General features: G+C 41.8%; 2 protein-coding genes across 2 annotated transcripts; both read left to right on the top strand.

Moving 5' to 3' along the window:
* Positions 1-34317: 34317 nt before the first annotated feature.
* Positions 34318-36023, top strand: LOC309417394 (transcription factor SOX-17-like; the record flags this gene model as incomplete). The annotated part of the gene is made up of 2 exons (XM_082014893.1): positions 34318-34874; positions 35095-36023. The coding sequence occupies exons 1-2, from the start codon at positions 34364-34366 to the stop codon at positions 36021-36023; spliced, it is 1440 nt and encodes a 479-aa protein (XP_081871019.1). The 5' UTR covers positions 34318-34363.
* A 7218-nt stretch (positions 36024-43241) lies between these two features.
* LOC309402486 (transcription factor SOX-17-like) lies at positions 43242-45578 on the top strand (the record flags this gene model as incomplete). Its single annotated transcript, XM_081996330.1, has 2 exons — positions 43242-44429; positions 44650-45578. The coding sequence occupies exons 1-2, from the start codon at positions 44132-44134 to the stop codon at positions 45576-45578; spliced, it is 1227 nt and encodes a 408-aa protein (XP_081852456.1). The 5' UTR covers positions 43242-44131.
* Between the last annotated feature and the right edge of the window lie 26511 nt (positions 45579-72089).

Raw genomic sequence — 72089 nt, 5'->3', positions numbered from 1 at the left:
GAGCCACTTCCCTTCAGCAAAGTATTTCTTACTATTTGAGTCACCTACAATTTACTGAAAAACAAGTTATTCTGCATTTGTTCGGAATGGATAGTAGAACTGTAAGGCAGACCAGGAGCCTGAGCTCAGTTAGAGAAAACATTGCCACTATTGTTTAAATAGGATTCTTCCTGGACAGAAAAATAGGTGCACATGCTTTATTCAGGCACTTCATTAAATTTGACTGTGTTTTAATCTGTTCAGTGCCTAAGCTTAGAGTGCCCCTTGCTGCCTAATTCCTCTGACTTCTACCACTACCGTGTGCAACCCTCATGTCTGGCCTTGGATTGCAGGCTGAATTTTAGAGTTGGCACACTGTTTTGAGATCACCAATTACATAGATATATATCAACTTCCATCACGTAGTTTCTGTCGTGTCTGCATAAAGTGGTAAAAGGGATCAGGAAGAAACAGGGAGAGGAGACTATTGAAATACATTTAGGACCAGAGAGCCTGCAAGGCTACACTATAAGCAGCCACCGCTGTAGTCTCTGCTTTCACAATGCAGATCGAAGTGTGATAAAGTGTGTAGGTCACGGTCATGAGTACCTGAGTGCTGACTGTTGCATGAAAGTTGATGTTCTCCACCAGCAGCCACTGTTTGTTTTTCACTGTTGACACAGAGCTGAGATGTTGTGTCTTGTTACCAGTTCTACACTGAAAGTGCCACTACCTTACTCTGTGCATGCAAATATTTGCTGGATCTTTGGACAACCAGTTGGATCAGTCCAAAGGAGACAAGCAGAGAATTGCATACAGCAGGGTTACTACAGGGTCATGTCCAGGCTGCTACCAGGTTTTCTATATTGTCACTGCATAGAAACAATAGGTGTGACAAGGAGGAGGTTAACCCTTTCAGACTTCATCTCTACTAGAACTTTTAGAGGAACCAAGAGAAAGCTGTATATGTTTCTTGTTCTCAATTGTTCAAAAATAAGCAATACCTTTTTTATATTAATTGAGCAATCATCTCCAAAAATGAGACTTTTAAGATGTGTCAGATTGACGTCCAGAATTACTCATCACTCTTTTTTTTTTTTTAATGTTGATACATCACTCTTTAAGTATTTTGAATATGTTGATACGTGCAACAAAATAATTTCTTTTAAATTTTACCTCTTTTATTATGAGTCACTTTTTGATGCCGGTATTGGTTTGGCTGAGAAATGTGAGATAGTTTCACTGCTGTTATATTCTTCTAGACCGTATCTAAACTGCTTTAATCAAAGCAAACTTTAAATAAGTTGTTATTCTGTTTCCCTTTGAAACCTTTCCGTCTGAAGGTAGTGTGACTTAAAAAATATGATGTGATACTAAAGTATTCTTCTCACTTTCTTGATTACAGAGCAACTTGCAAATGTAAATCCTAGAGGTTCAAAATTCAAAAGACAAGTAAAAATATTTTTTAAACATTAAAGTTAGTGTCATTGTTTATTTTTGAGATCTGTCTCAAAATGTGACCTGTTATTAAGTTCGGCCATAACAGTTTTAATTTGGGAATTTTTGCTACTTCAAAGTATATGGGTTAAACCTCTCATGGACAAGGTCTTACTCTACACAGCCCTTCTACAGATCCAGGTTAAGTGTAGTGCCTTAAATATAAGACCACCTTTGCATATGCTGTTTAGGAATTGAAGGCTTGCTGCTGTGGTGATTTTACCTGATAAACACATAAAAATAATAATAAATCTTGCAAAAATAAAGTGAACTCCAGTTATGTTGCTAGCCAGAATTATTGCTGTATCAAATATTAATACTATACCAATTAAATTGGTATTATTTGATAATAATAGGTTCTGTAAAATATTTTTATGAAAGAAGTACAGAAAAGCAATTCACCTGTTGAAATAGTTGTTATTTTATTATGAAATTGAGTTATGAAGTACTGCATACTGTTTGATAATTTATTTAATGCTAACTAATGTAGAAACAGGAATACATTTATTTAATGCTGATAGAGAAATCCATTGCTAGTCTTCACTAGCTTCCATCAAATTGAATAAATATCTGATATTTTTGAAAAGGCAAATATTGACATTCTCACTCATTAGCTGTACCTACCGTTGTTCTATTTGCTGCCTTTTCAACAGAATGCTTAAGGAGATCCTTAAGTCCAGCATGATGATCATTTATGTATATGTGTAAATGTATGTTTAGAAGGCATATATGAGGGGTGCTCCTGGGGAAGCTGCTTGGACTGTAAAATGTTACTTCTCTGGAACAAAGGTAGCAGATGTTGGCTGTGCTGTACTATATTTTGATTGGTTGCTGTGGGTTTTTTTCACATAGATTTTGTAAAGGGAAAGCTTTTATTCAACTTTGAACATCTTTGGTTCACCGTTACTGAAACACATAATTTAAAAATGTACTCAACACAATACTTGCACTGGGACTTGCATGTTTTTTTCAGAGAATCTAACACCATCAGAGCAAATGGTGGGTGGGAACACACTGATGCCACATCCTTGAACTCCTTTGTGTGTTAAGAACAATGTCTCTTTTAACAGAACATATATGTTAAATAAACCTGGTAGAATTAAAGGGGATAAAAATTAAAAAGATTGGAGAACTTGCCTGTTGAATTTTTTATTCTGTTTGATGGGTGGTGGTGATGGTAATTTGCCACTGTTTAAAAAGTGAGAGGAATGTAATGTGCATTTTGAGGTAGCAAAGTATGACTTTTCTCAATAATCCTGTCATCAACTCAATTATTGCTTGTGACTTTAAATAGTTCCCTGAGAGCGCAGTGTGAATACCGCTACCAGAGTGAAGTGGAAAAAAAAAAAAGAGGGGACTCGTAAAGAAGAAGTCATAAAGTCTGGAGCTCTCGCCAGATTTCCTTTGCAAGGTGAGGTGTGGCCCGGGCTGTGCGCGGAGCTGCCGGAGGGCCAGCCGCCCTCCCCGCAGAGCCCAGGGCCCGGCCTGGCTGGGGGCCAGGCAGCCAGACGCCAGGCTCTGGGCTCCCAGCGCTGGGAGAGGCCGCTCAGCCTCCTCATACAATGGTATTATCTCAGGCCAACCACCGCTGCAGAAACTCTCAATGCTTCCTGTCCTTATAGCAGCAGCACAGACTGTCCGCTTTCCAGCCGCTTGCTGACACACTCACCAGTACTTGGTCGCCAGACTAGCTGTATAAATGTCTAAAGCTACTTCTTTCCTGGGATTTACAGACACTGCATGCAGTAACGTACTGTATTTTTAGTGTCTTCTGTCATGATCGACAAGATCGTGAGTCACATAGGGAGAGAGAGTAAGCTTCTATTTCAGGTTCTATAGCACCAGCAGTCTTATAATAAAAAGAATATAAATTCTTTAATAATGTAACACTTCTTTGCAATAAATGTCTATTTTAATTATTGTTACAGGGAGCAGGATATATAAAATAAATACTCCTGTTCTTTGGCTTTATTTTAATTACTGTAAGTATTTGAGAAGTTATGAAGAATCATTTAATGTGAACTATCTTATGGGTTGGAAAGGTAGGAAATCTGCTGGAAAAGAACTGTTGTTTTACAGAGCATCTTTTTAAAAAAAAAGAGAACAAGTCTGATATTGTCTGTCATGCATGTTTCTGACTCCGTTTTGCCTCTTGCTCTTGAGGTATGCTATGTGCCCATTGGTGATGAGGAAAAACACAGTCCCAATTTCTGTAAGAAGTTAATGAAATATTAACAACTGACTTATGAATATTTAATAAAAATTCCCATTAATTTTCATTGAGAAAATGTGATAACAGTTTAGTATAGATGTATTTTAAAGAAACAGTTGGTTTAGAAAATCTAATTTATGAGTGAGATATATATGTGTATTTTTGTATGATGGACCAGATTCCCTCCTTCATTTGAACTACATAGGTGTCTGGTGGAGTATCTTCCTGGTGGAGTGGGGGAATAGGATCTATCAATAGTAGTTAAAAAGCTTAACTTTTTACTTTGATTTCTGTGCAGTTACCAAATCTCATTGCAGGAAGAAGGAAATATCTTTCGTGCTTACTAGTGCTTAGTCTTAAATATTCACTTACATAAGTAAGTGTTAGTGAAGTGTAGAGAGAGGGGATAATTCACTTATGTAGCGCAAAATTTTTATTAAGACAGCAGCTGTAGTTTTCGTAAGGCTTATAATGCCAATGCTGGGGCTTGTGCAACAGTGAGATGTCAAAAAGATAAAAGCCATAATTTTTAAAATGTTTGCCGTTTTTTCAGAAAGAAGTCCATTATAATAATCATTCATACCAGTAAAGCTGGTGCAATCACCATAATGTGACATGGCTTTGTCTACGTAGTTTGAGTCAGATGGCATTATTTGTAGAAGGACAGTTTTGCGTTAGCACAGGAATGTTTACCAGACGACACCAAGTATCTCAACTTGACATACCAAAGAAAAAGAAATTTTTCATGTAGGTGTTTCTCTTTACACTGCTTAATGTCCGTTACATTTTTCTAAAAATTCTTCTCCACTTTTCCTTACATTCTTTATCTTAAAATGAATAAATTACTGACTTGCTAATATCTCAGGGAAGTTTTAATAGAATTTCTGGTGTAGAAGGTTTCCTGATAATCAGGAAAACATTGAATATTTGCCATATAGTTATCATTTGATCACTGTCTAAATTCATACTTCCCTTACAGAAAGGAAGATGGCAGTGCTTTTTGTATAATCCATGCATATGACAACCCCTCCCAGTGCTGACGCTTGGAAATAAAAATATAGGATGCAGATGATGCAATCAGCAACACAGATGTACATTAAAAGCAGTGCACATAGAGTTAAAGCAAGACCTAGAAAATTGAGGTCCTGCTCATTCTAAATTGATAGTGAAGATCCTATGGTGTTTTATTGGAGTTATTTCAAAGTGGCCTACCATACATTCCTTGCTCATCACTTTTATGAGCAGGTTTTTTACTAATTTCTCTACTGGTCCTGCAGTAGTTTATCATATTTCAATGAAATTTTGTAGATTTTAAAAAGGTCATTTGCCTTTAATTTTCTACAGTCCTGTTGTCTGAATTGCTTAGAATTAATAAAATACAGAAAAATAATTTCTTAGCTGAATACATCATAGTTTTGCAATTGCCTTTATATAGAAATGAAGACCCTAATTTATTAACAGGTGTCTTAACATGTATTGCTGGTTTACTAAAAATTCATTCCTGCAGTTGGATCTGTACATGTAAGCCTCCCATGTATACACATTTAACTGTACTTTTATAATCATGTGCATGCCAGTAAGATCAGCTTGCTTTAAGTTAATTTTACTAATTAGAGGAGAAAAAAAACCACCATAATTTTTACACAAAAATTTTATCAGGTTGTTGTTTCACACATTATTACTAGTGGAATTGTAGTTTCTGCACTGTTATTTCTCCATCAGACTTAGTGCCCCATTCTGAAGTGCCAATTTGAATGTTAATTTTTCTGTAGATTTTGTTACAAAATTGGAAGTGTTTGTAACTACCTGTATATCGGATATAAGCAAATATTTTCAGCAAAGGATTTGTCCATACAAAAATTCCATGTATTTCTATTAGTTTTCTGGAAGGCGTCTAAAATAAAATTTGAAAGTTGACTGGAAAATTATTCATAAAGTCACATCCATGGCTGCTTACAGCTCACCAGATAGTACACAACATTTATATGATTGTTTCCCTAGGTATAATCTTTTAAAATGCATAATATAAAGGATCCTCAGACTACAAATAAATGTCAATTTGAAGTGGAGAAGCAGTTCATGAACATAAGAACTCAAACACAAAAAGGAAGCCTACAGAGGGTAGAAGCAAGGATAGATGGCCTGGGAGGAATATGGAGAAATTGTCCAAGCAGCCAGGGATCAGGTCAGGAAAGCTGAAGCCCTGGTAGAACTAAATCTGGACAGGGATGTTAAGGGCAACAAGAAAACCTTCTATAGATATGGCAGTGATAAAAAGAAGACTAGGGAAAATGGGGGCCTTCTCCAGAAGGAAATGGGAGACCTGGTTACCCAGGACATGGAGAAGGTACTCAATGACCTTTTTGCCTCAGTCTTTGCAGGCAAGTATTCAAGCCACACCACCGAAGTCACAGAAGGCAAAAGCAGGGACTGGGAGAACGAAGAACTACCCACTGTAGGAGAAGATCAGGTTCAAGACCATCTAAGGAACCTGAAGGTGCCCAGGTTCATGGACCCTGATGACATGCATCTGCAGGTCCTGAGGGAACTTGTAGACGAAATTGCTAAGCTGCTATCCATCATGTTTGAGAAGTCATGGCAGTCCAGTGAAGTTCCCACTGACTTGAAAAGTGGAAACATAACCCCATTTTTAAAAAGGGAAAAAAGGAAGAGCTGGGGAACTACAGAGCAGTCAGTCTCACCTCTGTGCCTGGCAAGATCATGGAACAGATCCTCATGGAAACTATGAGAAGGCATATGGAAAATAAGGATGTGATGGGTGACAGCAAACATGGCTTCACTAAGGGCAAATTGTGCCTGACAAATTTGATGGCCTTCTATGATGGCGTTACAGCATTCATGGATAAGGGAAGAGCAACTGATGTCCTCTACCTGGAGTTGTACAAAGCATTTGATGAATGGACTGCTCGGTGGATAAGGAATTGGCTGGATGGTCGCACTCAAAGAGTTGCAGTCAATGCCTCGGTGTCCACATGGAGACCAGTGACAAGTGACATTCCTCAGAGGTCGGTGTTGGTACCGGCACTGTTTAAAATTTTGTCAGCGACATGGACAGTGAGATCGAGTGCACCCTCAGCAAGTTTTCTGATGACACCAAGCTGTGTGGTGCGGTTGACACGCTGGTGGGAAAGCATGTCATCCAGAGGGACCTTGACAGGCTTGAGACATGGGCCCATGCGAACCTCAAAGTTCAACAAGGCCAAGTGCAGGGTCCTTCACCTGAGTCAGGGCAATCCCAAACTCAAATACAGGTTGGGCTGGGAATGGATTGAGAGCAGCCCTGCGGAGAAGGAGTTGGGGGTGTTGGTTGATGAGAAGCTCAACGTGACCTGGCCATGTGCGCTTACATCCCAGAAAGCCAACCATATCCTGGGCTACATCAAAAGAAATGTGGCCAGCAGGTCAAAGGAGGTGATTCTGCCCCTCTACTATGCTCTGGTGAGAGGCCCCCTGTAGGACTGTGTCCAGCTCTGGAGCCCTCAGCACAGGAAAGGCATGGACCTGATGGAGAAGGGTCCAGTGGAGTGCCACCAAAATGATCAGAGGGATGGAACACTTCTCCTCTGAGGACAGGCTGAGAGAGTTGGGGTGGTTCAGCCTGGAGAAGAGAAGGCTCTGAGGAGACCTTATAGCAGCCTTCTAGTACTTGAAGGGGGCCTATAAGAAAGATGGAGATGGACTTTTTACAAGGGCATGTAGTGATAGGACAAGGGGCAATGGCTTTAAACTGAAAGAGAGTAGGTTTAGATTAGATGTAAGGAAGAAATTCTTATCTATGAGGGTGGTCAGGCACTGGCACAGGTTGCCTAGAGAGGTGGTAGGTGCCCCATCCCTGGAAGTGTTCAAAGCTAGGCTGGATGGGGCTTTGGGCAACCTGATCTAGTGGAAGGTGTCACCGCCCATGGCAGGGGGGTTGGAACTAGATGACCTTTAATGTCCCTTCCAACCAAAACCATTCTGATTCTATGAATCTATTATGTTTATGTTTCTGTACTCATACTTTAAACACATAAATGATGGTAGTTAGTTTAATGTCTGTATGTCTATCTGCCTGAAAAGATAACTCAGGAATGGATGGGTATTTAGTATGTTCATATATTTACAGGTTTCCTGTCATAGTAGAGACATCACAAGGTGGTCTGTTGGTCAGCTTCAGGCAGACATATCTGTAATGCTCACATGTGCAAGACTGATGATAGTGAAATAGCTTAGCTCTTTGCTCAAGTATGCTAACGACCAAGTCTGCTCAGATGAGTGAGAAACTATGGCTATAACTTTCTAGCTTCACTGCCTAGATGAAAGACAGAGCTTATCTCATGGGAAGCCACGAGTATTTCTCAGGAGAGAATGACTAGACCTAAACTTTATGACATCAGTGAAGCAGTTTGGCATCATTTTGTTTTGACTCTTTTTTCAGCCTGAATACTTATAATGCTTCTTTTCTTAAATGAAGACTTAAAGAGAGCTTTTTCACTGATCTGTGAAATTGAAATTCTTTCCTGTTGAATTTCTCTCAGTGTACTTAGCAGTATTATGTATGCATAAGCCCAAACTGTAGTTCTCTAGAAGTTTTTGTCTTAATGCTTGATCATATGCATGACATTCTGTAAGAATAAGGACATATATGACTGACAACCCTATTAGGATGTATGTCAAAATCAAACCCATATTTACAAGGTCTATAGAGGAGTGCTTGTGTAGCATAAAAGGGAAGTGGTACTTATCATCTGAATAATTAATCTACATTGATCAGATTACAGAAAAGTGAATTTAATTAAGGGGGACAATTTTCCTTTTGTACCTTCTGTAGAGTCCATTTTAATATACGAATTGTATTTATGACTACCTCCCTTTCTTCTGCCTATATATGCCTCTACTTCTTTCTGAAGATGACATGTTTGCTCATTTTAACATACTTATTTTCAAATTGCCAGTTAGGGAACTGGTAACACAGGATTTAGCCACTGCTTACCTGGAGACTTAGCAGCTGATGTTGAACTTTGTGTTATTGGTCTGTATTGATACCTGGCTTAGGCTGTTTTAAACTGACTCTTGTCTGTCAACACAAGCTAGAGTGACATCTTCGATTGTAGTGCAGATAGAAGTTGTGACTGCCTTTATCCCTGTATAATATTTATATACAATATTTTCTAAATATGAGTGCATCTTTAGCTATTGGCTTAAATATTTAGCTAGAACTTAAAGGGGAATCAGATGCATTAGAACCAACAGCTCCATATGCTATCCTAGACATGAGCTGAGGCCTTTCAGCGGTGTGTGCTAACTCAGTTTTTGCAGCACTTGGATAAACAGACTTGGGGGAAAAAAAGGAAGGGGGGAAAAAAGGATTAGGAGGCATCAGTGAAGACTTTGAAGGTCTGGACTAGGAAAATCAGAGTTTCAGATGGGAAGGGTAAGGGATCAGCTGATGTTTCAGAGAATGAGGATGAAGCAGTGTGGGGAAAAGTGCGTTTTAGAGGGCCATGGAGGTTTTCGGGAGACTACAGACAGGTATAGACTCTCCTGGTTTCATTCTGCTAAGCCATAGGATCTTTACTTTTTCTAGCACTTCCTGACCTTTCGTTCCAGTCTTGTATTGGCCCTGACTTCCTAGGCTGCTGGGAAGGAAGGGAGAGAATGAATTCCTACTGAGAGGAAAAAAGGTATTTGGTAGAAGGATAGAAGAGATGGAAGCATGGACTGCAGCCACCTATAAAGTCTGTTTTCTGTCTTGCTTAGAGCAGCAGACAGCAAAAGAGAACAGCAGGTGTTTGATTCTGGAAACCATCTCTTTTGGAACAGGGGAAATACTGCAACCTTGCTGCATAGGCATCATAAAGCTGTCCCTGGTTCAGATAGTGGCCTCCGTTGTAGCTATATTTGCAAATACCACATTTTAACCTTCAATAAACTGAGGTCAAAACATTCTGAAATGAGGATTTCTTTTACTCATACAAGTCCATGTTCATTGTGGTTCCCAGCTGCTGTACTAATATTTTTGAATTATTACTTATATCTGCACAGCACACATTTCAATAACTGTTATAAGTGATCAGACTTTGTATCCCACCCTGGTGTTATCCTTGGTACAACTGCATACAGCGTGTGCTGTACATTTTCACAAAGACTTCCACAGATGTGTTGAAATAGTTGCTCATTAGGATAGTAACTTCTGGTTTTAAAGGAAAAGCTTGTATCATGCTGCTTAAGTTAGAGATCTTGACTTGGAAGAGAATATTTTTCCAAGGGGGGAATAATAATTCCTACTGAATTTGAGTGATTGTCAAAATCTTTATAGACCTGAGTATTACTCACATCTAAAGTCAAGTCAGGAAGGGAAGTGGTCAGACCCATTACATTACTATTTTCAGTCACTTAATAGTTCAAAGATTTTAATTCCAGGAATTATTTTTGTCTAAATTTTGGTTTAGATTTTTTTTTAGTATAATAATAAAACAAAAGAATGGTTATACAGTTCTTGGAAGATTTTGTAATTATAGACAATTGAGGCTGGAAATTTCATGGATGGTTTGATGTTCATTAGTGAGGCCTTCTGCTTTGGTGTTACCTCCCATACCCAGGTCAAGGACAAGTGCAAAAGTCAGTCTTCATGTGGCTGATGAACTCACTTTCAGATGGTTCCTGTTGCTTAACCAGTGTCTATATCACTAAGTTATTATTATAAACACATCACTATAAATTAAGATAAGAAAGAATGAGGGAATAAAAGGAAGAGGAAATGACTGAGACCTCGTACTTCTGAAAAGGCTCCAATAAAACAATTCTTTATGTATGATGATGGAATACTTGAAACTGCTTTAAAATCCCTACGCCAAATTTATCTCTAGCAAAAATTTGAAGTCAGTAGTGTCACATTATATGTGAATTTGACCACTAGCTTTAAACAAACCCGTGTCATACCTCCACCCTTTCCTCTTAAACATCCCTCCTTAAAATACACTTTTTGCAAAAGACTCATAATGCCTAGTTGCCGTGAAGAGATTTGTTTGACAGTTTAATAGTTTTTTAATAGATCACCTAAATGCAGTACATGTTAAGTTTAAAAATAGACCAACATAACACTTAAACATTGACCATAATATTTAGTCATTTCTGGTCAACTTCCCAGTAAACATATGTTGATTTTATGCCTTTCTTCTTTGTCTGTGCATATAAATACAATGTGTATTGTAAAATTATTCATAGATAAATTTTTGGGGCCAGCAGCCTTGGTTTTATACAGTACAGCTTTATGAAGCGCTAAATTGAAATTATTATTTATTTAAATTATTTGAAAGAATGGTAAAAAGCTGTTTAAAAACTATACAAAATCTTTAACTACAAATAAAGCATTTTTTCTCATAGGTTCTGGACTTTGTATTTGTTTCTTAAAGCCTTGGACATAATGTCCCAGATGGGAGTGAAGGAGCAGCTTGAAATCTTAGGCATCTCGAGAGGGTCAACTAAATGTGATACATTTAGGTACAACCGTCCTGTGCTCATGCAAAAGACAGAATTGAGGTCCTTTAGTGAGGGAACAGAGAACTGTTTTATCTGTCTAATGTTGTCCAGATAACATCAAAGCAAGTGTAGCTAGGTTATATGCATGGGCTTATATTGCTGAAATACAACATGCTGGGAATTATTAATGTTAAGAGTAGATATATCATTTAGGATATTTGAAGGTCTGGCAGAAGTTGTGGATGTCCTGTCCCTGGAAGTGTTCAAGGTCAGGTTGGATGGAGCTTTGAGCAACCTGATCTAGTGAAAGATGTTCCTGCCCATAGCAGGGGTGTTGGACTAGATGACCTTTAAATGTCCCTTACAACCCAAACAATTCTATGATTCTATGATACACATGGACTTCCTAGTATTTCCTAAATATGACTCCAAGCTGTTAGATCCATTGTCTAGATGTTTGACAAACATATTATTTAGCCAGGTACTGAATGAAAATTAATCTCTTTTACTCTGTCTGAATGTATTCCATCATTTTAAAAATAACCTTCTGATTGTAATTGTTAAGCATAGATTTTGAATTATTAAAGCTAGATTTTGTCTGTCTACATGTATAAACCTATAGAAGCTCAAGCTATTAGCTGTTGTGATTAGATGTTGTGATATAGCTGTCTACATATTGTAGTGATTGCCATTTTTAAAGTGATTGTTTTAGATACTCTTTGTTTTGTGACTGAAAACATGTAACAAAAAATTGCAGAAAGCCAAAAGGTAACTCAAAACATGACTGCACATTTGGATAGAAAAATATGTATTTGGGACTATGATTTACAAGGATTAATACCTCAGAGATGGAGAAGCGCCATGTGATTTGGATTGCAAATCTATGTTTTCATTGGATGATGAACTAGGATTTTGGTCCAAATTAATACAGAGGTAAGTCTATATAATGCAATTACACTGGGTAAGATCTTCGTATCTCCTGTCTCACGGATATTTTCAGAACTTGAAATGGAGAGCAGATGAGAGAGGAAAGGAAAGGGAATTCAGAGCTGAGGCTTCTAGGCCTCTGTTTTACATATGAAACAGAACATCATAAATATTTTATTCCATTTCTGTGGAAAAATATCTTAAAAGAGGGACATGTGTCATATCAGAGAGACATTTTATTCTTCTAGGTGTTATCACTTTCCCCTTTGTAAAATTTGTCAGATCTTGTACACCTTTAGTTGGTTTTTTTAGTCATTATAAGATAGCATTTTTAATTGGTATCAATAAGTAAGTGTTTCACTTCTGTAGTAATTTTAATGGAAGTAAACTACAAATGTGTACATTAAAATTCAGTCTGTTAGGTACCTTGAGACTTTTAAAAGAACAAAGCCTTATAAACATGCTCAATTGCAACGGTAAATTAGTAACACCATTTGTATGTTTAATCAAACAGACACATTTTCAGGTTTGTTGTGTAGATTGTAACTGAAACTCAAAAGCCTGTGTTTGGATAATACCTATTATGTAATTGGTATCATAGACTTTATTTTTTTAAAATCAAGAAAATAATTAGAAGTTCAAAAGAATGAGAGTAAAACAGAACAATCTTGTAGAATTAAGTGTATCAATCTTTTTTTAAAGATCTAGATGAAAAAATAACATTTACATAGTAATGGGTAAAGCCTCTTATTTCATGCAGAATATTATGGACACTTAAAATCTGGAGGGAGAACAACATTTTAATAAAGCTTTTGCTATTAATAGTAAGTTTATCTCTTCTTACATTTCAGCTTTAAATAAGAATGTAGTAATAGGAAGTAATGAAAAATCTAACCAGCCTCTTTGAAGAGCTTGTAGAATTGAGGTGATGATGAGGATCAGACAGATAAGAGAATTCAGCACAAGAACGAGACAGAGATGGACAAATGCCAAGATAAAGAAACCAGTAATATTATGCAGAGATAATATATCTTCTTTTTTTTTTCATAGACCTACACTTATTCACCTTGGGATACTCCCAATTATTTTTAGGGACCTTACTCATTTCCTAGATGACAGATTAGAGACGTTACATTGTCAAGTCCTTGTGATTAGTGAAAGAAAGTTATGGAAAACCCTTGTGTCCTTCTGCCTCCTTTAATCTCCTAGAATATAACTGTCGTGTCTCCAGACTTCTAGTCTGAGGCCAAGAATTGTCCAGCATTTGGAATCGAATTAAATAGGTTTGTCCATCTGAAGAGTCATAGTTAAAGCATCAAAGATCTTGCATTAAAATATGCAGATACTGTCAGTCTTAGTAAGTAATGTGATTGCATGTTTCAACTTTCAGCTTTAAACCAGAAATCGTAAAAGTTGACCTCAAGCAAAATAATGTCATCCCTAAGAATATGCTACTGTAACAGCACCTTTATCTTTCATGTTGTTGTTTACAGCTAGATTAAAAAATGCAGCTTCACTTTGTAATCAGATTACGTTGTCTGCACCTCAATTTGTTCTTTGGAGCTAAATGAAGTTTAACAAGGGAGATGAAATGTCTTTGTATTTGGAAAGTATATTTCTGTAAAAATATGAATAGGAACCCAAAAGTGAAGTATCTTATTTTATTGAGTAGATATTCAGTTTGATACAATTATTTTTGAAGGAGAGTAGTGCTAATTAAGAAACACCTACTGGAAACATCAGTATGTTCTCAAAACAAAATCTTAGTCTGAGTACAAAGTTTGCAGCTTAGCCTTTTATATGGAAACTCAGATGCTTTCAGCACTGAACTGTCTGGCTTATTTCCAGTACCATTCATGCAAGCCGCTCAGTCAGCTTTTCAGAAGGATTTTTCTCAGTATCTCAAAACAGCCTTCAGCACACCTCTCCTGCATAGTATAGATGATGTTATTTTATGCGGTTTGTAAAGCACTACGCATTTTACAGAAACTTGCAGGGGTGGCAGTCTCACTCACTTCAGATGTGACAAAAAAGAAAGCAGTAAACGAAAGATGTTACAGGGAAGGAAAGACAGAGGATGTGATTATGAGCTGTAGTAATGCAGGAAAGCCTGATCTTGACACTGAAGTAATCAAAATGCAAATCAAAACTCACATCTGCATGAAGATAAACTTTCTGGTTTTTTAATTAGACAGCATCTTTAGATTTAGATGAATTCACAGTGGGTCATTTTTTTTTTAAAATATCCTTATTTTGACTTTTTGATTACTCTCCTGTATGCAAAATAGCAGTTTAAAAAAGAATAAATCAAAGAGCTGCTTGGCAAATGGAAGTTACTTATGTTCTTTGTGAAATAACAGTCTATTAAGGGTGCTGAGGAACAGAAACATGTAATACAAACAAGGAAAAGTAGCTACTTCTACTTCACCTTCCCAGTAGCCTGCTGTGATTTATCACATATGGAGAAGATCTTGCATGATCTTTCTGCTCAGGAATCACATTGCCATTGTGATGGTTATTTTCAGTTCCTGGCGGAATATCTTTTTAAGGGCTCTTCCCCAGTGAAGGCTTTGGTTCTCCACTGTGAATGGAGAGCAGAAACAGAAGTTTGCCCACTCACTGTTCAAAACAAAACAAATTTCCTGCATCAAAAATTATTCAGCTAAAAGATACTAAAATTGTATTCTTTTAATGTTTACAGATGGCCTTTCATATGAGACAGTGAAAACTGACAAATTAATTTGTATTTTTCTGTTCCACACTCCTGTCAAGATATTACATACTGTCAGAATGCTGCAGGCACTTCAGGGGAATGAGGCTTTTTTTACTTATTCAGAAATAGTTTTTCTTGATTTTTGTGAAAAATCACTTTTACAAAATGTGCATCTTAGACTAGACTTGTGGTCTGTTAAAGGTTAAGAAAAATACAGTTCCTAAAAGTATTCTTTTTCCCTTTTATGGATGACCACCAGCCTTTAAGACATCAGTGTAAATAGAGTTTCCTGTTCCAGCGAAGTTTGGCTACTGCAGAAACCCAAAGGTCCTTTGGGAAAAGCTTGATAGGAACTATGAGTTGAATGTGACCTGAGGCTCCAGGAACCAAAGAGCCAGAACTGAGGGAAACACATTTCACAGCCCTTTTGTGTAATCTGAAGTCCCATAAGCACTTCTGGGAAAGTAAACCCTTCATCATACACACAGTATTTATTGCTAAAGGAGAAGTCATGCTAATGGCTCTCAGAAATCATTCTGTTATCTGTAGATCTGTGACTTCTTTCCTTGAAGCTTGCTGTAACTTCAAAAAACCCTGCAGATTTGCAGAAATGCTTAGCAGGAATAGGAATACTAAACACTTCTCCATGGCTGGTAGGCATCGTGCAGGATCCAGTCCAAAATGCAGTTTTGCATTCAACGTATTTAGGAATTTTCTGAGCAAAGTGTACTTCAATTACTACATGAATTCTGTTCCATTAGCAATGCTAATTTACCAAAACTGTGTGTTTGTTTATTCAGAAATCAGTGTTGATCCTTTTCTCCTCCTTTGCTCGCCCTCTCCCGTTCACAGCTGAGCAAAATTTGTGCATGTGAAGAAGGAAGGAGAAAAGCAAGCTGGGTGGGTGAGATGACTTACTGTGATGCAGAACAGCCACCACACATTTATGTTCATGAGGTTGCTGGTGTGAATATCACTTGACTGCATTTTTTTCTTCATCTGACCAAGTTTTAATTGGACCTCTGCCACAGATTTTCCAACGTGACATGAAGTGAATCATCTAACATCTAACTCTATATCATATTAAAAGGAGTAATAATACTTGGTAGGTTTTTTGTGGGGTTTTTTTTTACTGACTGTGTTTTGGTAAAGACAGACATTATGCCCTGTGTCTGAAAGTACTGCTGTAATGCAAATAACTGAAGAACAACACTCAGTTGTTTATTTAACATTTCCATTTGCTTTCATATTTCCATTTGCTTTTCACTTAACACTATCAAAAATAACAGTTTAAAAAAAATGAATTAACATTGTTGAAAAACTCAAAGGAAGTTTGGGGTTTTATATTTTGAAATACAAATATTGAAATATTTTGAAAAAGTAAAGCAGATAAATTACATTAATTATAGGTATTGGGATGAAATAATGCATTCCTCCTTTTCTTCATAACTATTCTTTCTTTGCATTGCAAGAAGTTTTCCTTTGGAAGTCTGGAGAATCGCTTTCATAACTAGAAATTAATTCTGTTAGATTACCTCAATTTGATAATGTTGAAATTAAACAATTATCATTTTTAATGACTTAAACTTCAAAAATAATGTTCTCTCTCATTCTCCAATTTTCGGGTATGCTAGGCAGTTTGTCTATAAGGGTTATTCATGTGAAGCAGAACACTGGGTGTGTGCTTTGTAAAGCCCTCTGTAAATCAACAAAGCTATACATAGCACAGTCTGATGTAGTTACCAGCTGATATTTCTGCAAAGACACTCCAAATGAGAGAGGAAATTCCAAACTTCCTTATTATTCCAACATGCTGAGCTTGCTAGTCAATAAAAGTTTTCTAAGTTTTATGTAGTACATTGGTGGCATTTGGCTGGTTCCAGTGGCAGGTACCCTTTGTTTCCTACTTTTCATCAGCTAGGAACTTTTCATTAGTGTTGCATTTCTGAAACACTCCACTTTATTATATGAGGTAGAACAATCAAGTTATTTCCATTTAAGCATCCCAACTACATCCCCTTTTTACTTACCAGTAGTAAAAAGCAGTATTACAATTAATAGTTTCACAGAGTGTGCCGCTTTTGTGTATGGAATTTGGAGAGCTCTACTTTCAGGATCTTGTTTTATAAAAGAATATTGCATGTAGAAGGGGGAATTGAACCTAAATATTGCACAGTTTTGGATTTCTATTTTCAAGCTTTGGTACCATTCATGTCCTCATAAGTCAGTCAGCTTCTGCAAACCCAGGCAGTCCAAGCTGAAGAATAATGAAAAAAAGAAAAAAATTTTAAAAAAAAAGAAACAAACCAGAACCAGGTTGATAGGAAAGAGTTGTGGTTAGTAAATAAACATACTTTACACTATAGTGGAAAAACTGTGATGTTGGAATAGCAGTGAATAAAACAAAAGCAAAATCAGAATAGTCATGTTAGTGACTAGAATGGGCTTATGTTTAAATATATGCCCATTGGCTAGAATGGGCATGTATTTAAATAAAATCAGAAATATATCATCCTATTTCGATATACAAGAAGAACAGAACTGCAGGAAAATGCTACATAGTCCATGTAGACCTGATTAAGAGGTCATAGGAAAGCATTGGCCAAAGAGTGATTAATAGGTAGCGGAACAGACGCCCAAAGAAACATATCTAGTGAAAGGTTGTCTCTCACCTGGAAAGAAGCAGCTTCTTATAATTTTGGTATTCAGCTGCCATCTCTGCTCTCTTAAGGTGCAATTTTCAGCTCTGTGCTGGGGCAGGTTATCAGCCCGTTGCCAGCTATATGGCGGTCAGCCAAGGAGATGTGACTTTTTGCATTCTTTTGGTGTTAACATCGCCTTGAATTCAAATTAAGAAGTTGAGATGACAGGGTTAGTATATATGAGAAGACGTGGAATGGTGTTGACAGAACAATTTTCCTTTCAAAAGCGCAGAGGCAGTTTAATTTTTCAGACATGAAAACATCCTAGAATTGTCATGGTGGCAAAAATTAAAGGCTAAGTTAGCTGTTAGATTATTTTTGTTAACTTATCATGTGGATCTACATATGTCAGTTCATTTTCATTTCCTTTCATTTTATTCCTTCTCAGATTTAAAAAGCAAAACATTCCTTTTCAATTTTGTAAGGCAGATGAGCAGTTAGTACATTTGTGGTACGTTTTGCTGTTATTGATATAGGTGCTCCAAAATAAACAGCTAATTTCTGAAGTTGGAAGTTTTTCAGGGTTCTTTGTATGCATTGCAATCCTGGATAAAGGCATGTTTGGCTAAATCTGCTTATCTTTTACACAGATAGTCTGGTTGGAATTGCTATACGGCATTGTTGCCAGGTATTTCTCAAATGAGAATGTACATATATCGTTCACAAACTCTTTGGATTAAAATTCAGTGATCTCTCTCCTAAAGAGTCTTGGAACAAGTTTTTTTATCAGAAAAGCATACCAAAAAATAAAGCCTGTCAGAGTTCAAGATGGCAGCACTTGACCATGGGGGTCCAATTTGAAGTCTGTTTTTCATAACAATGTATGCATTACAGTAAAATATTTATTGAAGCTGAGCTGAAAGACTTCTTTGAAGAGTCTTGACTTGTCAGGTTCCATGGCACTTGCAGGAAATATATACTGTTTGCATAACTATGTAATTTCTACTACTTAAAAAGAATTTTCAAGAAACTTCTCTCATAGTAATACCCATGAGAAAATAATTCCTGCATTTTTTTGCTGTTTCATTTTCACACTAGTTTTTATAAGTCTGTCACCAAACGTGCTATATTGTCCTTGGTCACAGACACAGCTTATCCAGGGAAAGGATGTTTGCACTCGACAGACTATAGAATAAAACTCTCTGTCTGTACTCTGCTCCAGGCCACCATGGTACTCCAAGTCCTACAACTTGAGAGAAATTAGCCATGCCCTTTAAGAACTATCACTGTCTATTAATCTTCTGCATTTCATCATCTGGAATACTGAGCTCCCTTCGCTCCTTCAAAGATGCAGTATGTGTTTCTTTATTTCCATATTGGTATAAATTAAACTAAATTCCAGAAATGTACTGTTATAATGTCAATTCCATGTCTATCTGTTTCAGTAATAACTGTTGTGTATTTTACATATTTTTTCAAGTTAAACTCACCACTGACTCGATTCCAAACACCTGAGGGCAGTAGGCTAAAAAAGAATTACAAACATAAAGTCATAGGATTCTGCTGAAGCCACGTTTTTATGTAGGATTTGGCATTAGTCTCTTTAACAAGTGGAAAAGGCAGTGGTTGATTCTGTGAATGTACATGCCTGAGTATAGCAGTGAGTTATTAAAACTGTGACTATTACTAGAAATTTTTTTTTAATTACTGTATTCACTGGTAGGAGCATTCTTGGTGTGCTCTGGGAGAGAAAAAAAAAAACAAACCAGAAATTGCTTTTTGTTTTAAGAGAAGTAAAAATTTTCACTCGAAATTCCTATACAGTAGATCAAGTTGGTACCCCTTCAAAATAATCAACAATATCCTGGATGTCAATATATTCTTCCATTGTATTTATTCCTATGTATCCACCTTCCGAAAAATATATTACTTTTGCTAATTTACAGTTACATCTTCACAGGCCACTTTTTTTTTCTTTAACTCTTCTAATTATGGGAAGCATGAGAAAGCAGACCTTCCCTTTCCTCACCCTCTTCATTGTACATCAGAAGCCAGTATTCTTGTCTGCTGGAGTTCAGACAATGTCAAAATGGAGGAAGAAAAAAAAACAGAAAAACAATGACAGGGGCTGTCTGCCCATCCTTCCACTGTGTGAACAGGGAGAGTTTAAGACTTAACACTTTTTATGGGATAGGATTATACCAAGACTTAAAAAAATTAAAAAATAGTGTTTTGATACCTCAGTAAAGGGAGTGATTTTGGGGGGAGACTTTTAGAAACACACGTCAGTTATAGATTACAGTACACAGAACTGTACCAATTAAATAAATCTTTTTGTTTAAAATACAAGCCAGGCTTTATCTACTAATACTTAGATTTTCAAAGAACAATTTTAGGTTCTTACTTTAAGAAATTGGACAATAAATCTGGGCACATCGTTTAGTACTGTGAATTTCTTATGAGCTGAATTTCTGCAATGTAATTTTACTTCGTTAGATAAAGTTCTATATTTAATGTCTGTTGCTGTTCATCTTGGACAGTGATGCACTACTTGAGTAGAAAACTGGTATTTATTTCCCACAATTCTTATTAAAATGAAAAATATTTTTACTGTTATTCTGTCATTTGATGATAATTGGGGGTTTTGGTGGGGAGGTGTCTGTGACTCAATATGATTGCATCTTTTCATTACTTTGCTGGGAAATTTTTTTAAATGTTTTCAAATGTGTGTCTAAAATGGTAGTTATACATTAAGGTATAAGGTAACTTCAAAGATAGCTTTAAGAAAGAAATACAGGTGTAAATTTTCTTTATCTTTGTCACAAAGTTTATTTGTTGATTCTGAAGGAATTAAATTGATAAATGCAGTGCTCAGGTAGCACCCTGTGACATTTTAACCTGGGTTCAAAGCTTCTCTTGTAGTTCAGCTCCCTCAGAGAACCTTTGATGTTCTTACATTCATTCACCCCTCATTTGCTATTGTCTTAAGTATTTACCTTCTGGAGTTTGTTTAGGAAAGGTATTCTAGGATGTAGAGGAATATCTTAAAACAGAACCATGGTAGGATAGAGATGCTTACAGAGATGTTAATCACCTCTGATCTGTCAGGTACTTAGATGTAAATTGCAAGGTCAGTACTAACCTTATATAATTCTGGATAATTAAAAATAAGGACAAAACTGTATGCTTCCTTGAAAAATATCTCTGTCATTTTCTTGTTGAGATGGTTTTCAAACTGGAGTATTGATTTTAATTTTTTTAACTCCAAATTTTGTTGAGTTAGAAAAATGTCCTTTAAACTCACTTGAAATATAAACATTTCAACATACAGTTACTTTTTGTATCCCTTATAATTTTCAATATTAGTTTTTCACAGCTTTGTGTGAGCAATTAGTAATATGTCTATGTAAAAGATTTGTTCTGTCCTGTTCATTAGAAATATTAAATAGCTCATAAGGCATTTGATATCTAAAATAACTGGAACACCTGCCTTCTCTTCATCACTAGGCTGACCAATGGGACTTACGTAATTAAACTGTGAAGAATTAGCACAATATGAGTGCCCAGGGTGAATATCTAGAATCAGAATTGCATAGTTATAACTTTTTCTTGAGCGGAACACTGCTGAGGGATTATTTGTTTGCATGCTTCCTGAGTATAAGATTTATTTATTGAATTTTATTTTAGGAATGCTTTTTATAATTCCATGCAAGAAACATTAAGGTCTGCTCAGTGAATTCACTATTTTGTTTTAGGGTTCTACAGAAGGGGATTATTAAATATTGGAGAGGGCTGAGTGTAACACAAGACATGATTTGTCTTTGCGGTTCCTGAATAGCAATTCCTAACTGAACAAAGCCATACTATGGAACTGAAATGATAAAACAAGTATCTAAGCATGGAATTAAGAAAAATCAGGGAGTTAGTTTCAAAGTCAAGGCTAAATATCAGTGTAATTTTTCATTAAAGTTTAGAAAACTAAGGGTAGAAGGAATTTCAGGGGCTGATTAGTCTGCCCCCTCACAGGCTGCCCAGAGAGTTTGTAGAGTCTCCATCCATGGAGATATTCAAAAGCCATTTGGACATGGTCCTGGGCAACCTGCTAGAGGTGTCCCTGCTTGAGCAAGAGGGCTGGACCAGATGACCTCCACAGGTCCCGTCCAGTCTCAACCATTCTGTGAGTCTGTCACCTGATGCAAGATCAGCTGTAGTTGTTCCATTCTTAACAGGTGTTTGTCAGCCTGTTTTTAAAAAATATTTGTTCTCTATTTCTAAAAACTGGAGGGGTTTGTATTCTCCATAGGCAACATATTCCAACACTTCACTGTCTTTGCCTTCTTTAGATTGTTTTTCTTAACATTAAAGCTAAATTTTCCTTCATGTAGTTTAAGTGTGTCATGATTTTCTGTCCTATCCTCTGTGGATATCAATCTATACTGCACCAACCGTCTAGAAATGTGAAGACTGTTGTTTTGTCTCCTCTTCCCTGAGGAGAAAGGAAAGGTTGCTTCCCAGGCTGCAGAGAGCATACATGTATCTACATAGCCCAGTGTGATGGGTTTTTTCTCTTCTTTTCCTCTCAGCAGCATGACACTGTTGACTGGTGTTTAAACTGTCTTCTAAATTACACCCCAAGTCTTTTTCTTCAGTACTGCTTCTTGCTTTTAAGTTCCTCATCTTTAACATAGATTATTCCTACCTTGCTATAATACCTTGCATTTGTCCATGTTGAATTTTATCCTATTGCATTTAGGCTATTTGTGTAATTTTCAACATAGTTTTAATTACAGTCTTTTTTTTGAAACTCCTTGATGCCCCTCCTCACTTGCTGGAATTTGAATGTTTAATAAATATATGCCCTTTTCTATCAGTCAGCTTGGTAAAAAGTTTATTTTTACTACTGGTTGATCCATATTCCACTTTGATAGCAAACCATTGATAAACAATCTCTGATTTTCATTTTACAAAGAAAATACTTATGAAAAACTTACTGTGGAAATTCTTGTCTGGGTAAGTTTTACTACAAGAAAAAAAAAAGATGTTTTTGAAACTTAGTGCAAGCAACATGTGTATCTCTAATGACTATACATATTTATAGAGGAACTTATCCTGAAGAATATAAAACATATATAAAGGAATCCTTATCACAAAAACATCGTTGCTGCTTGGAGGGGGTGTAGTTGTAGTTTAATAATTCACAAGTGGCACTAACCAGGGTTTAAAAATGCAAAATTAAAAAATACAGCATTTTTTCCAGGGGGTTCTTCCTACTAATCTTTAATAAATTATCTCAAAACCCTAAGCTAAGAGCCTGAAATTAAGCAGTATGAAATCACTGTGTAAACAAAACTGTAAAGAGCCAAAAGAAACTATCCAAGCTGTAATTTGACCTATACTTAGTCAGCAGTATCAATACCTTTATTTTTATAAAAAGGTAAAAATGTTTTTTTATCAAATGACGAAGATTTTTTGTATTATCCAGATTTGAGTGCTTAGATGCATAAATTAATTTTTCAATATTTATTAATTTGTTTTTTCTAATAGTTTTGTATCTTGTATATTTTGGCATCAAAGAATTGATAAAAGGAATTATTATATCTGAGTCATTCAGTTATTTATTAGTAGAGTAACAATAAAAAGCCAGTTGGCTATTCATTATTTGCTAGTTTGCTTTTCTTGTAGTCAGAGATGTTGGAACTTCAGCTTGCCGTTGCACATTTTGTAGTAAAAATAAGGAAAAAATCAGGTATACTGATATTGGTTATGGAGTCATGTGTACTATAGAGTAAGTGCTGATTTATATAGAGATATAGACATTTTTGTTCTATCTGTATGATTTGCCACTTTACAGTTTTCTAGGATTGATATGGAAAAAGGTAATTAAGCTTAGAAGAAAGGAAAGTTAAGCTGCAGTTCCAGAATAGCTCACAGAATGCACAGTAGAAGTGAAGGTTTAAATTTGGCTTGAGTTCCTCACTACTAATTTTCTTTTGGACCATTGATTTACCCTTTTTCCAGTTGACAGTAATCAGTCTGTTATTGCTAATCCCTGACTAGTCATCCTACCAAAGGCAAATCTGCTACAGAGTCCTAATGATGCTCTGATTCCTCCAGAGTTTTAGCAGAAACGTGAGAGAAAGGAAGTCTGAGACCGGTATCTTTAGGTTTAGCATGGAACTTCACTTAAAACCAGAGAGGCAAAAGGGTGAGGCACATGATCCACGGCCTTTGTCTGCTCTGCCGCAACTTTAGACAGGTTAGTGAGAGCATCTGTTTGTCCTGAGTTCCCAAAGGACCAGAGCAGTGTAAGTAATATTAACATATCTTTGTAAAGCATTTATTGGATGAAAAATAACATATAAATGCCACTTGTAGTGAGATGGTATACAAAAGCACAACTGATCATCGAGTGTTGCAGCCACATAGGAACTCTCATGCAGTGCTATATTCCCTTACTGTCTTGCTTTAGTTCTTGATACAACAGCTGTTCAAAATAATGTCCAGTTTAGCTTGTGACAAAGGAGTGAAGCTGCAGCTGCTTCTGCGATCTTGGTGTGCCGTCTCAGTTGCATACCCTTCAGAGTCTTCTGAAACGGTGGTTGTCAGCTTCCTCTTTCCTGGACCACTCTTCTGTTTAGATGTGCAAATTTTGCATGGAACTGGTCAGAGATCCTGCTCTCAGATTTACCCAAAAAGGTGGTTAAACACTTCAGACTGAGAACTTTGCTTTTTTAATAATTTGTTGCTGTGGAATTTATACAATTGATTTTGAATTGTTTGCTCTCTGGAAAATTGTCTTAATATACTAACATCACATCCAACCCTTCTTCTAAGATTCAAGCTGGTTAGCCATTTTTTAATTATTTTTAACAGAGCAGTGGATAATAATTTCTTCTTGAAAGAAAACTTTCCCTAGTGAATGTATCAAGCTGTAAAGTAACTAAGATAGATTTATTGATTCTGGCATGAAATTTAAAACACAACCCTGAATGCTTTGTGATCTTCCCAGTGATATGTCCAAATTACTTCTGGTGCCATGTATTGTATTTAATTCACAATATTATTTAAATTCTTTCTGTAAAAATATATTTAACTGAGCAAGTTATTTACTAAGATATATCACTGAAATTTACAGAGATGAAAAAGTATTTTATTGACAATATTTGCTATCAGATTCTGTCATACAGATACGTCTTTCTGCTCACCTCTTATTTCAGTATTGCAGGATTTATTTTGACCTACACCTGTATAAACAATGACTGTAACGTATGGCTATTCTGTGGATGAAATCACATTAAATATATGTGAACCTATAAACTCTTCTTATGTGATTAAATATGAATAATAATCTGTGCTTTGTAAAAGCAGCCAATAATCAGCAGTCTGTGTCCCTAATCTTTACAATCATAGAATCATAGAATGAAGATAATAATGTTTTTTAATCCTAATTAAGTATACATCTTAAACAACTATATACTTCAGTATTACATGTTATTTAAAGTTTTTGGAAGCAGTGCCATTGCAGCTGTCTAATCACTCACTACTGGAACACTGTTAGTTTTATCTCTAGTGCTGTAAGAAGTATGTTGTATACCTCTTCCCATCACTATGGTTCTAAATCCAATAAACTCAATCTGTGCAAGTACACATGTTGTAATCTGTGATAATTCTGCAAGGACTGTGCAAGTAATCTTCTGCTTCTGTGGGACAGCATTTGAACACGTCACAATCTACTAGTTTTCATATAGAGATTTCTTAAATTTCTGTTTTATTGAAAATCTCTAGCAAAGGAAAAAATAGCTTCAAGTATTTTTTTTAATTGAATAAGAAAATGATAATGCATATTTACTAACCACTTGCAGGTAACTATGAGCAGCAGTAGCTGCTTTTGTTTAAGGAAATTTTGAAATGTGAAATTTGAAATTTCAGGCTGAGCCAATGACATAAAAGACTGTCGTTTATAGACACATGCATAAAATAAATAAGCATACTATCAAATGTTCTCTAACTTAACTGTTTAGTGGAAAAATAGCTATTGAAATTTCATGATTTTGTGTGCTTAACAGTAAGAGTTCTCTTGAGACATAAGCATAAACATTGTATGCATCTGTCAAAGGGATTCCCCAGATTCCATACTCATGCCTGTATGTAATTTAGTAACTGAATAACTTTATCTTATCTTCTTGTTTCAATTTCAGACAAATTTGGTGCTCCTGTAAAGTGAAGTTCTGATAGGCTAGTGTCTAGCCAGTGCTGTATCTTAAGGTTAGGGAAAGTTGTCAGACCAGCGAGTCCCCCTTAATATGGAACCCTTCCAAAGACAGGTGACATATCCAGCCTTAGTTCTGTAATCACATATTTAAATAAAAATGAGTATTTCAGGATGTTTCTGAAGCTACAGGCTGCAAAGAAAATCCTAAGAAGTAGTTTGAAATAATTCGTACAACAACAACAATTAATTACCAACTTATGTACAACTATTACTTACCCGGATCAAATTTTTGTTGCTTGGATTTTGCTGTTGAATTAGTCTGACAAGTGGCAAAAAATGTGTGACTACACTGTTGCAAACCTGAAATGGAGATGTAAAAGTCTGCCCCCCTCTAATAAAAACTGATTGCACCAATAGATTTGCTTTTTACAGAAAGGAAATAATCAATGTCATTTGGTTTTCACTTATCAGTAGTTCAGGTCTGTGCTGTGGCATCTACTGACTGCTGGCTAGGAGTTTCTGCAAAAAGAAAAATGCTGAGGAAATGTATTAATCAGTAATTGAGAATCAAGCATGTGAAGAACAAAGAAGGCACTAAAAGCAAAACTAGTAACTTAATAATTTTTCATTATATTGAAGGAAAAAGAGGACAGGTACCAGGAGGTATGCAACCGTAGGTCATCTTTTAGTGCCAGAAAAGCGTGCTTGCTGATGTAATTACATCTTCACTAGCAAGGTTTTCCTGTTTAGATAGGCAACAGGGTAGTTTTACTGTGTTTAGCTGGCCTAAGATTAAAAAAAACCCTAAACCAAAACAACAAAAAAACAACTTTTGCTGTTGGGTTCTGAAAGCTGCCAAGAAACTTCTATATTATGCCCTGTTCCAAACACTGCTCATACATACACAATCTAGCCCTGGAAGGAGCTGCAGGTCCTTCCTGGACAGGACATGCTAGCTGTGAACTCAGACTTTTTTCTGTGCTTAGTTGCAATGCAAGTTAGATTACCAAAATTTTTCAGTTGGCCTTTAAAGACTATATGAGAACTACTAATACATTAGAAGGCTGGTTCTTCCCCTTGAGGAAAGATAAAGTGAGAAGTGTCTGTCTTTGAAAAGTTTTTATTTTTCTATTCAAAAAGTAGTACTTTTCTTGCAAGAACCTAGCTTAAAGTATTCAACAGCAATATATCACAAATACAGTCTAACAAACAGTGACGTGAAGGCTACCTAGTACAATATAAAACGTTTACATCTGTCAGTGACATACTGCAGATACATGACTGGTTTCCCTCGGAAACATTCCATCTGAAAAGCAAATGTAGCATCTTCTTCATTCAAGTACCTCCTGGGCTGCAGAAAGTGTTAATCAAGCAGCTCCATAACCCGTTGCAGTGCTGTACTTTCCTGTTCACGGGATGTCTGTGGGGCTCCCTTAGCTGGCAGCTGCTCCTCCCAGCAGCTGTAGAGTTTTTAGGGGGGTAGTTCTGAGGCCCCAGCAGGTAGCAGGTTGGCTGTGCTACAGATGTTGGCTTTTGGGGAAAATGGGCTCCCTCTGGTGAGTGGTTACGTGGTTGTCAACTGAACTACCAAGGTGTTTTGGCTTGTCCGAGTTCAGAGTTTATTTTTAAATGGACTGTCACAATACTTGAGCAGCCACATGCACTGGCATATAAAGTGTGGCTGGCAACTGTCAACACTCATCTATCTTTTCTGAAGTGGCATAGGTCTTGCAATAGTAAATCTTGCAATTTTTCACTAACTGGGGGGAAGGCTAGGAGACTGACTGCTGGGAAGAGATGCCTGTGGCAAGTTAGTTATTACAGTTGTGTAAGATAATTTTTCATGTGCTTTAGCTCTAACTCTGGCCTTGGTAAATTACCAATGTAGGTGGTTAATATTTCTTAGGCATTTTTTCGTTTATCCTGTGCTGAATGACTTATTACCTTCACTTTTTGCAGCATGCTGGTCTGAACCAAAAACGCACGAATATGCTTTCTTTTGTAGCAACTATATTTATACACATGTAAACCCAGAAACTAAAGCTTTGTAGTCATCCACGTTGCTTCATCAATTCAAACATCTCTAGGCTTTAATGGTAGAGGGCTGTCAACACGGTACACCTAGGCACTACATAAACTGTCTCCTAAAGATTTCATTGAATTTTTAAAAGCTGAAAAGGTCGTTAAATTTATCATTGCAGCAACATTTCTAAATTAAATGTTCTTGCAACATTTACATCTAGAGTTAAACAGGCATCCCATCTTAATGGAACTGGTGAACTGGAGATAGCTGGATAGAAATAGTCTTAGATCTTGCAGGTTGTTTGTAGTAGGAGTCATCTAGCTACTACCTCTTGATCTAGCTACAGAGTAGGTTTATTGAAACTCCTGGGACTTTTTTTTTTTTTAAGTTTTCAGTTCTGTGTGATAACTGCACTCTCATCCTTTCAGTAAATACCCTTCAAAGGGTATTGTGGAGATAAAAAGGTGATGTTAAGGGGACAAAGGAGGAGGAAAGGGGACTTTTGATTCTTAGGTTTTAGTCAAACAGAAATAGGCCATGCAAGGAAAATAGGTGTGACTGCGTAACTGCAGCTAGATAATGCTAAACATATCTCAAGCCCAAGTAATAATGACTGGATCAAAAAAAACCTGTATTGCTCAACTTAGCTTGGAGGTTTTTGCAGCTTAGTTGTCTTTTTTATTTAAAGTTGCTAGCTGTGTCAGGCATGATCCCATGAGGGGCTGAGTTCCCTTCTCTCTCACTGCTCAGTGGAAGTCAAAGGTATTCAGAATATTGAATATTAATGGCTTGTAGGCAGAAAAATTGTAGAAATTTACGCTGTGCCCTGTAAAACAGGTATGTGTCTGCCACTGGAAGTGCTACAAGTTTGGTAACTAGTGTTAGAAACATGATCACATTGACTGCTTTGGATTTGGAAGACGTGCTGGTGTCTTTTTCTTATCATTTACAAGTTTATGTGATGTTTCCATGGAACACTATCAGAATCTTAATTAATATTAAGATAATAAAATAGTATTAAGATAATTAATATTAAAATTAAAATTTGAGTTGTGCACTAAGTGTAATTAAGGAACATAAATATCAGAAAACCTAACACTTGCAGCTATCAAGAAGTGAAACCAAATTCTTTTCCCAAACATTCTAACTGCACAATTTTTTTCTTTTTGTAGTTTATTTATCTAGATAAATGTGAGATGTCAAAAGTTGTAGTGCACTTACTCACTGAATGTAACTGCAAAGATACAATGAAAATCCAGGGCATTTACACTGGGCAAATTTTAAAATTACAACCTTAAAAAATTTGGTATTTTGGTTTGCAAAAGCAGCATCAAATTTTGTATTCATATGCCTTGGTTATAAAGAATGCCCTTTTTGGTCATGTAAGAACAGATATTTTTTAACAACATTACCATTGTGTCCAATATCAGGGAAGGAAAGGAGATTGGTGACTTTTTCGTGAAAAATAAATGTATCTCATTGTCCATCTTTTCAGCATCAGTGTTGTTGAGGGTTTAAATCTGTTCTTAATTTTTGTCTGATTTTACTTGTTCATCACTTCTGATTCATCAGAACTGCAGATGGCAAGCCATCAACATTTGGATTTAGCCATTATCATTTAATAATTTTGTTATTATCACCAACATAGCTCTGCTAAACTGCTAGCATAGGATTATTTCCTTATGCTAAAATCCCAGATGATCTCTTCTGTGATCATAAGTAACTGGCAAGATGGAACACTAACTGCCCAGCTCCAGGCCCAGCTACTTTCTCATTTGCGTAATACAACAATTTTGTTTTGGCTGAAGACAAAGTACTTTACACTTTGAAATTACTGTGAAATATTGCTACCTACTAAAGAAAGGAATATATAAATATACACTAGAAGACTACAGTAGCATTACATGCAGTAGTATAGCCCACCCTCATGTCATTTGTTCTTCAGTCTGTGTTAAGGATACTCTGGGAGCTGAGTGATGCCAACGAAGAAATTTATTTCACTCCAGTGTGACTGGAGTCAGCTTTTTAAATGTACAGTTCCATGAGTTGTCCTTCACTAAGCCATTACTTTAGCATCTAGCATTTCAGAATACATCTTACATTAAGTACAAATCCGCAGTAGCTCTGCTGACATAAAACCAGTATAAATACAAACAGAGGCTAGGCCAAATTGTTTAGTTCGGTTCAGATCCCTGATCTTTTGGAATGGCTCCAGCATTGTATAAAGCATTCTTTTTTCTTTTTCTTTTTTTTTTTTTTTTAATGACTTGTATGTACCTAAGCATGAAAACTAACAGTATTTCTGTTCTTGGAAGTTCAAGTGTAGGGGGGTTCTACCTGGCCCCAGCTATGGTACTGCTTTGTGGTCCTATGCAACTCACCCTCAAACCAAAGGGCACCAGAACTGTAATGAAGTTGGGAACTCGTTATGCAGTCAAACTGCTGCCAGTTCATTTTACAGAGAAAAACACAACAGGTCTGTGATCTTAGTCTTGTGAATTTATATAAAAAGAGTAGATCAAATGATTAATATAATGGGTGATGGGCCTTGGATCTAGATTACAGGTTTCTTTGAGGACAGTGCCCTTTCCAGGCTTCCTGGAAATTCAAATGTCACTTAAACTGAGCAGCATTTGCCATTGACTTTGTTGGGATTTGTTTGGGTCCACGTATTCTCTGTCTGGAATAGATATTGCAGAAGTACCCAGCACTCGTGTCAGTTAAACATCTCATTTCCCGTGGATCCCCATACATTTGATTGATGTCTTCAGACGGGGGTAGGGAAGGCGTCACATTGAAGCCAAGCCCAAGAGCCCCGCCAGCAGCGGAATTAACTCCTTCCTAGGAGAAGGCACGGCAGAGGCTCTCCCCCGCTCCCCAGAGAGGGCTACGGGAAGGCGGGCGTCCCCCCGGGTAAGCCGGGGCTTGCGGACAGCTTGCGGGGCAGGGGAGCTGCGCTGCCTGCTGCCCGGCCCTGCCCGCGCCATGCCCGGCCCAGAGCCCGCCGGCCGCGCTGCAGGGGGGCACCTGGCGGCCCGCTTGCCGTCTGGGCAAGCGCGGGGTAGGGGGGCCCCCACTCGTGTCCGCCGGGAGGCGAAAGCGCTCTTACCTCGGAGTGGGAGTCGCGCACGTCCCTCTCCGCCCGCCGGGCGCCCCACAGTCCCGAAATGCGAGGAGGGCACCGTTGCTTAACACAGCCCGAAGCGCCTCGCAGAGAGGCAGGCGGCTCAGAGTGCGGGGCCGTGCGACTCCCCCGGCCCACTCTCCGTCCCCCGCAGCTGCCGAGCCCAGGGCTGTGGGGCGTGTTTCCACCGAGGCGGCTCCGCTCTGGGTGCTGCCTGCCGCCATGAGCAGCAAGCTTTTTGCGGGTTTGGGTCTTTGTGTGCGTTTGCTAGAACGCAATTTGCAGATTAAGCTGACACAGAGGAGCCGGTAACTTTTTAGATGCTGGGGACTGTTACTGCGTTGTGAAATAGTTAACGTTGCTTCGATAGTTAGAGAGTTTCTGAAAGGGACATTTTTCAGTTTGGGGGGGGGTTGATTTTTTTCCGTTCGATAGAGGCTCATTCCTGACCAGGACCTCCCTGTTCCACACACCTTCCTAACGCAAAGTCTTAATTCGGGGAAGATTTCTTGCACTATGAACCCTTGTCGGGCTGGGCTGCTTTCATTTAGTGGTTTTGAACTGCTCTAAAGAGGCAAAGCGTGTTGCCTTTAAATACACGTTTAAAAAAAAAAGGCTCTTGTCTTGAGAAACTGCTCGATTTGCAGGAAACCCTCCGGATGTTTGCTGCTTTTCATGTGGCATTTGTGGTCGGCTCTGATAACGCCGGGAGCACCACTTCCAACACCGCGCTCTGTAATGGACCCGAAATAGAAACACATCTCTCGCCGGAGGATCCCCGCTCCGCGCCCCCGCGCTGTGTACCGCCGGTTTAAAAGGTCAATAAATCAGAAGGATGAACTCTCGGCGGCATTGTTAGGTTGGGAAAGTTAACGAATGACCCCAGGAGTCGTGCGACCACGAAAGTTTCGGGAGCGTCAGAAGAAGCTCCTTAACTAAGCGCTTCAGGGGAGTGAGGTGGAAGCAGAGAGAGCAACTTGAGTCAGAATCAGCGCTGTGCGGGGTGCTTTAGAGTTACGGTTCAAAAATACCTAAAGAGTCGAAACAGAAAGCAAGAAAAGCCGTGAGATGATCTATTTATGCCACCGGGGGCACAGAAAGGGTCACAAACTGCCAACATTTTCTGTACAAACCAGGGAGCTTTTACTTTCTCGGCTTAGATTCAAAACACACCTTTCTTTCTTTGATCCCAGATCAATGAGCTGTAGAAACAGTTCAGACAAATTTCTCAAACAAAGTCAGCGGCAGTTTGCTTAGTTTATTATCTCATGTTCATTATATAGAAAAAACATTTTCTTTTCTGCTGGAAATTACAGCCCCAAAACTGCCGTAAAGTGTGTTTGTAAGCTGTCCCTCTACTCGCTCAACTTTTTCAGTGCGAGGTCTCGCAGGATTTGTTCCCTTGGCTCACGAAAATCTTTCTGCTAACTAGAGTAAAAGGGACGCTTTGACGTTTTAACAAGATCAGGTCGTGTAAAAGGTAATGCTCGCTCTCTCTTGCGCGTTAAATTCCTAGGCAGTCAGTTTTGTCCGAGTCAGTAAAAGGGCGTGAGCTGGGAACCGACCTGGAAGGCACTGGGAACGCACCGACTTCGTTGGGGCAGCGCGCTTGTTGCCCTTCTTCATTTCTGTTTTGCTTGGAAGCTCTCTTGCTTTCTTCGCTCAGCTGAGTGTTCTGTTCTCGACAGGGAAAAATGTGCACACTTCCCTCCCGCATGAACTTGCTTCAGACACGGTTCTGATTCACTTTAATTCCGAATTTTCTCTGGGTGTCAGCCGTGCTTCGGTGCGCGACCTGTCCCCAGGCAACCGGCCTCGGGTTAAGGGCTCTGAGTCCTTGCACGTCGGGTCGGGAAATGTCACAACCTCAGCCATAAAACTGAAGTCACTGGCACGCCAGCCTTAAAAAGGTACGCCCTAAGGTAACGTCCCAGAGGCGCTGGACTAAAAACGGTTGAAAAAAGCACTTAATTCCTAAGGAGCGTTGCTGGCTGTTACCGCCAGCGGTGCGGTGACTCTCGGCTTCGCAAACGGCGTACGCCTCCATTAACTTGTTTTCCAATCCATTCAAAATGCATCATACTTTCGCAAGAACGGTGTTATGATCCACTAGTATGAGATCAATGTACATATCCATATGTGTAGGAACATTGTTTTCACCTCCTTTTTACAGCATCTGATATGAGGAAGAACGGCAGGGCTGTTTGAACCCCTGCCACTCGTTGTGCCGGACTCGCGCGTGGGTTTAAACAGAAAAACAAAACCTAAAACCTTCTCTTCGCTTGGTTTTAGGCAGATCCTACTCTTTTGGCAATGGTTTCGACTCCTCGCAACAGGGTTAAATACAGGATACCATCGGTCTGGAAAGACATGGCCTGTTTATAATCCATAACAAAGAGAGGGGAGCAGAAGGCACGGACGCACATGTGCCTCGAGAATTGTCCTCCCCGGTGTTAACCCGGGCATCTACTTCTCGCCACTGCGTTTTTCTTCTTTTTCGAATACCTGCTGGTTGCCAAGTGTAAAGAAGCAGGTTTTACGTTGTACGAAACAGGAAATTCAATGTGAGAATTAGTTAATGCTGATGCCGGCTTCATTCATTTAATTTCAGCGCGAATTCTGACATTATTGGTTTATTTGATCGAAGCGGCTACCCAAACAAAAGGTGTCCTTAACCAAATAAACCTCTTTGATCTTCAGTTTAAAGCTCGGCGGTTTCTCAAATAAGCATTGATGCATTTAATAGCACTACATAACAATGCAAATATTAATCAGAGCGCCCGTGAAAACTCCGCATTTTACATTAGTCTGTATGTCAAAGAAGAACATAAATGGTAACAAGATAGAATTTGTCTTTATTCTGAAGTGAGGGGTATTCTACAGACATCTGCTAGAATTTACAGTTTATTTCTTCAGGCAAATCAGAGAAATCCTGGACAAAGCAATGCAACAAGCAACACGTGCTGCAAAGCTCGACTTAAATAATAACTAAGTCAACTTATGCTGCAGAGAATAAATACTTGCGCCTTTGGCGTGTAGTGAATAACTTTATTACCCAGTATGAAAAAGTGGGACAGGACACATGTCACAGGCTTTACTGTGGATTCAGTGTCCTGCTGCCCCACGCAGGTTACACCTTTCACGGGCTTGCGAGGTCAAGTATGCTAAGGTAGCACTAGAGGGTAGGGAGCTGAAGCGTGACATAGAGATGGTGACTCGTTACGTTCCAGGTCTGGCGACAAAAGCAGCCCCTCGTGTCTCTGCGGGTGTGACGGGGCACCAGGTACGGCTGGAAAAGATCTGCCGCTTCCGCTTCTTTCGTGACTCCACTGCTCAGGGTTGACGGTGACGGGTGGGCATTTGCCCGATGACAGCGCGGTAAGCGCACGGCCTCGAGGGCCGGTCTCGGCTGCCGTGCCGGGGAGCGGGGCCGAAATCCGAGCGCCGCCTACGAGTGCGTTGCCGGTTCCCCCCGAACGACAACGCCCCCAGTCTCCGACTCACGGGGGCGGGGGCAGCGCCGCTCGCGCCGGGCGGCGGCGACCTGCCCCGATGCCGGGAGGAGCCCCGGGGCCGCCCCGCGCCGCCGTGGGAGCCACCGCCCCCGTCCCCCAGCGCGGCCGCTCCCCCCGCCCCCGCCGCCCCATTGGCCGCGCCGCGGCTCAAATAGGGCCGGGCGCCAGCGGCCGCCCGCAGCCACCGGGGTCCGAGCGCCGAGCCCGCCCCGCCCCGCCGCAGCCCTTGGCCTCGGCGGCGCGTCCCGAAATGAGCAGCCCCGATGCGGGCTACGCCAGCAGCGACGACCAGGCGCAGGGCCGGTGCTCGCTGCCCGTCATGATGCCGGCCGTGGGCCCCTGCCCGTGGGCAGAGTCGCTGAGCCCGCTGGGCGAGGCGAAGGCGAAGGGCGAGACGGCGCCGTCGGGCGCGGCGGGCGGCCGGGGCAAGAGCGAGGCGCGGATCCGGCGGCCCATGAACGCCTTCATGGTGTGGGCGAAGGACGAGCGCAAGCGGCTGGCGCAGCAGAACCCGGACCTGCACAACGCCGAGCTGAGCAAGATGCTGGGTGAGCGCGGGGTGTCCCGGCGGGTCCTGGGGGGTGCCGGCGGGCGGAGGGTGCTCGGGGGCTGGGCTGCGGGCGGGTGGGCGGCGGCGGGGCCCCGCCGTGGGCTGCTGGCGCGCCGGAGCCTGCCGTGAGGCCGCGGGGCTCGGGGACCGGGCTGCGGGCGGGGGCGGCGGCGCCCGCCGGTGGGCGGCCGGTCTGACGGTGGTCGTGCAAAATGCAGGTAAATCGTGGAAGGCGCTGTCGCTGGCGGAGAAGCGCCCGTTCGTGGAGGAGGCGGAGCGGCTGCGGGTGCAGCACATGCAGGACCACCCCAACTACAAGTACCGGCCGCGACGGCGGAAGCAGGTGAAGCGCCTGAAGCGGGTGGAGAGCGGCTTCCTGCAGCACGGCCTGGCGGAGGCGGCGGGGCCCGGGCTGGGCAGCGAGGCCCCGGGCGGCGGCGGTGGCGGCAGGATGTGCGTGGAGGGCCTGGGCCTGCCCTACGCCGAGCAGGGCTACGCGGCGGCGGGCGCGGGCCAGTACCGGGACTGTCCGCCGCTGGGCGCCGCCTTCGACGGCTACGGCCTGCCGACGCCGGACCCGTCGCCGCTGGACGCGGCGGAGAGCGAGGCGCCGTTCTTCGCGGCGGGGCTGCAGGAGGAGTGCGCGCTGGCGCCCTACGGCTACGCCCCGCACCCGGCGGCCGAGTACCCGCCGGCGGCGGCCGAGGGCCCGGCGGGCGCCGCGCTGCGCCGGCACCTGCCGCCCGGCGAGGCGCTGGGGCCGGGCGGCTCGCTGCAGGGGCTGCTGGGCTGCCCGGCGCCGCTGCACGCCTACTACGGGCAGGCGTGCCAGCCGCCGGGCGCGGGGCGCGTCCCGCCGCTGCCGCCGCCGCTGCCGCCGGGGGCGGTCGGGCAGCCGTCGCCGCCGCCCGAGGCGGCGCCGTGCCGGGAGCCGCTGGAGCACTTGCCGCAGGAGGAGCTGCTGGGCGAGGTGGACCGCACCGAGTTCGAGCAGTACCTGCGCTTCGCCTGCAAGCCCGAGCTGGGGCTGCCCTTCGCCGGCCACGACGCCGCGGGGCTGCCGGCGCCCGAGGGCGCGGGGCCCCTCTCCTCGGCCGTGTCGGACGCCAGCACCGCCGTCTACTACTGCAGCTACCCCGACGTGTGAGGGACTCGCTCGGGGGCACGGCACGGACTGGCAGGGAGGCACCCGGCCCCGCTCCTATTTATGTAATTTATTTGAATCTTGAGAACTGACAGGGTATCTGTGACCTGCTCGAGGTTTAAAAGGCGACGTGCTGTCTCGCTGTCCAGGCGGTGCAGGTCTTGCCATCGCTGCTCGACAGTGACATGTAGAACTGTTCCTGCTGTGGAACCGTGATACTAGTTACAGACGTGGAATCCGATTTCTGAGATCTTGTCAGAGATCTTTACGCTTTTATAATGTTGTACAGAGTGCTGGTTTTTATATGTTGGATTTGTACAGAGTAATTTTGCACTTTTACAAATAAAGGGAAAATAATAAAGCTGGTCGCTGGTATCTCCTCAAAGAGAGGAGATCTGTCTGTCTTCTGTCCTCGATAACGATCTGTTATCGTCCTCTGTTATCGATTATTATTGCTTTTTAAACTACTCTTACTAATGTCCCTTCGACTACGAATTAGGTCCTGTCTCCCTTTCTGTAGACATTGTCTTCTTCCGTCTCTTTTGCTCAAATTATAAACAAAAATTTAAGCGTTCAGAAACTGTCTATTCCATGCTATCCTTTAATGATTCTTTTTAAACTTCATTTGTGGTTTCTTAGACGGTTGTTTAATGTGACTGAATTATAACAACAACAACAAAAAAAGGCGACCTGTTTTATAGTTCAAGTGTGAAATGACTATAGGAAAGCTCTTACCGAAGTAGGTTAGGGTTTGGGTCTGGTTTTAATGTAACCGTGGCCACACTGGATGCCATTAAGAATAGTGCCTTGCTGCAAGGGCCGAGTAAGCGCTACTTCCAGCACCTCCCCGGCGAGAATGTCTTTCGTGTCCCAGTCGCTGCCCTTACTGCGTCCGGGAAGGGGGTGGCAGCGGGGGATACCAGATCTTCGCTGCGGAGAAGGGGAGCAGTAAATCGGCGTTCAAAGTGAAAAATTTCGACAGGAGCCTATACTAAAGGGGGAGGCCGGCCGGGAGCCGCCCGCTCGGGTACCCCAGCACGGCAGCACCTCCGAGCGTACGTCAAAGAACCTTTTCTTTCTTGCGGAGATTCTTTGCACTATGTCGTCATGACTGGAAATAGAAATAGCTCTGTGATTGATAAATACGCGCTCTGCAGTTCAACTTCCGTGGAAAAAAAAAGGCGTTTTCATTTAGATGGTAGGGCTGAGTCCAGCTGTGGGGTGGGACTGATAAATTCATTACATTTATTACCGAAATCGGCGGGAGGGGGAACAGTCATCTGGGTCGTTTGCTTCCTAAGATAAAGCTCTGGAACTGAGCCCTTGGGAGGAGGGGGCCGATGCCGAAGTGGCAGACTTGCCCACTGATTAACTTGTCTTCCACGAGGACGGGAAGTTAAATTGGGTGCATTTTGAAATTACATTTAAAAAGGCTTATGTTTGTACCGGCGAAAGATAAAAGAGCGTACACCGAGCCAGGTGCAAGCTGGCTCGGTCAGCGAGTTGCGAGCATAGCCTCGTTGGCAAAAATTGACTATGTAATTGCATACTGTTAGCATGTGTTGAATTAAAGCGCGTTCAAACCCTTAGTATTCTGTAAAACAATCTGCCCGCTAGTTTCTGACTTTTCCCATTTTACTTTTCAAACAGTCTTCAGTTCTCTGAGGTACATCTCAAATACCCTCCCTGCCACTCTTCACCCCTCTTACACGAGAAAAGTGATGTATTCCTGAATGAGGCGGTACCTCAGGACAAGGACATTAGATGTCTTCTTGATATTTTAATTTGGAAAAATTTATAACGTGTTCTTAAGCACAGATTGAAATATGCATGAGAAACAACAGATTTGTGTTGGTTGGGTTTTCCTTTTATTATGAGGTTTTAATTCACAGGATTAAATGAAATTCGTTTTGCTCTTTTCGCACACGTTCAGGCATTCTGGAGGAAAATCGCTTTAGCTGTTTTTGGAAATAAAGCATTATTAGGCTGTTGATAAATTTGGCCAGCATTTCTAGTCATTTTTCGATTAGGTACAGGTTTTGCTCCCCTCCTCTCTCCTTCACCCCAACTTGTCAGACAGTTGAAAGCTGAAGCAAACTTGAAACTGTAAAAGCGGGTTCACGATGAAGGTTGAAAACCATCTACTTATTTTTTATAGTAATACCGGAAGTGATTGACAATAAATTGTATTAAATAAATATATAGGTTTTGTAAAAAGGGTTGGCCAGCATAGCAGCCCTGGGTGCCAAACAGTGTGTGGTGATAATGTATAGGCAGATCTTGCAACAACCCTTTGCACCCTTTGAGCTTTTGCAGACTTAAATCTAAGGAGCATTATTTTCTGGTATGTATCCAGATATGTAGCCTTTTTTTCCCCCTTCCTGTGAGAAGAACTGTCAGAATATTCTTTAACATGTCTAAAATGTGGCAGGTTTATGCACTGCCAATATACTTGGAGCAAAATTTTCTGAAGCTCCGTTCCACAGAGCATGTCTTGGCTTTCCGACTCTAAATTGTATATATAGACCCAAACCTGTCCTGCAGGCCTTTTGAAAACGTTAAACCTTCCCCACTTCCCATGAGTGCCCACGACAATCGGGTTTAATGGGGTTTGCGTGGCAGTGTTTTGGTAGCGGGGGGGCTACAGGGGTGGCTTCCTTAAGAAGCTGGTAGAAGCTTCCCCTGTGTCCGATAGAGCCAATGCCAGCCGGCTCCAAGATGGACCCGCTGCTTGCCAAGGCCGAGCCCATCAGTGACGTTGGTAGCATTATTTAAGGAAAAAAACCGGCACATCGACTGCAGCTAGAGAGAGGAGTGAGAACACGCGAGAGCAACAACTCTGCAGCCCCCCAGGCCAGGGCAGCAGGAGGGGCAGGAGGGGCTCCAGGCGCCGGAGCAGAGATTCCCCGGCAGCCCATGGGGAAGACCATGGTGAGGCCGGCTGTGCCCCTGCAGCCATGGAGCTCCACGCTGGAGCAGATCTTCACCTGCAGCCCGGGGAGGACCCCACACCGGAGCAGGTGGATGCCCGAAGGAGGCTGTGATCCTCTGGGAAGCCCATGCTGGAACGCAGGACCTGTGGACCCGTGGAGAGAGGAGCCCATGCTGGAGCAGCTTTGCTGGCAGGACTTGTGACCCCCCGGGGGACCCACGCTGGAGCAGTCTGTTCCTGAAGGACGGCACCCCGTGTAAGGGACCCAGGCTGGAGCAGTTCGTGAAGAACTGCAGCCCGTGGGAAGGACTCACGCTGGAGAAGTTTGTGGAGGACTGTCTCCCATGGGAGGGACCCCACGCTGGTGCAGGGACAGAGTGTAAGGAGTCCTCCCCCTGAGCAGCAGAGACATGTGACGAACTGACCACAACCCCCATTCCCCGTTCCCCTGTGCCGCTCGGGGAGGGGGAGGTAGAGAAATCGGGAGCGAAGTTGAGCCCAGGAAGAAGGGAGGGGTGGAGGAAAGGTAATTTAAGATTAGGTTTTAATTCTCATTATCCTACTCCGAGTTTGACCGGCAATAAATTAAACTAGTTTCCCCAAGTCAAGTCTTTTTCCCGTGACGGTAACTGCTGAGTGATCTCTCCCTGTCCTTATCTTGACCCATGAGCTGCTCGTTATAGCTTTTCTCCCCCGCCCAGCCGAGAAACCAAGGCCGGATAGAGCGGCTTTGGTGGGCACCCGGCGTCCAACCAGGCTCAACCTACCACAAGGGCATTAAAAGAAGGACCCAAAACAGGTTCATTATCTTTCGCGACTATTTTCCCTGGCACGGTTCCGGCGGTCAGGCGGCGGAAGAGGTCGCTGCCCGCCTCGGGAGGCTGTGAAGAAGGCTGCAGGCATGTGCCACAGGCCGAGATGCCTCTTCACTCAGCCCTGCTCTTCACGCAGAGTCGGGGTCTGCCACTGCCGCCCCGTTCCCGACACTACACCCCGGGCCGTTGCCTCCCTGGAAGCCGCACCCGCTCTTCTCTTGGCGCTTCTAGTTTGCTCCTCGCTCCACCGCAAAGGCGGAGGGGACATCTCTAAACGCCGCTCTAGCAGCCGCTCTCCCGCTGAACGACGGCTTTAGCGGGGCAGCGTCTTCAGATCCCTTCCCACAGGGACGGCGAGTGCTCTCTGCAGCTCACGCCGGCCACTTGTGCCCAAAAGGGATCCAGTTCTTCTCTTTTTTTGTCCCTCTCTTGCCAATTCATCGTGTCTCAAGAGGTCCGTAGTCGGATCTCGGTTTTTCCTAACACAGCCAAGCTCCATACGTGGGTGTCGCACTGCAAATCGGAGTTTTCTTCTTTTTTTGTGTGTGTGCGCGTGTTCTCTATTACTTAGGTAAATCGCTAGAAAAGTAAGTAGGCCTAGTCTGAAGGAAAGAGGTTTCAGGCGAAGGTGCTGAATTAAAACCAGCTCAAGATCCCTCTGCACGGGGCAGGTGGAGGGGAGAAGTCGGGAGGCGAGAATAAAAACACTCGCAGGCGGAGAGTAGCTGGGACTGGAAACGTCAGGGGCAGCGGTCTTGCGCTCTGAAAAAACAACCTTAACTCTGCGAGTTTCTGTCCGTTTCTGGTAGCTGTATGCTTTTCAAATTGGAGACTAATCCGTGGAAGACATTAGCAGCAATACTCTGCAGAATTGCTCCTTGTAGGCAAGTTTTATGGATTGACGTGGCGACCCTACTCTTGTTTTGGCATAGGTACCTCCCCAGTCTCCCCCGCGGGTTACGCCGCCTGTGAAAGGCATACAAAAATTCTGCTTTTAGCATGCCCACGCGGGAAGGAGTAGTGAAAACCACAGCCAGCCACGCAGGAGTGCGTAACGGTACCTCTGCAAACAGGGCGGGCACAGCTGGCCCGGGCGGCAGTGGCAGCTCGATGCGACCTTGCGACAAGCCTAAACGAAAGCAGCGCTGTGCCGAAGCGGCCGGGCGGGCCGGGGCAGGGCAGCTTAGGTCCCCGGCGTTACAACAACTGACGGCGTGCCGTCCATCCCCTCCCGGGACCTCCCACCCGTGTCCCCCGCGGCTCTGCCTGCGGCTCGGCAGGACCCGCTCTTCGCAGCCCGTGGTGAGAGCCGGCGGCGCGGCCTCCCGCAGCCCCGCGGGCTTGGCTTTCCCTGGAGACCCGCTGCCGCGTTCGGTTGCAATGGTCCGACGGTTCAGACAGGACAGAGGAGCGGTGCAAATATCTCCTCGGGTCCTCTTCTTCGGTGTCGGTGTGCGCCCGGGCCTGACGGTGGCTAACTATCTCTGTGCTGCTGCACCGAGTGCCCCGTCTTACGGACAGCTCTGTAAATTCCAGTACTCGCGCACCCACACATGCTTAAACGGACAATTAATGTGTTGACTAATTAAAGGCCTTCAAGGTCAGAGCTCGATCGCCCTGCTTCAGTTTCCAGTCTACAAAAAGAGGACAATTTATTTCACCTTCCGTGTGGTTGAACAGAGGCTGTTAAATACGGCCGCTGTCCCTGCAGCTACCGCAGTGCACCGACCAGCTAAGACCCCTCGCAGGCTGCTACTTTTTGATACTTTGAGAGTACGCAATGCACCCGGAATGATTCACTCAGGAGGTCACAGGAAGTCCGTGGCATAAAGAGATTTTAACTAAAATGTGAATCCTGACGCCGGAACAAGAGCAGCTGTGCAATTCTCCTTGCTCCTGTTGTGACAGCTGAGTGAATTCTCTCCAGTTTGGATGCTGCTGAAGCTATCCTCGGTTTTATTCATTGGGCTGGAAAAAAACCAACAACAAAACCCAACAAAAAAACCCAACCCCAAAGCCCACACCTTCTGAAGAAAGAAAAGAAAACGATTCTCGGCGGGAATAAGCGGTTTCCACCCTTGAAAATGAGGGGTTATGACGGCGGTTGGCACTCGTGTAGGGAAAGGGTAAGTTAACTTGTTTCCCCTGCCTGCTCAGAGAGGGGTGCACAGCTCCCCGGACCCCGCTGCTGCCGACACTGATGATCTCTTCTCGCTCCGGATCTCCGTATCCCACAGGGCTTGCGGCGTCCCGAGGCTGAAGACCGGGTGGAATTACATGTTCACTACGTATTACTTCTGTAACTCGTTTCAAAGCCACTCTTATTTTGAGGAGTATGTGATTTACTAGCCGCCTCTCCTAACGTCCTTTCTTTATGCTGCCGAATCTCTGTTTTTGGCACTCGGAAATCGTTAGTACTCAGGGGAGCTGCTGATGGCGACGATGATCCGTAGAGTCGCTTTATGGGACAGGGCCTATGACCTCATGCGGTCAGATTTTTACGTCTTGCGACTGAATTGCGTGATGTGACCCCAGCTCGCCGGTCGGTCCCGTGACCAATTTCGTGGGTGCCGAAGAAAACCTGCAGCGTGCTTGTGGGACTGCCTGTCTCCTGCCCAAATACTCGGCGCCCACGTCTCCAGCGCGCTCCGGGCAGGGACGGCGGGCGCCTGTTCCCCGGTTAACCGGGCTGGTACGGAAGGCGCAGCCTTGAGGGTGGAGGATCCGCAGGGGCGACCCAGAAACTCGGCGTTGAAAGGCAGGTCCTGTCCCCCCTGCCCCTGTCCTTGAGGATGTCAGATCTGTCCCTAAAATTCGACTCCCGGTCGGGGGAGACTGCATTTTTTTCGACTCCCAGAACGGGGCGGCTGCGTATTTCGACACTAGGGAAATTTAAAATACGTACATAAAGAATACAAGTGATAATTTTTATGTGTGTGTGAAAAACTGGGCGGAGAAGCTGTTCTTTCCTGCAGTTCAACGCGTTTTAATATAAATATATTCAGCTTATTTGTGTCGGAACTGATTTCTGTCAAACTTAAGTTGACATCATCACCGTCATTATCATTAAATGGCCGCTTGATCGTTCCCCGAGTATGTATTCCGCCCCCGGCCCCTTCCCAGCCTGCAGGCGTTTGTATTCGCTTTTCGGGGTTCCCAGTCCCGCACCTCATGCGGAGGACGAGGGATTAAATAACTGACCGCAGCGCTGTTCTTTCCTAAGAACTAACACAAAATTACTTAGTCTCGACTTCAAGCGAAACTCGAACAGAGAGCTAGCGGGCAAGAATTTGGAAGATGCCTTAAAAAATTCCCTTGTCGCTCGCTGGAGCGAAGGAGGGTTCGCAGAGGGCAGCGGGCTATCGAGGGGCTGCCAGACCCGCTCCCCGCCCGGGAGTCACCGCGGCGGGAACACAGCCCTCCCGTCCCCGCCGCGCTCCCGGCGCAGAGAGGCCCACACGGAAAAAGGCGCTTTCTTGGAGGAAAAAAAAAGGCGTTATCCTTAGAAGCTGCAATTTCATGTGTAAAGGCAGGGCTGCTTTCGGCTTCCACAGGTGCACGGCAGGAGAAAACGGCGCAACAAATGTACGCGGAGTCATGAAAGGGCTGGGGGCGGCTTGTGGGCAGAGGGGTTGTGCGTTCACCCCGCACGATACAGGGCGCTGATGAAACAGTTTCCATGGTGCGCGGTGGAAAAAGCGGGTTGTTGGATCAAGTACTAGAAAGCTTAAAACGGAAGAATTGTTACGGCTGATCATCACGTCGCATTTATAAGGACCACGCTCACCACGATGGCAGCCGGGCAGCAGTAAAAGTAGTTGGAAAAAAAGAAACCCCAAAAGACCTTTTGAGGGAAAACCAAACAGTATTGTCTTCCGAAATACTCCGATAAACTTTCCGGGGGTCGGCTGCATTGCGAACACGCTGTGACTCACTGGCAGCAGCATGCCGAGGAGACGAAGCACCGAGGCAGGCGAGAGAGAGCCCGCGGGGCGGGGGCGCTGGCAGCCAGGCGGGAAGAAATCCCTCTACCCGCGCGGTGCTCCGCCGCTGCGGCTGGGAGCGCGGGCGCACGGCGGAACCTCCGCGCTGTCACCGCGGAGCAGCCCGTTGCGGGGCGGGAGGCGCGAGGGCGGTGGCGACTTACCCCGGTGCCGGGAGGAGCCCCGGGGCCGCCCCGCGCCGCCGTGGGAGCCACCGCCCCCGTCCCCCAGCGCGGCCGCTCCCCCCGCCCCCGCCGCCCCATTGGCCGCGCCGCGGCTCAAATAGGGCCGGGCGCCAGCGGCCGCCCGCAGCCACCGGGGTCCGAGCGCCGAGCCCGCCCCGCCCCGCCGCAGCCCTCGGCCTCGGCGGCGCGTCCCGAAATGAGCAGCCCCGATGCGGGCTACGCCAGCAGCGACGACCAGGCGCAGGGCCGGTGCTCGCTGCCCGTCATGATGCCGGCCGTGGGCCCCTGCCCGTGGGCAGAGTCGCTGAGCCCGCTGGGCGAGGCGAAGGCGAAGGGCGAGACGGCGCCGTCGGGCGCGGCGGGCGGCCGGGGCAAGAGCGAGGCGCGGATCCGGCGGCCCATGAACGCCTTCATGGTGTGGGCGAAGGACGAGCGCAAGCGGCTGGCGCAGCAGAACCCGGACCTGCACAACGCCGAGCTGAGCAAGATGCTGGGTGAGCGCGGGGTGTCCCGGCGGGTCCCGGGGGGTGCCGGCGGGCGGAGGGTGCTCGGGGGCTGGGCTGCGGGCGGGTGGGCGGCGGCGGGGCCCCGCCGTGGGCTGCTGGCGCGCCGGAGCCTGCCGTGAGGCCGCGGGGCTCGGGGACCGGGCTGCGGGCGGGGGCGGCGGCGCCCGCCGGTGGGCGGCCGGTCTGACGGTGGTCGTGCAAAATGCAGGTAAATCGTGGAAGGCGCTGTCGCTGGCGGAGAAGCGCCCGTTCGTGGAGGAGGCGGAGCGGCTGCGGGTGCAGCACATGCAGGACCACCCCAACTACAAGTACCGGCCGCGACGGCGGAAGCAGGTGAAGCGCCTGAAGCGGGTGGAGAGCGGCTTCCTGCAGCACGGCCTGGCGGAGGCGGCGGGGCCCGGGCTGGGCAGCGAGGCCCCGGGCGGCGGCGGTGGCGGCAGGATGTGCGTGGAGGGCCTGGGCCTGCCCTACGCCGAGCAGGGCTACGCGGCGGCGGGCGCGGGCCAGTACCGGGACTGTCCGCCGCTGGGCGCCGCCTTCGACGGCTACGGCCTGCCGACGCCGGACCCGTCGCCGCTGGACGCGGCGGAGAGCGAGGCGCCGTTCTTCGCGGCGGGGCTGCAGGAGGAGTGCGCGCTGGCGCCCTACGGCTACGCCCCGCACCCGGCGGCCGAGTACCCGCCGGCGGCGGCCGAGGGCCCGGCGGGCGCCGCGCTGCGCCGGCACCTGCCGCCCGGCGAGGCGCTGGGGCCGGGCGGCTCGCTGCAGGGGCTGCTGGGCTGCCCGGCGCCGCTGCACGCCTACTACGGGCAGGCGTGCCAGCCGCCGGGCGCGGGGCGCGTCCCGCCGCTGCCGCCGCCGCTGCCGCCGGGGGCGGTCGGGCAGCCGTCGCCGCCGCCCGAGGCGGCGCCGTGCCGGGAGCCGCTGGAGCACTTGCCGCAGGAGGAGCTGCTGGGCGAGGTGGACCGCACCGAGTTCGAGCAGTACCTGCGCTTCGCCTGCAAGCCCGAGCTGGGGCTGCCCTTCGCCGGCCACGACGCCGCGGGGCTGCCGGCGCCCGAGGGCGCGGGGCCCCTCTCCTCGGCCGTGTCGGACGCCAGCACCGCCGTCTACTACTGCAGCTACCCCGACGTGTGAGGGACTCGCTCGGGGGCATGGCACGGACTGGCAGGGAGGCACCCGGCCCTGCTCCTATTTATGTAATTTATTTGAATCTTATCGTGGGAGTTTTGCAAACCCCATCTGGGCTTAAATATGCTGCTGTGGTGCAGATTAAAAGCATGGTTCAATCTGTTTTTCGACTGGTGTGCCAGCATGTTACATCTTTTTACATCCATGACAAACTTACTGTTCTTGCAACATCAGCACCGTTACTTGTTTGCCCACAGCACATTGTTATTACCTTGTTTCAACTATATTTATCTTTTTTTTGTTCTTCAGGAAAATAAATTTATGTACAGCTGCTTCTGTCATTCTTCTTGGCCCTATGGCCTTTTAGGGAGACTAATCTGAAGTTAAATCAGTCATGCCCTAAGGTGGAGTAAAGCAAATGCAGATACTGTATGCCACTTTCATCATGGCAATGGCTCTAAAATGGTCTCCAGGACCAAAGAAGTTTGTTCCCAGGGTGGCTATATTCCTCTTACAGAGCTGAATGGCTGGACTTGTGCTGCTGTCTGTCTCTTGGAGTACAGAATATGTGACTGCACTTAACTGTGAGTTTTGTAGGTGGTTTTTTTCTGGTTTGTAAGTGCCAACTAGAGTTTGAATTGTCATTAATGCATTGGGAAAAATGTCCCTTAAGCTGTAGTCTCTATACTAAAAGAAGCTAGGTAAGTTTGGGATACTAATTTTAAAGTGTGCTTGGAAGCTCATTGGGTTTGGATACTTGCAGATATAAAGGGGATTTTGCTTTATCTAGTAATTTCTTTTTGAACCAAATGAGTCATACATAACATTGGTACCGTATTTACAAATTCTTTTACTTTCTGCCATGTAACCTACCTTCGAGTAGGTTTAGGCCACTTCGTGTTGTTGGATTCAGGCTTGTATCAGTTGAGAAAAACCAAATCAGCCCAAATGCTCATTTTAATTGCTCTCAATAAACTGCTAGTATGAATTGGCCATTAAAACAGGAGCATTTTTTAGGATGTTCAGCTGTACTGCTCTGTGATGTTTCTGCTGGTGCAAGAGTACAACTACATCTCTTCCATCATAACTGTCAGGTAAGCATAAAGCTAACAACACTTCTGATGTCTCTCTTCCATTTGGAAGATGCTGTCTGGGGTCAACCTACAGCAGTTGTAGTAGAGAATTTCAAATACTTTAATTTGCAAATGACAGTTCAAAAGTGATATCAATGACATTCATAATATAAATATTTTTAGGTAAATGTACTTTATCTTGCACCAGATTCTTAGACTACCGACTTGTGGATGAAGAAATCCAGCAAAAATTCCATTTGTTTAATCCATGCTTGGTTTTATAAAAATTAGATTATAATGACCATTTTCTGAACACCTGTTATGTACACAGAGCCAGCTGCATTATTTTCAAACAAATAATCTAGTAGAAACATACTTGAGCAGATAATGTTTTATTTATTAACCCAGAAAGTGTAATTTTATTAGGTCAGAAGAAACCCTGATTGTGTCCACTGACTTCGGTGACATTTTTTAACTGCATGTAAGTGTAATATTGAAAAAGTTCACTTGAAATGGTGGTTGCCTCGTATTGTTTTAACATCTTCTTTCCCTCAGCTTTACAATGAGGAAAGTGTAAAGGCCAGTGTCAAGTTTCTAATGCTAATGCTAGGGTGTTGGGTGCAAGGTGGGAAATAAGACTGCATGTATGTCAGTGTTTTAGAAACAACATAGACATTTTAATATGATGTAGTTGTCTGGAAAGAAACATTGCACATGTTACAATTATAGGATAGTACAAGTTTAACAACAGTGAAAACTCTGTGGTTGAACAGGTCCAGTTGTGGCTCTCAGATGACCAGCCCTTGTGATGACCATTGTGGTAGTCACATTCCTTCAGTTGTGGACTCCTAAAACCGTAGGAGGTGCTCTTGCTCATGCCATTGCACAAATGTTGTTCTAAAAGGCCCAAAAGAATAGCAAAGAAAAACATTAGATACTTACACTCTGAATGGATGCTTAGGTATTGAAATAATACAAATTTTGTATTGCTTTTTTTCTGATACTGATTTGTTACAGATGTCCCAAGACTCAATTTTTTTTTATAATACAGTAGTGTTATAGCCACAGTGCCTAGCTGAATTATGTTATAAGATTAAAAAAAACCCTCCAATAAAAGAAAAGGAAGGAAGGAAAGTAAGCTTAATTTAGGAAATCCCAAAGTAAGGTTAATCAAAGAACTTCCAGAAGTAAGGTTACCCGGGCAGCTGTAATCAACCTTTAGTGAGTAATGTTATGATACAGGCATTAATTGTAAATCATATACAAATTTACATACATGTATATGTGTATACATATACATAAATAGACATATACAAATACAAACTGCAACTCAGTTAATCCGTATCTTACACAGGAATGATACATGAAGATTGAAACCAAAACGCTCTGTAATTCAAGCACTTACAGCACTTCTTCCTGCCCAAGTCGCAGTCCCCTTGCCTTCAGTTGCAGTTGAGAGCTCAACGCTTCTGCACCCCATCCCAAACTGACTGGTGCAACGAGACTGGTGCAATGCAACCAATCTTAAAGGCAACCTGTTATTACCTAGAACTCTGTGACTGTCGTGTTTACAGGGTACAGTTCTTGAAAGTATCGTGAAATTGCCTTAACCTTCAGGTGACCATTTTCCTGCCTCATTTGACCCCTTCTCTTGCTGTTCCCTTCTTCATTTGCTGTCTGCCTTCTAATAGTGTTTTCTTTCTAGAACTTTGTCCATCACCTGCATGAAATGAAGCAGTGACTGAGGAATGCCTCATCAAATAACAGCATTTAACCTTTCCTGCTGTATGAGCCTGTATTTTGACCTGCCACAAGGTGAAGACTGAGGAGCAACATTGTCAATGGGTTTTTGAGATAATAGCGCAGGACAACAAAATGGTGCCAGGGCTGTGAAATAATTGGTTCAGTTCCCATTTCTGGAATGACAACTTTGCCTCTGTCTTTTCTGTACCTCTCCTTTTGCTACAGTCTCCTTCTACCATACTCTTTGCCTAGTTTATGTTCCTTTTGTTGCTCACATTAGTATTTCTCTTTTTCTGTAACAGCCTAAACACTCCTACCTGGCTTGTATGTCCTCATTCTATTCTCAAAATACCAAGCTTTTTCCCTTTGTCTGTACCCATATTCTGTCCCTTAATAGCTTTGCTTTTTTTTTAATGCTCTCTTCTTTCCTATTCATAGTTCCCCACTCTCTTTATACTAATCCCTGCTCCTCTGTATCTCCTGACTGTTCTTGCGCAAACTGTGCCCTTTTTCCTATCTTATTATGTCTCCTCATCTTTCCTCTTCTTTCCTCTCTCCTCCCACTGTTGATGTCAGCTCTTAGCCCATGAGGTAGCTCCATCTTTATGACCTGCTGCTTCTGCCTTCCTGCTTCACATTTCATGGTCCAGTGCTCCTCATCATGCTTTTTAGAGTTTATATAGTTTCAATTTTACAATTTCAACTTTAGAACTTGGGGCAGCTTTTCACAGAGGACAATGGTAGTCACACCTTTGACAGGGAGGCAATGTCTATCCCAGGCTAAATATTAAAACCATCCAGCAAAAGGGTCCTAGGATTTATTTAATACAGTTGAAAGAACATATTTTCTCTAACCTTATTTTCAGAAATCTCTGACCAGTTTTAGCTGAAACTTCTGTACTCTGAGACAGATGTCTGGGATGAAAAGTCCAAATGTGTCACTAAAGCTATAGAAAACTGACCTCATGTTCTTGAAATGGAAAGTCTGAGATTGCTTTAGTTGCAGGCATCACTATCTGTACCACATTCAACATCATCTAAGTATACTGCTCAGGCGTTTGGGTTATTTACCAGAAGTGGGCACTAATTTAGGAACAGGAACATAACTGCTGTATTGGTTCAAGAATAAGACAAATATTTTTCAAAAAATCCTATGTAGAGATAATCTAATTTGCCCTATATTCGCAGGCTACTCTGAGCACTTTCTCAGTTACGTGTAGTGTGGTTAACAGCTTCCCTTGTGTGCTGGGTACCAAGCTGGTTTGTGTGGCTGCCTGGCTCCTTCTCGGGTGTCTGGGGCTTGCCTGTGCAGTGCCTACTTTGACTTTGATGTCAAAGTGTGGGTGTTGCGGACTGAAGTACCATACCTCACTCTGATTCATTGTTGGTTTCCTGGAGCTGCTGCATGAGGAGTTTATGGGCTGGTAAGTGTTGTACATGTCAGTCTCTGGTGGTTCTGGCTGTCTTGATCAACTCAGGTTATCAGAGCACGTTTCTGGAACTGTTAAAGGGACTGTGTTTTCTTCTGTCATGATAAATCAAAGGTCATCCATGACCATCAGTATGGTAAGTTGGAAATCAGGGTGTGGATGCTCTTAAATATTTTAATCATATATAAAAAATAATTTTATTAGATTTTATTACTTATTTTGTTCCTTAGAGCTGTTCTACAGAGGCCACATTGCTTTGATTGCTTTCCATATTAACATAGTGAGAGTGATATTGTTCCCTTTGCAGATATTCTTACAACTATTGATTTACTTACTGAACATCTTAATCTTTCCTAAACGAATATGGACTTTCAGACAAGGGAAATATATTAATTGTTTTAGTGACCAGTGTATTTATGGCTGTATGTGGAATGATTACTACATTAATGTAAATTGACACATAAATTTTAAATTCTGGGTTACAGATTGCAGTATGAAGTGGAGAAGCCTAGGATAGTTAGTGGAGCAAAAAGAATTTAACCATGGCAGCATAGTCCTAAGTAGGGGCTAATTTATACTTCTTGTCAGGTAAATTATGAATAAGCACCTTGGCTTACCCCAATAACTTAAAAACGTATTTACTTAAATGGGTACATGGTTGTGTAGAGACAGGGAATTTGTCACTGGGTGCCTTGCTGTCCATGCAAGACCTTGCAACAGGAAAACAGGTAGTAGAATGTAGCATGCTCTCATTATTTCTTCTATCTTTTGTATTTTTTTTGAGATTAAATGTAGTTATAAGGTGTATGTCTTAGATTTAATTAGAGCATGAATATAACTTTTATGTATCTCTACAATTTGAAAGTGCCACAGCTCTTAGAATATTAATGACTTAAGTTTCAAACTTTTGAGAAAAAGAAACTGAAACATCCAAAGACTATGGTATATGTCACCTGACACAGATAAAACTGAAACACTAATCATGATCTCACGAGTCCTTTAGTAAAAAGAATCTCAAAAAGAAAAGCACCAGGAAAAATACAGAACATTTTAATGCACATGTAGAAATGCCATTTGAGATATTAATTTAAAACAGTGATTGTCCTGAAACTTGATGTAGTCTCCAGGAATTTCATAATGAAATAAATTTTAAGTTTCTGTTTCCATCTGTTTTCAGACTCTTTCAGAACACTTGTTACAGGAATCTATTTCACCTATAGTGAAACAGTAATGAGCAAAGTAAAAATGTTTGAGCTGCTGAGGCTCTTTTGTTATGGATATCTCCTCTAATTATTAAATAATTCATTTATATATCATAGCTGTACTGTGATACAAAATAATTCCGTGTACCTGGCATTGAAAAATGCTGAAGTAAGGTTTTAGAAACAAAGCTCTTCATTAAATTTTACCATTTAGTTGTTTAAAGTCAAATTCTAGCATGTTCTGCATTTTTAATAAGCAATAGTTCAGAGAAAATCAATTTCCACATTTTTCCTTATCAGAGAGAAAACTCATTTCATGGAGTATTCTGTGGAGTTATCAGAGGGATATAGTTATTGTTCACGTTGAGGGTGGCTGCTCCATTTACCCATAGCTAATATATTTAGGTACTAGCGAGCCTTGGGTTCTTTCCAAGGCATTGTGGAATTACTTTACGGTGTCTGATTTACTTTAAAGCTTCTTGTTATTGCCGTTTAGAAACAAAATTTATCCTGCACACATCCTGTTTAAAACAAAAATTTGTCCCCTGTTGAACAAAGATAAAGAATATTAGAATATGTTTTTGTGGCTAAGCGTTGTGTTCAAATGAACTGGAAAGGTTAACCAATATTTGTGCATTCATGGACTTGGATTGATCGATACAATACAAATTCTGGTTTCAAATGCACAGATTAGTATTACTTACGGGAGAACAGTCTAAGGTATAGTCAGGTTATGTAGTCTTGATTTTGTTTTATGCTTTGATTATTTTAATGAAAAGTATAACTCCTGTAAGTTACTGTAAGCTAGGCTACATCTATTTCCTTGATTACATGCATATGCTTTCAATATGACCATGTATGAACACTTTTCTCACTTAAAATCAACAGTGAAAACAGCAGGTGGTTTCTATGAGCAAAGTGAAGCAGATTTGGCATCAGATGAATGCAATAGGTATGAATTTTTAATATTTTTGAATTGGGTATGATGTCTGAAATTGTAATATTACAAAGATACTCACTAATATTGATGTAAGAATCTTGCTTCACAATGTCCTGGGCTTGCTTTAAAAAGAATAGACTTAATTCACCATTGATTTGGAATTACAGGTTAAACCTGCAGAGAGCTATTTAATGCATGGAAAACTTGCTAGAATTTGTCAAGATACAAGTGCTATCACTTCTATACTCAGACTAAATTTCCTGTTATTTCACTACAAATGTTCTTGGAAAGCAGAAGGAGAAACCCACATGCAAAGCTGAAGCTTTTTGCCTCGGAGAAGATCTGTTCCTGAATAGGTGGGGGCAATGTCTTGGGGAATAACCTGCTGGTTTATACCTACTCGTATATAGTCTGGAAATCCCCACAGGAGATGTGAAAAATAACAAGGCTGTTATTTTGTTGCCATAAATTGAAGTGCCTGAAAAAGATCTTCTACTCCTTCAGCCTTTTTTTAGCTTCCTGCAAGGAGTCTCAGAGACAGGTATGTTTCATCCACGTGAGAAGAGTCTGATTTCCATTACAGCACCTAAAGCATTCCTTACTAACTTCCCACCATGCGTCACCTATACTCTATGTCATTAGTATGGGGGATAGCTACCTCAATTTAGATGGGTTCATTGTACTGGGTGAGTTGGCATATTGATGTAAGTAAGCTTATGTAGTCACTCATACTCTGTTTAGTATAGTCTGTTCTGTAGTTATTTACAGTCTGTTCGTTACGCAGTCAAACACTTTCTTTAGAAATCTGAGAGCCTTGACAAGATGGAAAGTAAAAGATCTAAACCAAAATTTGGATGAAGGAGATAAGCCTCAGAGCACCATTGCTAAAACAGGAAAACAGTTTGAAAATAATTTGTCAGAGCTGTGTCACCTTAAGTGACAAATCTGAGGTTCTACTTCCACAATTTTTTTTCATGGTGACAAAACCAGTAACACAGATCCAAGTTAAATTTTTAGGTTTTGTATTTAGTCCAGTTTTGCTGAGAGTAGTGTTCATAGAACTGTACATGGAGCAACTTGGAATCAAAGAATCGTTTGTGTAGGAAGGGACCTTTTAAGGTCATCTAGTCCAACCTCCCTGCAGTGAGCAGGGACATCTTCAACTAGATCAGGTTGCTCAGAGCCCCGTCCAATCTGACCTTGAATGTTTCCAGGGATGGGGCATCTGCCACCCCTCTGGGCATCATGAAAAATTTCTTCCTTGTATCTAGTCTAAATTACCCTCTTTCAGTTTAGAGCCATTACCCTTGTCCTATTGCCACAGGCCCTGCTAAAATGTCTCTCTCCACCTTTCTTATAAGCCCCTTTAAGTACTGAAAGGCTGCAATAAGGTCTCCCCAGATCCTTCTCTTCTCCAGGCTGAACAACCCCAACTCCCTCAGCCTTTCTTCATAGGAGAGGTGTTCCATCCCTCTGATCATTTTTGTGGCCCTCCTCTGGATGTGCTCCAGCAGGTCCATCTCTTTCCTGTGCTGAGGGCCTCAGAGCTGGATCTTAAAGATCTGCCAGCTCTGTTCTGCTCCCTTGTCCCTGAGGGAAGTTTCCCAATGGGTCCTATTGACTAACTCCTTGAAGAGCTGGAACTTTGCTTTCCTAAAGTTCAGGGTCCTGACTTTGCTCTTCGCCTGCCCGGTATCCCTCAGAACTGCAAACTCCACCAGTGCATGATCACTGCAGCCCAGGCTGCCTCCAATCTTGACGTCACCAATTAGCTCGCTTGCATTGCTGACCAACAGATCCAATATGGTGTCCCCTCTGGCAGGGCTGTCTATTAACTGGCATAGGAAGTTACCCTCCAGGCAGTCCAGGAATCTCTTGGATTACCTACAGTTTACCATGCCACTTTTCCAGCAGGTGTTGGTTGAAGACCCTCAGCAGGATGAGAGCCTGTGAGTGTGATGTAGCTGGAGGAAGAAGGCTTTGTCAACAGGCTCCCCTTGGTCGGGTGGCCTGTAGTAGACACTAACCACGAGGTTCCCTTTGTCGCCTTGGTCTCTGATTCTTACCCATAAGCTTTCACACTGCTTTCTGGCTATTCTTCAGAGACAGCTCTTCGCACTCTATCCATTTCTTGATGTAGAGGACAATGCTTCTGCCCCTCCTTCCTCACCAGTCCCTTCTGAACAGCCTGTAGCCACTGATAGCTGCACTCCAGTTGTGGGATTTGACCCACCAAGTTTCAGTAATGGCAACCAGGTTGTAGCTTTCTAGCAGCACCGTGGCTTCCAACTTCTCCTGCTTGTTGTCCATGCTGCGTGCATTGCTGTAAAGGCACTTCAGCTGCCCTGTCAGCCCTGTCACCCTCTTAGAGGAACACCCTTTAGCTCCTTTGAGGTATTTCACTGGTGTTTCCCTGTTGGCTCATATTACCTCAGGAGCCTCTGGCTCATCTCTGTAAGACTTCAGGTGTGCTGCAGAGTAGACAGTACTTCTCAAAGCAACAGGCTGAGGGCCTTCTCTAGCATCCCGTCCCTCTAACCTTGGCGTGTCATCCCACAACTTGTCATGACCAGGCCCAATATTATCCCCCTCCCGCTTCAAGTGTAGTTTAAAGCCCTGTCTATGAGCCCTGCTAGCTTGTGAACAGACTGTCTTCCCCCTTTCATAAAGGTGAATCCCATCTGATGCCAGCAAGCCAGGTGCCATGTAGGCCATCCCATTATTGAAAAACCTGAAACTGTGGTGGTGACACCAGCCATGGAGCCATGTGTTAATAGGCTGGGCCTGTCTGTTTCTTCCGGTGTCGCTGACCACAACTGGAAGGAGAGAGGAAAAAATAACCTGTGCTCCAGATTCCCTTACCAGCCATCCCAACCCGTCTGCTTTAAGTTTTTACATCAGCACTGGGAGCTTTGTTTGTGTCTTGTGGTAGACATGCAAGTGCCTAACGCTTCAGGTGGCATCTGAGTTGTAGCTTCCAGCATGTCTCAGTTGACTAAACTGTCAGAGAAATAGCTAAGTGCCATTGAGAGTTTGGGTCTACACAGCACTTCCCTCTGTGATCCCAGTATAGCAAAACTGCAGCGCTTTCTATTTTTTCCTAACGTGACAATTGCTGTTACTAAATTGGCTTCAAAGTTTGCTCCTCTTAAAAATGTAAAGCAGAGTTCACAACTCATCGGTTACATCTTTTTCGCAACAAGAAAAAATCAAATATGCGCACTGGAGCCTGGATAGCGGCTTTCCTTCAATAAGCTTCACACCGAGAGTATAGATAGGTTGATGCGAACAGCCACGCTGCCTGCCTTCGGGGCATCTTGCCGGGGAACTTGACCGCTAGATGGCTGAGAAAGGGTAAATAACACTTGATAACAATTTGTAGTAGCATAATCTTCATTTCTATACTTTAGGAAAAAAAATTGCAATGTGTCGTATGTAATCTATGTTTAGAAGCAGAAAACAAATCACTTGCTTGTATTTATAGATAATTCTCTAGTTTTAGCAGAATTTGAAAAATCCGATGTGACAAACTGAAACTCTTTAGGGGTAAATTGGACATGAATATTCTTGCATTCCTAACAATCTTAATGCTTCTGCCAGTCAGGATGAGCTATTTGGATTGAGTCGGTATATGTAAAGTAATTCAGAATGACTACTTATTGCTATCAAAATAGTTGTCCTGTTACTAGTTCAGTCAATATGGCTTACTGCTGTAGAGAAGCCGCCTTCTGCAGTAACACAACGTAGCATGTTCAGGCTTGTTCTGTTGCCTAACAACCTTGACATAATTGTGCTATTTCCTCTATTTGTGTAACAGTCCGTGGCTACAACACACATTCATGGGCAAGAATTTTCATTTTACTGTTCCCAAATGGCCCTCATATAATTTGCTGTGTGCACATGACCTGGTTATTACAGAAATAACTGCACAAATCCTAAATTTTAGCAGGGCAGCTAGCTGCCCTTCATAATCCAGAATCAATTTGTTTATTGTACTTTAGTTTGGATTTACGTAATACCATAGCTTTTCACTTTATACAACACTATAATACTGCTGCTAAGAATTTATTTTACATAGGAAAAATATTGGCTGCTTTTAGTTTCCTTTGGCTGTGATCCGCTGATGGCAAGTTTGGCTGGAAGTACATCTAAGATTAGAATTTTCCCTTAAGTGAAATATTAGAAATTCTCAGGATTCCTTCTGCAGTGTAACCTACATGGCTCCTCACCTCTGCAGCCTGGCAACTAAGCAGCCGCCTCTTCCTCAGGGAAAGTTTTGATTGCTTCACTGCTCTGCTTCCTGTGTTACTCACTTTTCCATTCCAAACCTTCAGAAAATGTTGCCAGTTGCTCTTGGTAGTGACAAGCAATCCGCCTTTCATTTTGGTTTTCAACTATCATAACAATATTATTACTCATCTCTGTAACAGTGGTGCTGCCATTAATGACACTGCTTTTTGGGTTAGAGTCTGAAACATGATGTTGATGATCTGTAACCACAATAAATATGTTTTCATGAAGTTGTTAGACCACCTTTTTAACTCACCAGTTCTTTTTCTGTCAATGTGAGCATTTTTGTGTTTTACTGAAGTTAGAGATCTGAGAAGCCACTTTTCATTATGATCTCCTACCACATGTAAAATTATATTCCTGTTTCATAGAGAGAAGCTTAACAAACTGACTTTATAGAAAAATATGTATTGTGGTATGTACTAATCTTTTCAGATGCTCAGACTTTTGGGCTAATCAACAATGTTGCAATATACTATTCGCTTTTATTCATGGTTTAGAGAATTCTCACCTCTGATAAGGACAAAATAACCAAACATCTCAAGAAAAAAACAGAATTTTTAAACATTTTGTAGATAGGTGACAGTAAGGTTGCCTTTAACTTTATGGCCATAGCATATCCTCAAGTTTTGGAAAAGTTTGTAATGATTCTTGTGTGCTGTGTTCTCATCTGCAGCCTGAGAAATATTCTCTCAAGGTTTTCAGTGTATTCTTCAGCAATGGATTTTGTGACCCAAATACCTTCCAAATAATGCTATACTTGCCTAAACTTCAGGGTCTAATGCCCTGTGAATACTCATGTCCTAGGGGTATTCAAGACAATAACACAAGACTGGCAGATATGACATAGGCATATGACCTGCATCCTTGTGCAGCAGCACCTTGGTTGAGAGCAGGGTCTTGGTTGGAATAAGCGATTGCTCATACAGTAGAAGTAGCTCCTTTTGGAAATGAATTGACCGTAGACCTGAAGTGTTCTTAAGTTGACACCTGGGAGTGAACCTCAGTGTCTGAGCTAGATAAAAACCTATTTCTGATGCTACCTCATCAGCTCTCTCAAGTGTTATGTGAAATTACTCCAGTTTGTAGATTCTCTGGAAATACTCCAAGCTTCCCTTTGTGCCAAATGATTAATAACAATAATAGTGTTGTGACGTCCCATATAAACAAACCACATTAACTTGACTCTTCATACTTCCTAAATTAGAACTACACTAATATCCAGGAATTACAGATATTTTCCAATATCTGTAACTTCCATGAGTTCTCATGATTTACTTTAAAGCAAGAGAAACTAACTCATTTCCAAAGTTTACCTCTGTTATCCTTGATAACAGGAAGGTAAACAGTGTGAGTTTTAACGATGACTGTCACAGCTTGGAAAGCTCATTTGTCAAACAAGTTTACCCTTCTCTTACAGGATGAGCAAAGAGACCATCCTCTGAAACACTGTGCTGTATTTATAGCATCTTAAATACAAAGCATTGAGGAAGGACAACTAATGGGAAAGTAACAGTAGTCAAGAACTGAGGGGAAAAATGATTCAAGTGCGAAGGTACTAGGCCTTTAAATCAATAGTTTTATGCTGCTAGGTGTAGTAAAATTTTCAAAAGTGGTAGTTATGCAATCTCCAATTTACTAAAAATAATGAAGTTGGAACTGGTGGAAACCGAAGGTGGAAAAATATAAAAATCGGAGGTATCTTAGTGAGAGTAGTCATGACATCGTATTTCACAATCCTGAGGAAGATTTCCTGGAATGAAAAAGGATGAACAGTATTTTTCTTAAGGAAAGCCTGACCTGGAGGGGTGCAAATCATTTGGCCTAGCTTTGATAACGAGAAAGGTACTAAAACAAACCATTAACACTACATTACAAGTAGTGAGAGGATAAACAAAAGGAAAACAAACAGATTTTTCAAGAACAAATTTTGTCAATTGAACATGATTTCCTATGTTAGCGGAGTAAGTGGTTGAGAAGCAGTAGACATAGCTTGATGACAGTAGAACTTCTGATGTTTTTCTGTGTTACTTTCTCTAAAATTGAGAAAATGTGGTCCAGATTAAATCACAGTTAAGAATAGTTATCATTGCCTTCATTTATAAATTGAAAAGTTATTTTAGATGGAATTAGATTATTGTCTGCATTGTGGTAGAGGACAAAGAGATGACAGTCCCACACTAGATACTGTATAATCAAACACAATATAAAGGTCTCCCCACCTGAGAAAGATTGCAATTAAAAGACCAGCCATAACAGGTGACTGGAATAAGCCTGTAGATGAAAGTCACAAGTTTAAATGAAAGGAGAATAATAGTCAATTCATACCTAATTTAGAGGAGTTATGAAATTAGGAAACTTTTAGGGAGCAAAACTAAGTATCACAAGAGTGCAGTTTTCTGCATGCATTACAGTGGAAAGGAGTGTGTATACATGTGTATAAATATCTCTAAAAAATCACCTTTCATAATTTTTTCCACTGCAACATACCTGGAAAATATATTGGATAATAAGTTGCCATGATTTAGTGCCTATTAAATGAAGTATTTGGTACCTCTCTTAGCTGTCAGTCTCTTGTAGAGAGTTCCTTAATAGAAAGTGCTAGCTGTTGAACAGAAAAGGGCATGTTCTTAGAATCAGAGTCATTTAGGTTGACCTTTAAGATCATCAAGTCCGACTGTTATCCTAGCACTGCCAAGTCCACCACTAAACCATGTCCCTAAGCACCACATCTACATATATATTTATATATCTTTAAATACCTCCAGGGATGGTGACTCCACCACTTCCCTGGGCAGCCTGTTCCAATGTTTGACAACTGTTTTGGTGAAGAAATTTTTCCTAATGTCCAATCTAAACCTCCTGCAGTGCAACTTGAGGCCATTTCCTCTTGTCCTATCGCTTGTTACTTGGGAGAAGTGACCAACACCCACTTCACTACAACCTCCTTTTAGGTAGTTGTAGAGAGTGATATGGCCTCCCCTCAGCCTCCTTTTCTCCAGGCTAAACAAGCCCAGTTCCCTCAGCTGCTCCTCATAAGACTTGTGTCATGCCTAGTGAATAGATTGAGAAATGAAGATGACATGCTAAGTCATTCAATTTAGTATATATTGGAGCCAGAGACTTGACTGATATGCCGTAGCCATGAATTATAATTATTGCTGTAGCTGAATGTACAGACAGCTGTCAGTGGAAATCACATGGCTGTGTAGTATTTTGTGACATGAGGAATGGAACATGGAAAAGCTGGACTCGGACTGTGCAAACTCTTCCCCGTTCCTCAGGATAATTGTATTGCCTTGAACACGGCTAATCCTAAAAGCACACACCCACCTGATAACCTACATGCACCTCAGACTAGGAAAGAGGATCTCGCTTAATTGGTGAGAAAATAGAAGAAAATGTTATTGGCTTGCCTCAAGATTTACTGGTTGTTTTCACAACTAAAAGCTTTGCAGTTGTTGATTTTAACCTTTCACGTGGACAGGCTATCGTGTTATGTTCCTAGTTGCCAACTTTACTCAAATACATTGCAGTAGGGAGCAAATCTCTAAATCAAACATGGTAGTTGATTAATATTAGAAAAACCAACAATTTAATCGAGTATCTGACATAGACAGTCACAACAATATTTAAATCTGGAGGCAGTGTAAGTCAGGAGTACATTTTCTTAAGAATAATCCACGCATTTTAGATTGGATTAATTTAGTTGTTTTCATCATAAGGGCATTTGCAGAAAAGGTGATGATATAATGATGATGAAGTTTTACTTAATGCAGACTTTATAATATTTGACTCCTTTAATTTACAAAACTATTTTCTGATATTTTTCTTGATTGTTTTATTTTTTCAAAAACAGCACTAGGGTATTTTCTAGAAATTACACTTACATTTTTTTTCATAATTTACAAATAACAGACTTCTTGATTCTTCCTACTAGAAAGATTCACTGAAAACTAACCTTCAAGTTAAAGCTTATTAATAAAGAAACCTTATTAATTTTAAAGCACTCTTAGTGGCATTTATGCCATATATATATATATGGAAATTATTTTGTCTGATTCATTTTTCTCAAAAATGAACCCTTGGTCTCCTGAAAGTAAAGCATTAAATTGATACAAATAGGCTAACAACTGCCAGTCAGTTTTGAAAGCTTTGGTCTATGTATAACTGTTCTCACACGGACACACAGACATCATTATAATACCTTATCTTTAAAGAGCTTTATAATGCTTATGGGAGTGTAACTCTGAATTTTACAAAATTAGGTTTGTATCGTTTGAAAGAGAGTAAATGCAAATGCTTGTCTTGTAGTATGCCTTCATTTATTTTCTTTTAGCTGTACAGGCAATTTTCTGTAATGTTTTTCATTTGGAGAGTGGCCACCTGTGGTGGCTGTTTATCCTGATGTGTACGCCCGTGAGTAGGCAGCTTCGGTCTGTAATCCAAACAGAAATTTTCATTTAAACAAACCCAAGTCTGCTGATCCTATCTCAGCAGGTGTAAATGAAGAAACTTGTGGAGTTGATGATAGCTTAGGGGCTCACAAGCTCCGGAGCTAAAATACTTGGCAAGATTGTATTAGGGAACTATTCTAATTAAAAAAGGACATGCTAATCCAAAATAAGGGTGTAACTGCTGACAAATTATATTTAACTGGTTTAAAAACATGTTTCAAGATAACATACAATAGGGCACAATATTTGCCAATACAGCAAATAAAAAATCTAGAATTGCTGCAGAACCTTTTAATTAGCAGAACTGTTACTTTTACCTTAAAGAAGAGGCGAGAAACTTTGTACGGAAAATGAGTATAGGGCCACTGGGAAGGAGGGACAGTCAAAAAGCCTATTAGTTCAGCATTTATGGATCAAGTATCATGATTCTGAAGTTCATAAAGTTTGTCTTCCACCTCTGCCAAACATCCTATTCTTGTTTTCAGAAACCACCCAAGCTAAAAGCAGAAGTTAACTTACTGTTGAAAAACTATTGACTAAGAAGATACATTTTCAGAACGCTGCAGCACTTTTTTAGGTAGACAAAATATTTCATTTGGTGTTCTTAGCAGACGTCCAAAATGAAAAGTTAAATAATGCAATCCTTCTAAGAATAAAAGATACTCCCGTGAGAAACTGCTAACAGGTGGGATAGCGTAGAAAAATGCAGCAGGAAAAACATTTTCTTGTTTGTTTCATTCTTGATATCTTTTCTCTGTACATGCAGTTTTGTGCAGATTTTGGAAGCTGAAGTCAGTCTGGCTATGTTTATTTTACATGTCTGAGAAGACAGAAAATTGCCAGGGACAGAAAGCCTGGAGTTTTCTCAAAATGTACATACTATCTCATTTTTCTGTGCTTTGTCTGCAGTGTGTATCATTTTTAGTAAAATAACTTATATATTGTAGATAATAAATGGAAACACTGTAATGCAGCTGAACAGTTATTTTGTGTAGCGGCAATTATTTTTACTGACACAGATACTTCCATCCCATTTGCAGACATACACATAAACACAGACATTTATATATTCTTCCTATGCTTTGCAAGCCCGTTCCCCGAATACTAGATTGGTGTCTGCCTTTAATATGATAACAGTAGAAAACAGTATTACTATGTTCAAAATGGGAAATTTTTCAGTAAATTGACAACTCTGGGTTGTTGCTGTCTTTGACAGCATTTCTTCCTTTAAGTCTGAGTTCAGCGGAGTTGCTAAGCAAGTTAAAACCAGCTGCTTGTCTGTAAAGCACTGCCTTCAGGAGGGATTTTTCTGTGAAGACTTGCTAACTGATGATTCAAAGTCAAATTGGGCACCCAGATAAAGACCTTCAATATAATGGAAGGTTGATGTGAAAGAGAAGGAACGAATGTGCTGTTGGAGCATGTTTAGGTGTTCCATACTGTTCTGATGGGTTGTGGGGAGACCCCACACTCCTTATTGAACTGGAGGTTGAGGCTGTGGACGCAGTAGTTTTGCAAGTGTTGAGCTGCGTAGCTCATGCATCATTGTAAGTCCAAAGTAGGACTTGCTGCAGTTCCACATCTTTTTGTTAAAGCTGGGAGCAAGAGAAGGTTTCCCCTGGATAATTTGGGCGATACCTACATTGCACATTGTGGGGCTCAGTAGAAATCCCGTTCCTGACTGCCTAGCTGAACTAGCTCTGGGAGTTAAGCGCAATCTTGGCCCAGTAGCTCCACGTAGACTAATGTGACCCATTTCTCTCTGCTGCTGCTCTTGACTCAAGATCGCTCCTACAGGCTTAGGTCCCATATCTCCGTGCTGTCATGTCTGCACAAGGACCAGCTATGCTTAGTTTTCAGAATCACTCTGTCTCTCAGGATATAAGGAGCGTGGAACTACGTGAGGTGTGTCTTCTGGAGATGGCTGATGTGCTATGGAAAGGGAGGAGTCAAAGACTTTCCGTTTATGGCTGCTCTGGTGACAATGATGCCATGCACTGCATTTGCACCGAGTCAGATGGTAACATACAAAACTAATAGTTAACGAGTTCTTAATGATTAAAAAGTGATAATAGAATAATAATTTAATCCAATTAAGTTATTATTAATAATAGAATGAGGGGGGATTGACATCACTTGCTGACTTTATGTAAACATATTTTTTAAAAGCATGTTGAAAACACAGAAACACAAGTGGCCGTTTGCAGGGCTACGCGGGGAGCCTGAACAAACCCGGATTCTTCATTTCCTGGCAAAACTTCTTGGGAAAAGATCTGTGGGAAACAGGGAATTTGCAGCCCATCTTTATCTGGGGGGAAGAACTGTTCTGCAAGAAAGCTTTTCTGATCAACGTTTGCCTATTGTGTTACAGAGCTGGTTTTTTTATAGTGTTAATAAAACAAGGTATGGTGAGAAAATACTCAGGTTCCCTGCAATTCAATTTAGCACAAAATGCCAAAAAAGTTGAGGTTTCAGGCTTCTGCTGGGCCACCTGTCTTGGTTTCCTAGCCTTCTGGCCTCTGTCTGCCCCGTAGATGACAGATTAGCTGTGAACATCCTCTATAAAAGGAAATAGTGTTCTATAAAATTCACACCAGGGTTTCCAATTTAGTATCAGAGTCAGGACATCCTAAAATAAAATTTGTTTCAAAAATAGGTCGAGGGGGGTGTCAGGGTTAAAACCAAACAATCTACTGATGTAAGTTTATTCTGTGAGAAAACATGCATGGAAAAGGGGTTTAGTGTCTTGTTCAGGTGCAGTAGTTTTTTGCTGATGGGGAGTAAAGCAAAGCAAAACAAGAATAGCATGTTCCGTGAATCGAGTGTGATAAAGAAGAGTTCCTATATAGCAAAACAGGAAGTTTAAAAAAGGCCAAACAATTGATCTTTGAGGACAGGAATGATATTTTAATTTTAACTTTTTTGTTTTGGCTTTAATTTAGAATTTACAAAGTGATGCAAATCGTTGCCAGTAAATAGCATTTTAATGCATTCTGTGCACACGTGTAGATACATTAAGAGATATGAAAATATTTGAGATATTTAATTTTCTTTCTGCAAATGAAATACTGAGAGTTTTAGCTACCTGAGGTATGTAAATCGGATGTTTTTCTGCTTACACTACTTGTTATCTTCCCAGTATGTTTTTTCTATGAGTCGTACAGCAAAACCTTTATCTAAGCTTTCCCAAGAATTTTATTCTAAGGATTTTTTTCCCTTCCTTTGTTAAAATGTATCTTTTGGAATTATTATTTTCCAGATCTTATCTATGGTTGAGGATGGTTTGTTTTGGAAGTCTAAGCAAAAACAATCAACTGTCTGACATTGTTGGTAGTTTTTGGTCGAAAATTGAACTGTACCTTGACAGAGACCTTATCTAGGCTTTTGCATCTTGAATCCATTTATTTTTACAAATATTATTGGTGTTTGTCTATTTTAATAAAATAGGCCAACTTTAGGTAATTGATAATTAGATATAATACAATGTGATACTGTTAATCTAATCGTAATTTTAAAACTGTCTTTTAGTGAAAATTATACTAACAGAATTGAATAATACATGATATTAATGTTTTATGTAAGTACACCTTTTTTTTGCATATATTACTTCAATGTTCGGAATAAGCTTACAGTCTTAGATATTTGCTATTCAGTATTGGAAAAAAAATGGTTTTAACAAACAGGTAGGTCCTGTCATTATTAACATTTATGTTCTACCTATTCTGAATTTTTGGCTTCAACTTCCAGTCACTGGGCCTTGCTGTATCTTTGCTGCTACCCTGAAAAATGTTGTAGTGCCAGTGTTTCCCATCTGGGTACTTAAAGAATGTGATCATATAATTTCTTCAGCTTTTCTCTGTTAAGCTGAAAAGATTGAGTCTCTGGAGTTCTGCACCATCAAACCTCTGAATGATTCCTGTACTCATCTTTTGACGTCATTGTAGCTGATCAATGTTCTTTTCAACATATTAACTTGAAATCAGGTTATGCTTTTCTAAAAGAAGATGCAGCACTGCCAAACACAGACATAACGGAACTTCTGTGCACCTATTTTCTGCTCCTGCTTCATATTCCTCTTTTTAAACATCCCAGAATCGCGGTAGCCCCTCTGGGCACAAAATTCTCTAAAAATCCATGTCCATTTGATGATCCTTTTCAGTGTTTCTGATTACCAGAGCAGAAGTCATTGTCTTTGTTCCTATGCATGACTTCACATTTGCTTATCTTAAAATGCATTGGGATTGCTTGTGTGCACGTTACCATGTGATCTTGATTGCTCCCTATCAGTGAACTCTACCCCTTCTGTTATTCGCCTTTTCCCCAGCCTTCACATCTTCTGCAATGACTTTGCTTTCTTCCAGAAGCGCTAAGCTGGAGGAGATAAGAACTGATCCTATGGAATACCATTAAAAACACAGCGTATGTCCAGATACTCTGTGGCGATGTGGTGATGAGCCGTATCCTGCTTATAGGCATGTGCCGCTGCCTTCGGACTGGAATTACACAGCCAGACTGGCCTGTGGCTGGCCAGCGCAGGTATGGGTGGGGCAGGTGTGAAAGTGCCTTCATCTGATGGTCTGAATATGTTGCACTGACGCTATTTGTTATTATCAGTCAGACTTGTAATGCCATCAAAACATCTATCAACCAGTTGCCATGATCTAATGTAAACACATAAATTAGCACGTAATTACCATTCTTAGTATTTTGATTGACTGAGTCTTGCTGCAGGCACTATTTTTTTTATTTTATACAGGATTTTTAAAAGGTTGGCAAGCCCTATAGGGGTGAAGTTATTCCAATTGTGTTTCTTAATAGTGACACAGACTGGCTTTCTTTCAGCGTCCTGAATCTTTTGCAGCATTCTCTGACCTGAACATTTTGAAGCATTCTTGTTTTTCTAACTTGCGGTCCCAACCTGTTGATCAAAAAATATCCAGCTTCAGTAGGCTTTGTATAGAAGCCTCCTTCATTACCACTGAAATAAAATAGTATTTCATCAACCTGATGGTATGACTGCATCTGATTATCCGTGCATAAAACAGGTTAGTGAACTATTCATTGTACATTTCTGCTGTGTCTACATTATCACTGAGGATTTCTAGTAATATAATTACATTGCCTTTATTAGTATTTAGTTAAATGTTATAAAATAAATAAATTTACTTTATTAGTATTTACTTTAAAACCACTCTCAATCTTTTCTCATCACATTTCTTTTACCGTTGGTTTTTATGATGGTCATTAGTTTTCTTCTGTGTAATTTTATTTACTTTTAAAATTATTTGTCTCTCAGATTGTGGCTTCCTGAGCAACTGGCTCATTTCCAAATTATTATGCTTTTTAAAAAATATTTTCTTGCAACTAGTTTCACTAAACTATATTTAGCTTTGTGAAACTGATCTTTTAAAGCAGTTGATACATATATGCATCTCTATATGCATATACATGCAGATGATTGTTTTGTGGTGCCTCTGGCAACATAAAATACCAGCTCCCCAACCAGCTTCATCTGTACTTTTGTTTGGTCTTTCATTTCTGAACAGAAATTCCATAACACTGAGCCCTGTTTATATTTGTTATTGCTAAGGGCAGTGTAATGGGTATAATTTTTCTATGCCACAAATTGTCAAACTTCTGTTATCCAGATCTAGAAGCTACAAAGCCCATATTAGGGCTCAGCTCTCATTATCGGTAATGCCTGCTAATCCCATTAAAGATCTCTGAACGCTCCCACAAGGTTTTGTAACCCATCTTTTCCTAAATTTAGTTGCAATTTAGCAACCTTCCCCACTCTTGATGATGTGCAGGTTTTAGAGGAGAGTGGATAACACCAAAGGAGACCCTGCAGCCTCTCCGTTTGCATCCTTGATTTGCTCAAGGCTTCGGCAATACCTCAGGAAAGAATGCTGCTGGTAGTCTCAAAGGGAGCTACATAATAAAAAAATCCAACTAGTTGAGCTTTGAAAGAACTAAGTGAACTTTACTAAAGATCATGTTCCTGTATCTTTGAATCGGCAGATAACACTGTAGTTGGTATGGAGCTGTACGTGGCTGAAAGGGTTTTTTGTTTCTTCTTGAGATACAGGTTCAGCAATGTATAGCATTGCCCCCGCCAGCCCCAGCAATATCATTCATCTCCCCAGGAGCAGCAGTCCTCCCTCTGGGTGATCCGGGAGCGAAGAGCCTTCAGTGCTTAGCCTTGCATCCAGTCTGAATCTGCTTGAGGACCTGGGGATCTGACAATCTGGTTTAGGCTCACAGAATAGAATCATAGAATCATAGAATCTTTGGGTTGGAAAGGACCTTTAAAGGCCATCTAGTCCAACCCCCCTGCAGTGAGCAGGGACAGCTTCAACTAGATCAGGTTGCTCAGAGCCCCGTCCAGCCTGACCTGGAATGTTTCCAGGGATGGGGCATCTACCACCTCTCTGGGCAACTTGTTTTTGCAGTTTACCACCCTTGTCATGAAAAATTTTTTCCTTGTATCTAGTCTAAACCTACCCTCTTTCAGTTTAGAGCCATTACCCCTTGTCCTATCACCACAGGTCCTGCTAAAAAGTCTGTCCCCATCTTTCTTATAAGCCCCCTTTAAGTACTGGAAGGCTGCAGTAAGGTCTCCCCGGAGCCTTCTCTTGTCCAGGCTGAACAACCCCAACTCTCTCAGCCTTTCTTCCCAGGGTAGGTGTTCCATCCCTCTAATCATTTTTGTGGCCCTCATCTGGACCCTCTCAATACACAGAATACACAATATTCTGATTTAGCCAACCACCTGAGATAGACAAGACAAAGAAGGAAATCTCTACTCGCTATAGTAGGGCAGTTATCAATCCAGAACAGCCCAAAAGACAAACAACCTGTAGTATCTCCGTTTCAAGTAATGCAAGTCCTTTGTAAAAGAACAAATAAAGAGATCTCGTAGGAACAGTTTATTAAAAGAGGAATATCGGGAAAGTAGAACAGATCTTCCTCAGCAACAAATGCTTGACCTCTTTGTATCCTTTTAATCAGATGGCTGCATTTTCACCTTTATTTATTTACTTAATGCACTTAGACAAGAACAAGGGAACCTTGATGTTGCCCTTTTTTTTTTTTTTTGGTCATTGTGTAGCTCACAGATATTTGTTGCATCTGTTTCCTGTTGAGGAAGCTTAGTGTTGCCTTTTGTCCAGCAGGTGGAAGACTTGCTGCAGTATGTATAGCTCAGCAGCCAGTCTATATATAAACATTTTAAAAAGAATCTAGGGTTTTTAAGCAATCACAGAAGGCAGGTGTTATTAAATAGTCAGTCTTAAATGAATATGTTGTTTGAAATGACTTTATTAGTCAAGGAAATATGATGGTAGAGTAAAAAGAAAAGCAATCTCTGCACTAAAAAATTTAAAACCTGAATTCAGTAACTGAACCTGGGAGATGCCACTCGGGTAAATCCCAGCACTATAAATAGCTGTACAAAGCCTGCTGGGTTTGGTTCTATATTTGCACTATCATCACAGCTGTAGACAGTAACTCCTCTTGAGTTCAAGGAATATACTTTCCCAAAGCACTGCATTTGGGAGATTTAGAAAGAGTTTCTTAAAGTTCAATGGGGCAGTAGTATTAGTATTAAGATTTACCTCTTTTCATCAGGGAAAATATACTTGAAAACATTAGAGATATCTCAGTCCAGGTCAAGTAGAGAAGGCTGTAGGACTTACTGTGACTTATGTGCAACTGGGCAGAGAAGATACTGCTTCTGAGCCTGTGACTATTACGCAACCTGTTGTGACAGGTTACTCATCTTAGAAATGCTCTAGAATACATCTGGAGATGTCTGATACAGTCAGAAAGAGATGCTTATAGTTGCTTTTAATAAATCATTGATCTGTGTGAAGAAATTTATTTGTATGAATTGGCTAAGAGCTACTTTACATAATTTGTAATATATATTGTACATATTGAAGGAATATATGAAGAGGTGAAATAAGATCTGAAATGATTTTTTTGGCTATGCACCTGTTAAACATTTTTATTTGATTGGTATGAACTGAAGGAAAAGATAGTAAAGGGATGTTTTATGGATAGATTGATAGTAAAACTGTGTTTTGACAAAGTTTTGAAAAATTAAGCCTTAACAGTTATACAAACAGCTTAGTCTTCACCATAGGTAACCAGTGAAAAAATGAAATTTAGTACATTTCTGTACTGAGGGAAAGAAACATTTGTCGGTGTTATTGTCCTGTGTCTTTGAAGAGCATGAACAGCTCAATGAATGTAGTCCTGGGATAGCCACACAGTCATCTTTTCAAACTTCACAGTGCCACTGTAGGACTTAAGAGTTCTTTGTCCTCCTGCCTGCATCAGTCTGCTATTTCTAAACATGGTTGATATATTTTTTTTAATCCCACAGCCCTAAATACAAGCTCACTTCATGTTGAAATGCAGATCTTCCTTGCTATCTTTCACTTGCCATTGGAGTGGTCAAGCATCAGGCTTGGTCATCTCAGGGAAGCCCGTGGAACAAGAACCAAGAAATAATGAATTTAATGGACTTAATAATGTATCTGTACTTTGGAGTACCAGGAATATGCTAAAAGTTGTGATCTTTGGTTTCAGAGCTCAATGCCTTTCAGTATTTCAATGACTCAGTGATTTAGAACTAATAATTAGAGACAGTGACGTCTTTTTCATGTGACAGTTAGGGTACAGTTATTTGGGGGATGAGGACAGTTGGACTAATTTCAAGTGGACTAACAGATACTGCAGAAGAACAGGATTTGGTGAGTCTTTTGAAAGGCCCTTTTTGAGAAAGAGGGAGACGAAGATGATGTATTTCCCTTAAACTGATGAGCTTGGCTGAAATTGTAGGTCTAGGTCTGGCAAAGCATAGGGTGTGAAATTTTGTCATGATTCAAGCAAATATACTTGTTTGCCAAGCCTGACTGTTTTTATCAAAGGTCTGCAGACATTACTCCTGAGGAAATTCAGAAGTAAGATTAATATTTCCCTACTGAATGTCATGGCTGCAAACTAGATGGTTTTTCAGCTTACTCTAGTTGTATGGAAGTCTTATCTGACTATTCAGTGGTTGTGCTCCTAAAACTATTATCACTATTATGCTACTGTTTGCTCACCAGAAATAATCAGATTTTGATCCTTTAGATTTTGCTATCCTGAGGTAGGAAAAACGGTGAAACTCTATATGTAATAGGAAAAGAAGCATGTTAAGAGTAGGCTACTAAAGAGATACTCCTAGCACTTATTACAATTCATGAGATAATTGTTGGGTCTGTGGTTCTTTATTCAGGTGAATTACTGCTTATTTTTAAACATAGCTTCTGTTTGACTTGAAAAGCTGCTGCTTTTTTTGTAGCTGTTTGCAATGTGATGATGTACTATGGCTGAGCAAGCTGTGGTGCTTGGGCAGGCCCACAGCTAGCAGGGTCTCAGCGTGAGACTGAGCGCACAAGAAGGCTGAAAGGCTCCCATAGGATTGTGTAGTGCCTCTGCTAGTCTTGTTGCAAAGAGGGAGATTTTAAAAGGCCTAGTGGAAGGCATTAATGGAAGAAACTTTCTGCCTGTTACATCTGATGGAAGCTATTCAAATATGATTTAGGTGATTTGTAACATGTTTGTATACAGACAGGAGTGGGTAACTATTGCAGGTAACTGTACTGAAATGATATGTAAGCTTTTCATCTTTTAATAACAAAATTATGGGAAATAATTATTATTAAAATTATGGGAAACTAGTAGCTATTTCATTTAACTTCACCGAATCACAGAATCACTAAGGTTGGAAAGGACCTTCAAGATCATCAAGTCCAACCATTAATCCAGCGTCACCGTGTCCCCTAAACCATGTCCTGAAGCGCCACATCCACACGTTTTTTGAACACTTCCAGGGATGGTGACTCCACCACCTCCCTGGGCAGCCTGTTCCAATGCCTGACCACCCTCTCAGTGAAAAAATTTTTCCTAATATCCAATCTAAACCTCCCCTGGTGCAACTTGAGGCCATTTCCTCTCGTCCTATCGCTAGTTAGTTGGGACAAGAGACCAACACCCTCATCGCCACAACCCCCTTTCCAGTAGTTGTAGAGAGCGATAAGGTCTCCTCTCAGCCTCCTCTTCTCCAGGCTGAACAACCCCAGCTCCCTCAGCTGCTCCTCATAAGACTTGTTCTCCAGACCCCTCACCAGCTTCGTTGCCCTTCTCTGGACACGCTCCAGCACCTCAATGTCCTTCTTGTAGTGAGGGGCCCAAAACCGAACACAGGATTCGAGGTGCGGCCTCACCAGTGCTGAGTACAGGGGCACAATCTTCAAACTTCGTCACAGCTGAACTGTTCTGTGGGGTGGAAAACACCATATATGGGAAACCCAAAGCCATTGTAGTACTTGCTTGTGGAAGTTTTGTGGACTAATCTACAGCTATGGAAGATGACCTTTGTTTCAGAGGAAAGATTTCTTTTCAGTGGCAGTGAGCTAGGATCCCAGCTCTGCCCTTTCTTAGGTGAGTAAGCCTAGTCTTATGCCAGACTCATGAGAATCGCTTAGTGGGATTCTGGAGTAGGAACATATTTTTTCCTTTACTTGTCTTGGCATAAAGCTCTAAGAATGCATGACTGATACCTGTGATGCAGATTTCAGCTAAAGAGGAAGAAGAATGCATTCAGGTCATAATTTTTATCCGACTACATATTTTCTCCAAAGGAAAGAGTTATTTATGAAGGAGAAGCACTTACTCTGACAACAGGGAGGTTCCCCCCTTAAAACAGTGGTAATAGTGTGTTGTTTTTCTAACAATTAAAATGAATGCTTTCTCTGTGCCTGCTCTGTGCTCTGGCCAGTGGTTGTAATGAAGGGTGGCATCGACAGAGCTCTAAGGAATTTTATGTTGTTTTAAGTGCTGAGTTTCACTGTGGCGCCAAGTCAAGTGTCGTGACGGAGCTTAGTGTCTTCTGGACTATTTGACCTGTTTTAAAAATTGAGGTGGGAGGATAAAACCCCACTAAGTTAGGGTAGGAAGCAGCAGAGTGTTTGGAAGCATTTTTTTCCAAATTCTGTGTCCTGCCTTCCCTCTTTGCTGCTCTTCAACTACTCCAGTATACTCTGCTGCTTATGTCATTAATATATCATCAATAAAATGAGAGAAAAGAAATATTTGAGATTCATTGTATGTGTTGCTTATGCTAGTTTTGCCACTGTACATGCACCTTCAACTGCAAGTTTCATACAGCATCTTATTGATCCCACTACTTAAAAAAAGGTGATATGTAGGATCTTTGCTACTTGGAACAAAGAACCTCAACATATTATAGGGGTGATGCTAATATTAATTTTAAACTCTTTATAACTCTGCAGATAACTTTGTAGTGACAAAGGAGAGACATTCTAAAGC

The sequence above is a fragment of the Phaethon aethereus genome (assembly GCF_964289735.1).
Source record: "Phaethon aethereus genome assembly, chromosome: 2".
Lineage (NCBI taxonomy): Eukaryota > Metazoa > Chordata > Aves > Phaethontiformes > Phaethontidae > Phaethon > Phaethon aethereus.
Note: the sequence above shows the minus strand (reverse complement) of the source record. Positions and strands in the feature narration are given on the sequence as shown.